The sequence below is a fragment of the Ranitomeya variabilis genome, chromosome 7 (genome assembly GCF_051348905.1).
Source record: "Ranitomeya variabilis isolate aRanVar5 chromosome 7, aRanVar5.hap1, whole genome shotgun sequence".
Taxonomy (NCBI): domain Eukaryota; kingdom Metazoa; phylum Chordata; class Amphibia; order Anura; family Dendrobatidae; genus Ranitomeya; species Ranitomeya variabilis.
Genome location: NC_135238.1, coordinates 186,584,061 through 186,656,149, shown reverse-complemented (window position 1 = coordinate 186,656,149; position 72,089 = coordinate 186,584,061). Strand labels below are relative to the sequence as shown.

The 72,089-nt window shown below is 46.5% G+C and overlaps 1 protein-coding gene across 1 annotated transcript; it reads right to left on the bottom strand.

Annotated features, from left to right (window-relative positions):
- Positions 1 to 16,052: 16,052 nt before the first annotated feature.
- LOC143786284 (FAST kinase domain-containing protein 1, mitochondrial-like) lies at positions 16,053 to 51,255 on the bottom strand. Its single transcript, XM_077275559.1, has 15 exons — positions 51,176 to 51,255; positions 38,278 to 38,761; positions 38,135 to 38,203; positions 37,629 to 37,754; positions 35,277 to 35,675; positions 34,932 to 35,042; positions 31,335 to 31,466; positions 29,864 to 30,353; positions 27,741 to 28,563; positions 23,670 to 23,798; positions 20,133 to 20,264; positions 18,641 to 18,754; positions 17,274 to 17,415; positions 16,559 to 16,673; positions 16,053 to 16,192 (listed from the first exon to the last, which is right to left on the bottom strand). Exons 2-15 carry the CDS (start codon positions 38,610 to 38,612, stop codon positions 16,100 to 16,102), a joined length of 3,210 nt encoding a protein of 1,069 aa, XP_077131674.1. The 5' UTR covers positions 38,613 to 38,761; positions 51,176 to 51,255; the 3' UTR covers positions 16,053 to 16,099.
- Between the last annotated feature and the right edge of the window lie 20,834 nt (positions 51,256 to 72,089).

The following is a 72,089-nucleotide window of genomic DNA, read 5'->3' as shown; positions in this document are numbered from 1 at the left end:
TATTTTTCTGATCCGTTTTTTTTGCCGACTTTGTTTTTATCCCTCCAATCCGTTTTTTTTGTGCCGGATCCGGGTTTTTTTTACGCCGATCCTTTTTTTTTTTTGCCGAATCCGTTTTGTTCCCGCCAATCGGGGTTTTTTTTCGCCAATCCGTTTTTTTTTACCTAATCCGTTTTTTTTCGCCGATCCGTTTTTTTCACCTAATCCGTTTTTTTTACGCCAGATCCGTTTTTTTCCGCCAGATCCGTTTTTTTCCACCGATCCGTTTTTTCTTTTTGCCGAATCCGTTTTGTTCCCGCCAATCGGGGTTTTTTTTGCGCCGGATCTGTTTTTTTGACAAGCCAGATCCGTTTTTTTTCCAATGGATCCGTTTTTTCCGACGGATCCATTTTTTCCTGCTGATCTGTTTTTTTTTGTGCCGGATCCGTTTTTTTCCCGCCGGATCCGTTTTTTTCCGCCGGATCCGTTTTTTTTCGCCGGGGATGTGCATGTCTTCAGTGCCATCTCACAGATCTGCGGAGCATCATTTCTCTCTGTAAGTTATACCTTGATTCAACTTGGCCAAGTGTTTTTGCAGTACCATTATATCTCCATCCATGATTTCTCAAGCACTTTTCCAAAATTGTGTAGTCAAGCTAAGTGAATTCACTATCTACCTTTCTGTTATTTCATAAGCAGTTGCGATGATCGGCATCTTCTCTGAAGTACTGATGAAAACACAATCATTTTACTTCTTTTCAAGAACAGGTTAGTGCTTCTCTTGATTTCTGTTCTAACTTGGCTTGTCCCATGACTTCTATCTCACTAATGCTACAAGGGGTTTTCCATTCTCTCCCAATGATGCAGCAGCATGTCTCCCCAGTGTCAGACCGGGGGGTTTAGAGCCCAATAGACGAATGCGAAGGGTCACCTCACAGCTGCAAGAAAAGATTTTCTTTTTGCTCTTATGCTCAAGGACCAAGTGTTCTACCATCTGAAGTTGCCTGCACTATTACAATATATTTTTGGATTCCATACGGCAAACAGCATAATAGAAAAGAAATCTAAATGGCCGATTCTCCTTTTGGTTAGTGACGTCACATCTGTGAAAATATCGAATCAAAATTATTCAAAAAGTGATACACACTATATAATCATATAATTAAAAAGTAAAGGCTGTGACACCAAAAAATGAGCTCTCACACAGATCCGGAAATATAAAAAAAATATATTAGAATATGGCAATGAAACAAGCAGAATAAAAATGTTCCCACGTTTAGTTTTTTTCTAGTAAACACAAGTAAAGCTCTACTTATTGTTGTGCTGCTGTAGTCATACTGACCTGGAGAAGGACGTCAAAGGGAACCTGTCGGCAGGATTGTGCACAGTAACCGACACACAGTGTCAGGTCGGCGGCGTCATACTGATTACAATGATACCTGGTGATGAAATCTATCTTGTTGTTTCTTAATCTTTATTCTCAGTTTTGTGGTGCTGATATGCTCGAGTCCTAAGGGCTGTCCCACACGTCCAGATAATTCCGGTACCGGAATAAATCGGTACCGGAGTTATCCGTGTCCGTGTGCCTGGGAACTCACGGAGGCCATACGTGCGGCACACGTGTGCCGCCCGTATGGCGAGTGGGTACCACACGGAGCGTGTGGTACCCACTCTGCATGGTGCTGAAGCTGCGATTCATATCTTCCCTGTAGCAGCGTTTGCTGCAGAGAAAATATGAAGAATAGTGTTTAAAATAAAGATCCATGTGTCCGCCGCCCCCCCACCCCCTGTGCACCCCCCCACCCCCTGTGCGCCCCCCCGCTGGTCAGAAAATACTTACCCGCTCCCTCGCTGCTTCCTGGTCTGGCCGCGGCTTCTCCTGCATGCCGTCACGTGGGGCCGATCATTTACAGTCATGAATATGTGGCTCCACCTCCCATAGGGGCGGAGCCGACTATTCATGATTGTAAATGATCGGCCCCACGTGACCGCATACAGTAGGAGGCGCGGCCAGACCAGGAAGGAGCGAGGGAGCGGGTAAGTATTTTCTGACCAGCGGGGGGGGGGGGGGGGGGGGGCGCACAGGGGGTGGGGGGGCGGCGGACACCTAAATCTTTATTTTTAACACTATTCTTCATATTTTCTCTACAGCAAACGCTGCTGCAGGGAAGATATGAATACCGGCTTCAGCACCATGTGGGGGGACAGCGCTTACTGTAGCGCTGTCTCCTGCACGCACACGGACCCCAGACGGAGAATGTCCGTGTGAGGTCCGTGTTTTACGCGGACCCATTGACTCTATTGGGTCCGTGTAAAACGTGCGCTCCCACGAACACTGACATGTCTCCGTGTTTGGCACACGGAGACACGGTCCGCAAAAAATCAATGACATCTGAACAGATGCATTGATTTTTATGTGTCTACGTGTGTCAGTGTCTCCGGTACGTGAGGAAACTGTCACCTCACGTACCGGAATCACTGACGTGTGAAACCGGCCTAACACGGGGTTCATGTATGTGGTGCTCTGATTAGGTATTCATAATGCAGACTGCTGACAGGTCACTGATCCCTTGGCGATCCCCGACAGCTGCTACTGCGCAAGCGGCGCCATATTTGATGAGGATTTTTAAAATCTTCTCTAGTAAGATGGTGACGCTGGCGCATGCGCAGTTGCAGCTATCGGATCTCTATACAAACCGATAGCTGCTATTGCACAGGTGCCCCAAGTGCCACTGACAAAATTGATATTTTATTTTTGCTCAAGGAAATCTGCAAAAGGGATTAAGTGCACAGTAACCATGCGATTATGCTGCAGTGCAGGGGCCAAGGCTGGCATCTGCCTGCAAAAGCGTTTCTTTTTTTTATTCACTATGTGATTGTATTCATTATGGAAACTAGGGGGCGGGTCAGTGAGGGATCAGTGACCTGTCAGCATTTTGCATTATGAATAGCTAATCAGAGCATCACATGAAGACCCCCACAGGCCGCCCCGAAGCACAAGCATATCATTAACTCAATACTGAAAATAAAGATTAAACAACAACCACAAGACGGATTTCAGCACCAGGTCTCACTGTAATCAGTATAACGGCGCCGACCTGACACTGTGTGTAGTTTGCTGAACACAATCCTGCTGACAGGTTCCTCAGAGCACGTGGGGAACGGCATTAAAATAAAAGCCATAAAACTGTGACAAAATTGAATTTTCTTTTCAAATTGCACCCCATTTTGCTTTTTTTTCTGCTTTCCACTTGAACCTAATATTAAGTGCAGCCATTAGAACTTACAAATTGTCCTGCAAAAAGATAAGCTGGTCATAAAACTATATGAATATATAATGCTATGGCTGCGAGAATGGCGGGAGTGGAAAGCGATAAACCAAAAATATAAACTTTTGTTATTTTCCCCTTTTTTTCTCAAACTTCCTTTGTCCCTTTTTTGCTTCTTAAACGGGCTGCTTCACATTAATAAATGATATTGACTGTGTACAGAAAGTAAATCTATGGCACTTACTAGTATTTTGTAATTGTCCACATTGCCTCCTTTGTTGGGTTGACTCATCTTTCTATTGCAGTATACACTTCTCATTTCCATGGTTACAGACTACCCTGCAATACAGCAACAGTTGCATTAGGCTGCTTTCACACTAGCGTCGGTACAGGGTCGTCGCACTGCGTCGGCCCGACGTACCGACGCATACTGTGAAAAAAATGCCCGACGTGGCAGCGGAAGCAGTCTTACGACGCTTCCGCTGCCCCATTGCAAGGTCCGGGGAGGAGGGCACGGCGTTTCGGCCGCGCATGCGCGGTTGGAAATGGCGGACTAGATGCACAAAAAAATGTTACATGTAACATTTTTTTGTTGCGGCGGTCCCCAGAACACGACGCAACCGTCGCACGACGGTTGCGACGTGTGGCAATACGTCGCAATTAGTGTTGAGCGATACCTTCCGATATCGGAAAGTATCAGTATCGGATTGGATCGGCCGATAATCAAAAAATATCGGATATCGCCGATACCGATACCCGATACCAATGCAAGTCAATGGGACCAAAATATCGGAATTAAAATAAACCCTTTCTTTCCTTGTAGCTTCATTCTACATGAAGGAAAACAGCTAAGAATAATGTAGGATGTATTGGGGGAGGTGGCGGAGACATTAAAGGCACAGAGGTTTAGCCCAATCAAATAGAATAGCAGGAATTTAAAAAAAAATTTAAGACGTTCGGAGTTACAAAGATATTGACCATGTTAAGATTTTTTTTAATTTGTCAGATATTGATCTTTCACTACTTCCATGCCCTTCACCTTCTTTTTTACTTCTCCCACACTTTCTTCTTCATCATCCTCAGCAGCATCTTTGACATCAACTTCTTCTTCACCTTATTCATCTTCTTCTTCATCTTCTACCTATTATTTTTTTTGTTACATTCTTCATATTCTTTTTATTAAACTATTATTCTTCTTCATATTCTACTTCTTCATCATATTCTTATTTGTGACAGGCATTCCTGTAGTTGTTGTCTATAAAAGTTTGAAGATTACACCTTCCGTTCTGCCTGTCACAAAAGAGTTACATTTGTCTGCGTTCAGTTAGGCCTGCAGCATCAGGCTTTATCCAGGGGCACCACGAGGAGGAACGGACTCACCCCCATACACTGCTTAGTCTTCTTCTGCTTATAATTTAGATAATATCTTTTGCTCTGATGTTTAGTCTTATGCTTAATGTTCTTCTGCTCTTTGTTCTGCAGCGTCTTGTTCTTCTGCTTCTCGGTCTTCCGTGTCGTCGTCTCCAGGGTCGTCGTCTCCAGGGTCGTCGTTGTCATCGGGGTGGTCTTCAGGGTCGTCGTCTCCAGGGTCGTCATCTCAGGGGTTGTTGTCTCTGGTGTCGTTGTCATCTTAGGGGTGGTCTTCAGGGTCGTCGTCTTTAGGGTCTTGAACTTGGAAATGTAGCAGAAGGTACCTGAAGGCTGAGAAAATGCCGAGAACCAGCTGATGGAACTGGAACCCGGATGGCTACCCAAAGGTCCAAGAGCCAATGGAACTACCGAGGACCAGCTGACGTTACTGGAACCCGGTTAGTAAGCAGGATGTACCCGTGCCAGAAAGCACTACCAAGGACCACCTGACGTTGGTGGAACTCGGATACCCAGAAGGAGGCACCTAAGCCAAAGGCTCTGCCTGGAACCAGCTGACAGTACTGGAACCAGGATGGGGGCCTATTCAAGATTGTCATCCTACAGCCCCTAGCGGTGTTGGAGCCCAGGGTCAGCAGGAGGAGCAGAGTGCAGGCCGAAGCCTGCACTGGAGGCACTTTAATATCTGATGGAGTGTCAGCGTGGCGGTCGCAGGACACATTGTCGGTTACACAGCAGGGGAGCAGCTGACGTTACTGAACCCCACTAACACAGGAGCAATTGTTTTTCTCAGCACTTCCAGGCAGCAACTAGCGGTGTTGGAGCCCAGGGTCAGCAGGAGGAGCAGAGTATAGGCTGAGGCCTAATTGGAGCAAATTGAAAGTGAACCTTTAAACCCCCAGGCGTTAGTAACTAGAAGAGCCAGCTTGTGCAACAGTAATGCTGCACAAGGAAAAGGTTGCTCTTTTAATTATGCTCCTTGCACACGCTGAACGAAACACTTTTAAAATTGTGCCACGTCATGTAGGCGGGACTTTCCTTCTTAATGACACGCAGCACAGCTGTTAAAAATACCCCCTTGGCACTGGGCGCAGCCTCCTGAGCGCTGCTTTTTTGTGTACCGGAGTCTGCGCTGTTATCCCTTGGCCATGCGCTGTTAGCGCTGCCTGTCTTCTGACATCATTTGATGTCAGCCTGTGCGGTCGCGCTGCCCATGAATCCCAGCCCCGCAGTGTCTTGGGATTTATTCACACTGTGGGGCTGGGATTCATGGCCTTGCGCAGTAAATATGTTCGCCTCTCACTCACGTCCTTTCGCCTGCTTTAGACTGTGCGGCGGTAGCTGATCCCTAATCACATGCCACGGCCGTGAAGCCGCACAGTCTGAAGAAGGCGGAAGGAGATGAGTGAGAGGCGAATATATGCACCGCGCGTCACGGCAGTGGCCCAGTCTGAAGAAGGCGGAGGGAGATGAGTGAGAGCCTGAGGTGAAGATATGCACTGCGCATGCCCATGGATCCCAGGCCCGCAGTATGATTAAATCAGAAGAGACTGCGAGGAGGGATCTCGGGCAGCGCGGCCTCACAGGCCCAGTCTGCCTGACACCAAATGATGTCAGAAGACGGGCAGCGCAGACTGCGCATGGCCAAGGTTGAACAAAACAGCACAGGCTACTAGACAGATTCAAACACCGCTAAGGAGGTGGCGCACGGCACCAAGGGGGTAGGGATGACGGCTGGGAAAGTCCCGTTACGAAGGAAAGTCCCACCTCCGGGACAGTTTTACGGCATCAGGGGACACATTGTATAAGTGTTAAGTTCAGCATGAGCAAGGAGCAAAACTAAAAGAGCTACCTGTACCTTGTGCAGCATTACTGCTGCACAAGGTGGCTCTTTCAGTAACAAACGCTTGGGGGGGGACAGGTTCCCTTAAATTTCAGTTGTTGTGTCAGCGTGGCGGTTGCAGGACACATTGCCGCATACACAGCTGGGGATCAGCTGACGTTACTAAAACCCAATAACACTGGGTCATGTGTTTTGACTGTGCAGAGGACTGTGCTCTCGCATCCGATGCAATATGCCAGTGTGATGTCGGCCTTAGGTCATTAGCAGAACAGAGGGAACAGGTAGGGTGATAGACAGACATACATTTTTTAATTTTATAAGATATTACTTTACAATATGTTATTAAAAGTAATTAATATTTGTGGCTTGAGGTGGAATGCTTTTTTGTGTAACACAGCAAAAAAATATATTGGATAGATCTGAAACTGCATGCAAACAATATTTTCAACTCAATTTTATTTTGCACGCGTATTTTTACTCTTTATAACACTCATTGTGTTGTAAGACACACATAGTGCAGTACCTCATGCCACTGGGCGCATTCAGGATGTATACATCGAGAAGTCAGGAAGAAAATAAGGAGGGAGGAAGCTTGCGCACTACACTGCCAAAACATGAACCAAAAATATCAGTCATGTGACCCTATGGGACATCCTGCACCTGCAAGGGAGATATCAAGACCGTCATATGACATGACGGTCCTGATAAATGTTCCCCCAACAGTGTATTATGAAATGTACGGAGACAAGAGGCTGGCCTACATTACAATTAACAGGAGAAAACTGTGATGAGTTATGAAAAAGGTGGAAAGGGTATGCAAAGATTTTAAAAGAAATAGCAAATCTAGGTTTATACATATTTGTACAACAGTAACAATAAACTTTACCTTGATTTTTTCCAGCACACAGCAGCACTCCCTGCCATTATCGGCCTAACCGACCGCTGCGCTCTGCAAAATGACTTTCGACTAACCTCTGCACTAATCCGTACCTCCCACTCCCGACTCCAAGACTTCTCCCGTGCTGCGCCAATCCTCTGGAATGCTCTACCCCAAGATATTAGGACCAGCCACAACTTGCATAGTTTTAAGCGCTCGCTCAAAACAAATTTGTTCAGAGCGGCCTGTCACGTTCCCTAATCAAACTCATTTTATGTTTGTGTGTGTGTGTAACCCATTCACTATCTCCATCTACCCCCCACCCCCTGAAGATGGCTAGACCATCATTGTAAATAAGCGTCTGTACGTTGTATCTCCCCACCTCATTGTAGATTGTAAGCTCTCACGAGCAGGGTCGTCTTATTGTGCTTTATTACTGTATTGTTAACGTTGTTACCTATGACTGCTGTGTTTGAAACTGTTAAACTGTAAAGCTCTGCGGAATATGTTGGCGCTATATAAATAAAGATTATTATTATTATTATTATTGGCAGTGGAAGTTGTTAAAAAAGGGTTTTAATTGCTTGATGGACACCTAATTTTTAACTTGGAGCATGTACATTAGGGTCCTGTTTTGCACATGTACTGAATGGTAGAACACTTGGTCCATAAGATCAAAAAGAAAATCTTTTCTTGCAGCTGTAGGGTGACCCTTCGCATTCGTCTATTGGGCTCTAAACACCCCAGTCTGACACTGGGGAGACATGCTGCTACATCATTGGTAGAGAATGGAAAACTCCTTGTATCATTAGGCCGGTTTCACACGTCAGTGGCTCCGGTACGTGTGGTGAGTGACAGCTTTCTCACGTACCGGAGACACTGACTCACGTAGACACATTAAAATCAATGTGTCTCTGCACATGTCAGTGTGTTTTCACGGACCGTGTGTCCGTTTGAAAAACACGGAGACATGTCAGTGTTCGTGGGAGCGCACGTATCACACATCATTAAAGTCAATGGGTCCATGTAAAACACGTACCGCACACGGATGCTGTCCGTATGTCATCTGTGTGTCCCTATGGGAGGTGGAGCCGCATATTCATCACTGTAATGAGCAGCACTATGTGACCGCTCATACAGGACAAGCTGCGGCGCTGAGAGGACGCATCGAGGGAGCTGGGTGAGTATTTTATTTCCAGCGGGCGGGCGCACAGTAGGTGGGAGGGGGTTGGTTACAGGGTACTTTATTTTAACCGGAAAAAATAAATAAAAAAACAATGATTTTTCATTCTTTCTCTCCAGCGAACGCTGCTGGAGAGAAGAAATGAATAGCGGCTTCAGCACCCAAAGCAGGGGACAGCGCTTACTGTAGCGCTGTCTCCTGCACGGTTCGTGTGGTACCCAGTTGGCACACGGGCGGCACACGGCTGCCGCACGTGTGCCACACTGATGTGCCACGTGAGCTCACGGACACACGGACACGGATAACTCCGGTACCGATTTTTCCAGTGCCGGAATTATCTGGACGTGTGAGACTGGCCTTAGTGAGATAGAAGTCATGGGACAAGCCAAGTTAGAACAGAAACCAATAGAAGCACTAAACTGTTCTTGAAAAGAAGTAAAATGATTCTGTTTTCATCAGTACTTCAGAGAAGATGCCGATCATCGCAACTGCTTATGAAATAACAGAAAGGTATATAGTGAATTCACTTAGCTTGACTACACAATTTTGGAAAAGTGCTTGAGAAATCATGGATGGAGATATAATGGTACTGCAAAAACACTTGGACAAGTTGAATCAAAGTATATCGTACAGAGAGAAATGATGCTCCGCAGATCTGTGAGATGGCACTGAAGACATGCACTTCCCCTGCAGAATCAGATCGTGTAGGACACTCCCATAGTTCCTGTTTTTGCTGCCCAGAAGGACCACGCCTCGCAGACTGTGGACAGTGGATTAGTGAGACCCCTAGTGGTCATGAATTTGCAACCAGTTCTTGGGTGGATGCAAAGAAAACAATTGTATAAAGTCATTTGAGCATTAGACCCTTTCCTGTGACTTTAAGTAAATGTACAGTCACTTGGAATTAGATATATAGTAAATCAGTGGCTCCCACCCAATTTCTTTGGCCATGTGATGTAAATACACAGCATGTCTGAAACTATTTGCTAACAAGGCAGGGGGATAAGAATGTCAGATATTAACCCCTTCGCGACATCCGCCGTACTAGTACTGCGCTGCCGGCACTGCATTTGTGCCAGCCGCAGTACTAGTACGGCGGACCGATCACCGCGGTCTCACGCTGAGCGCCGCGGTGATCGGGTGCGGGTGTCAGCTGTATATGACAGCTGACACCCCGCAGCAATGCCCACGATCGGCGCTATCGCCGATCACGGGCATTTAACCCCTCTGATGCCGCTGTCAATAGTGACAGCGGCATAGAGGGGGATCGCGCAGGGACGGGGGCTACCTGCGCTCTCCCACCGGAGCAACGCGATGAGTTCGCGCTGCTCCGGTGACCTAGAAGGAGTCCCCGGATCCAAGATGGCTGCGGGACTCCTTCCGGGTCATTTACTGACCTGGCTTGCCGGCGCCTGCAAGAGCTGCTGAGAGCAGGCGCCGGCAAGCCTCTGCCCTTGTCTGTGAGATCGGTGATCTGACAGAGTGCTGTGCACACTGTCAGATCACCGATCTGTGATGTCCCCCCCTGGGGCAAAGTAAAAAAGTTAAAAAAAAAAAAAAGTCCACATGTGTAAAAAAAAAATTTAAAAAAAAATCCTAAATAAATAAAAAAAAATAAAAAATTCCCATAAATACATTTCTTTATCTAAATTAAAAAAAAAAAAATCACACAATAAAAGTACACATATTTAGTATCGCCGCGTCCGTAACGACCCCACCTATAAAACTATATCACTAGTTAACCCCTTCAGTGAACACCGTAAAAAAAAAAAAGGCAAAAAACGCTTTATTCTCATATCGCCAAACAAAAAGTGAAATAACACGCGATCAAAAAGACGGATATAAATAACCATGGTACCGCTGAAAACGTCATCTTGTCTTGCAAAAAAAAAGCTGCCATACAGCATCATCAGCAGAAAAATAAAAAAGTTATAGCTCTCAGAATAAAGCGATGCAAAAACAATTATTTTTTTATATAAAATAGTTTTTATTGTGTAAAAGCGCCAAAACATAAAAAAATTACATAAATGAGGTATCGCTGTAATCGTACTGACATGAAGAATAAAGCTGCTTTATCAATTTTACCACACGTGGAATGGTATAAACGCCCCCCCTAAAAGAATTTCAGGAATTGCTGGTTTTTGTTCATTCCGCCTCCCAAAAATCGTAATAAAAAGCAATCAAAAAATGTCATGTCCCCGAAAATGGTACCAATAAAAACGTCAACTCGTCCCACAAAAAACAAGACCTCACATGACTCTGTGGACCAAAATATGGAAAAATTATAGCTCTCAAAATGTGGTGATGCAAAAATTATTTTTTGCAATAAAAAGCGTCTTTTAGTGTGTGATGGCTGCCAACCATAAAAATCCGCCAAAACAACGCTATAAAAGTAAATCAAACCCCCCCTTCAACACCCCCTTAGTTAGGGAAAAATAATAAAATTTTAAAAAATGTATGTATTTCCATTTTCCCATTAGGATTAGGGTTAGGGCTAGGGTTAGGGCTAGGGTTAGGGTTGGGGTTAGGGCTAGGGTTAGGGCTGGGGTTAAGGTCGGGGTTAGGGCTAGGGTTAGGGCTGTGGTTAGGGTTTCAGTTATGATTGGGGGTTTCCACTGTTTAGGCACATCAGGGGGCTTTCCATACGCGACATGGAGTCCGATCTCAATTCCAGCCAATTCTGCTTTGAAAAACTAAAACAGTGCTCCTTCCCTTCCGAGTTCTCCTGTGCGCCCAAACAGTGGTCCCCCCGAACATATGGGGTATCAACGTTCTCAGGACAAGTTGGACAACAACTTTTGTGGTCCAATTTCTCCTGATGCCCTTGGGAAAATAAAAACGTGAAAAATCATTTTCGTGAAAAAAAAAATATTTTTTATTTTCACGGCTCTGCGTTATAAACTGTAGTGAAACACTTGTTGGTTCAAAGTTCTCACAAAACATCTAGATAAGTTCCTTGGGGGGTCTAGTTTCCAATATGGGGTCACTTGTGGGGGGTTTCTACTGTTTAGGTACATCAGGGACTCTGCAAATGCAACATGACGCCTGCAGACCAATCCATCTAAGTCTACATTTCAAACAGTGCTCCTTCCCTTTCGAGCTCTGCCGTGCGCCCAAACAGTGGTCCCTGTTGTGAATTCCGCTCTTGGGCTCCCTCCGGTGGTTATAAGTAGCATTTTTGTGAGTTCTGCTCTTGGGCTCCCTCCTGTGGTTTTGAGTGGTATGGCTGCTTCTTGGATTTAGCATCAGCAGCTGTTTTCACTGATCGTCTTTCTGGCTCTGCTATATTAGTCTGGCCTTTTCCCTAATTCAATGCCAGTTGTCAATTGTTGAGCTTGGAGTCATGGCTCTCTGAGGATTTCCCTGTCACTCTGACCATTTCAGCAAAGCTAAGTCCTTGCTTGTCTTTTTGCAGTTCACTTGTTGTGGACTTTGTTGTTTTGCACTTTCTATGTTTTGCTCATTTGTCCAGCTTATCAGTATGTATCTAGTCAGCTAAGCTGGAAGCTCTGGGCAGCAGAGTTTGCCCTCCACACCTTTAGTCAGGTGTGGAGATTTTTGCATTTCTCTGCGGTGGACTTTTTCTAGTTTTTATTACTGACCGCACAGTGTTCTGTCCTGTACTAATTCTTTCTAGCTAGTAGTGGCCTCCTTTGCTAAATCTTGTTTCATACTACGTATGTCATTTCCTTCTCCTCTCACAGTCATTATTTGTGGGGGGCTGTCTTATCCTTTGGGGATTTTCTCTGAGGCAAGATAGCTTTCCTGCTTCTACCTTTAGGGGTAGCTAGTTCTCCGGCTGTGACGAGGTGTCCAGGGAGTGACAGGAACATCCCACGGCTACTGCTAGTGTCTGTGTTAAGATCAGGAACTGCGGTCGGTATAGTTACCACCTGCTCAGAGCTAGTCGCATGTCGCTCCTTAATCACCAGACCATAACAGGTCCCCCCCCATATATGGGGTATCAGCGTACTCAGCTCAAATTGGACAACAACTTTTGTGGTCCAATTTCTCCTGTTTCCCTTGGGAAAAAAAAATGTGGGGGCTAAAATATCATTTTCGTGGAAAAAAAATATTTTTTATTTTCACAGCTCCGCGTTATAAACTGTAGTGAAACACTTGTTGGTTCAAAGTTCTCACAACACATCTAGATAAGTTCCTTGGGGGGTCTAGTTTCCAATATGGGGTCACTTGTGGGGGGGTTCTACTGTTTAGGTACATCAGGGACTCTGCAAATGCAACATGATGCCTGCAGACCAATCCATCTAAATCTGCATTTCAAACGGCGCTCCTTATCTTCCGAGCTCTGCCGTGCGCCCAAACAGTGGTTTCCCCCCATGTATGGGGTATCAGCGTACTCAGGACAAATTGCACAATAACTTTTGAGGTCCAATTTCTCCTGTTACCCTTGGGGAAAAAAAAATTGCGGGCTAAAACATCATTTTGTGGAAAGTAAAAATGATTTTTTAATTTTCACGGCGCTACATTCTAAACTTTAGTGAAACAATTGGGGGTTAAAAGTGCTCACCACACATCTAGATAAGATCCTTAGGGGGTCTTCTTTCCAAAATGGGGTCACTTGTGGGGGGTTTCTACTGTTTAGGCACGTCAGGGGCTCTCCAAACGCGACATGGGTTCCGATCTCAATTCCAGCCAATATTGCATTGAAAAGTCAAATGGCGCTCCTTCCCTTCCGAGCTCTGCCATGTGCCCAAACATTGGTTTACCCCAACATGTGGGGTATCGGCGTACTCAGGACAAATTGTACAACGACTTTTGTGGTCCAATTTCTCCTGTTACCCTTGGTAAGATAAAACAAATTGGATCTGAAGTAAAAATTTTGTAAAAAAAAAGTTTAACGTTCAATTTTTTTTAAACATTCCAAAAATTCCTGTGAAGCACCTGAAGGGTTAATAAACTTTTTGAATGTGGTTTTGAGTGCCTTGAGGGGTGCAGTTTTTAGAATGGTGTCACTTTTGGGCATTTTCTGTCATATAGACCCCTCAAAGTCACTTCAAGTGTGAGGTGGTCCCTAAAAAAAATGGTTTTGCAAATTTTGTTGCAAAAATGAAAAATCGCTGGTCAACTTTTAACCCTTATAACTCCCTAACAAAAAAAAATTATGTTTCCAAAATTGTGCTGATGTAAAGCAGACATGTGGGAAATGTTGTTTATTAACTATATTATGTGATATATCTCTCTAATTTGAGGGCAGAAAAATGAAAAATTTGAAAATTGCTAAATTTTCATAATTTTCGACAAATTTCTGTTTTTTTCACAATTAAATGCAAGTCATATCGAAGAAGTTTTACCACTATCATAAAATACAATATGTCACGAGAAAACAATGTCAGAATCACCAGGATCCGTTGAAGCGTTTCAGAGTTATGACCTCATAAAGTGACAGTGGTCAGAATTGTAAAAATTGGCTCTGTCACTTAGGTGAAAACAGGCTTCGAGGTGAAGGGGTTAATTTAACCAAAATCAGGGAAAAAAAAAAAAATATCAGACTTGATAAAGGCTCACTAGTGACACCTCTAGCACAACATTTTACCATTATGGTCGTCCCGAAACAGGAGGATATAAATTGGTAGTAAAATTCTGATGACAGATTACCTTTAAGAAAACACTTGTCGGTGTTTTGTTTTGGTTTGTTTTTTGGGGGGCGTGGGGTATGGTTGTGCACAAGAAGATCAAAAATGATAAAATTGCTAAAAAAAAGTAAATTCCGGCTGTGATTAAGTCAGCACAGCTGTATGTATGGGGCTACAGACAGGTCATGGTGCCCGAGCTCACCCGTCCTTTGCTGCAAGCATCAGTACTGGGCATGTTATGTCAGCATCAGACCCATACAATGAGGCAATGGAAGAAGGGGCCCTGGTTTGAGGGTTCATGTTTTCTTATATCTTATGTGGACTGCCGGGCTCAAGCGTCACTTACTAGGGATGGTGCAGGATGCACTATGGTAAGAAGACAGGCCGGCAGAGTGATGTGCAACATTCAGCTGGGAAACCTCAGATCCCAGCAATGATATGATGTGGATGTGACAGGTACCATCAAACTAAACATTATACAGCAAAAGTAAGTAGCCCCCTTTGCAGTGATGGAATTTCCTAATAGTAGTGGCCTCTTTCAGCAGGATAATGCCCGTACCACGCTGCAAAAACTTCATGTCACGTTGTGACGTCTTCAGTAAGGAAGGGGGGGCCTAAAACTGTCCCTGTAACTGGGACCCTAACTTTCCCTGTCCCGGAGGTACTCTTGAAAGTAGAAGTCTCCAACCTTACTATGCTCCTGTTAAACTCTGTTCTGTCTCCTCCTCCACTCTGGGACAGAAATGTAAGGTAAACAGGACACAAAGACCAAACAGGGATAACAGTTAGGCTAGGTTCAGATTGCGTTAGTGCAATCCGTTTAGCGCTAGCGGATTGCGCTAACGCAATGTCTTTTTCGGGGCCGCGTTTAGGGGTCGCGTTAACGTCCCCGCTCTCGCAGATCCCCGATCTGCGAGAGCGGGGAACGGACCTCTGGCGCGCCGTGAACGCTGCAAGCAGCGTCCGAGGCGCGCTACAAAAGACCGGCACATCGCTAGCGCGTGCCGAAAATGACACCCGCTAGCAATGCGCTTTAACATTGCCGGCAATGGGAGCGCTAACGGACGCGGTGCACGGCGTTAATTTCGCCGTGCAACGCTGTCCGTTAGCGCTCTCCCATTAACGCAATGGGAACCTAGCCTAAGCAACAGAAATACAAACACTCACCAAAGGTAAAGAGGCATATAGGGAAGAATAGGAATGTACCAACCAAATGGGAATAGGACAATGAGGAAAGCATACACCCAAAAACAGCATGCAACAATCTCCAGCAGCAACAACGATCTACAACTCAGCACAGAGTCTCCAAGGAGCTAGGAAGGAAAGATTTCACTGGCAATGCAGAGAAGGTCTGGCCAGGTTTAACAGGGAGAGGCAATGACCAGATCAGAAGCAGCTGAAAATGGAGCTTGCAAGTTTCTGACCAACATAGAAAAAGTTGTTAACCTCTTCAGCACCAAATTAATTTAACATGGGACACAAATACACAGGCTAAATGGAAGATCTGCGATTCACAATACGTAGTGATCTTCTAACCCTAAATCTCCCAGGAGGACTTGACAGGTACATGACAAAAGTTCAAAGTGATGACTTGGGCTCCAAACTTCCCGGATGTCAATCAGATTGGGTGTTTGGGACCTGCAGGAAAAAACGAGTCTGATCCATGGAGCCCGAACCTCACAACTTTAAGGGTAGGGGTAGTTGACATCAGATTAGCCACCTGCTGGAACACGTGCCCCGATCTCCAGATGTGACGTCACCTGCTCCGCTTGCTTCTCAATTCGACAGTGAACGGAGCAGAACGAACCCAATCTGCTGATAATATCTTGGTGCCAGATGCCAGCCATGTTTTTCTTACGTTATACAGCTATGTTTATTGACCTTTCACCAAAAATCATGTTGTGCAAGTACTGCTCCTTTGTAAGAGAACACACATATATGAATGAATAAAAAATATACTTTATTTACAGGGTGGCACAAAACATTTCACAGTTCACTAGCAAAAATCTTCTTCCGGAGGTAGTTAATCCACGTTTCCTTTGTTCCAAGGTCCATTGAATTCCATTCAAAACTAGGGATCTGTAATAGAGAACTAACATGTAACTGCGGGAAGTCATCTATAGAAATTGTCTCAGAGAAAATTATATATATATATATATATAGTGCCTTGCTAAAGTATTCGGCCCCCTGGAACTTTTCAACCTTTTCCCACATATCATGCTTCAAACATGATTTGAAGCATATGTGGGAAAAGGTTGAAAAGGGGCCTGAATACTTTCGCAAGGCACTATATATATATATATATATATATATATATATATATATATATATATATATATAAATATATAAAACACACAGACTGACATAGGAGAAGATACTATTATACAGACATGAGGAACCCATCATGATATAATATCCTAAAACACAACTCGAATTGTAACCAACCTGAACTACATAGTACCCCAGGATCTCCAAATGTCTCTTCTTCATGGCATTTAAGCCTTTAATCTTGGAAGAGTTTCTGCAAAATGCCACTGGATTAAGAAAGTCAATGGCAACTCTATAAAGATGAAAGAAATAATATGTTAGAGTCCAACAAACAAAATCAAGAGGAATTGAATTCTACTCAAATTTTTCCAAAAAAACATCCATTTGCCCAAACCGCTATTTTTCTGAACCGGAAAAAGCCATTCATTTGTAAAAAAAAAAAAATTATACTGATTTTACTGCTCATCTCTCTAGCTCCTCTGTTCCTCAATGGAGAAACCGCCCTTTTCTCCTCCTCGATTAAGATAGGAGATGACAGTTGGTGCTTTTAAAATTCTATGGAGGGGGGGAGAGGAGCTAGCGGAACACAGACATTCTGCTATATCAGTCTCCATAGAACTTTGTGAGCACTAACTGTCATCTCCTATCTCAGTAACGGGAAAATCTGTATTCACGGAAAACAGATTTTACTTGGAAGTTGAGAATTTTGAGAATGAACGATCAGTTCAGGAGGAGAAAGAAGCAGATTTCTATGATCAGACATATTACAAAGTTTCTTATTTGCATGTCTTCTATGGAGTTATGTAAGAAAACTTAAAATGAAGGCTATTTTTTAAGAGAATGAGGCTGCGTCGTGATCTAGCACCACATGTCTACACACAGAATCACCGACCTCTGGGCTCCTTGAGGTAGAGACTTGTTATCACACATCTGACTGTCCTGGCCCCACTGGACTTCGGCCACATTGGCGGACAGCTTGTTCTCCTCTATGTAGGCGATAGGCTTTTTATTTTTGCTCAGGATGCACTCGAAGTCTATAGAAAGCAAGCATCAAATGTTAGGAGAATCACAGTCCAACACCTTCCAAAAACCCTCACTGGGTCCACTCAGCGAGCTCCTGGTGTGTGCAGTGCTCAGGTCACATCAACAGCCAATTAGTGTCATCAACTTGACCAGAGCCGCTGAGCTCACTTATGGTCAACATAATGGCAACAGCGGCAGAGGCTCAATGCTGGACCTGGGGAGGGTGAGCCAGGCTCACTTTGTTTGTTTTTAAAACAAACTACAATCAATTGGACACTTGTTTTCAAAAGCCGGAAAAACACTTTAAGGGTATGTGCACACATCCGGAAAGTATGCAGAAATTTCCTGAGAAAATCCTGAGGTTTTCCGCAGGAATTCTGCATGCGTTTTTATCGCGTATTTTGCGCGGATTTTTCGTTTTTTTTCCGGAGGTTCCCAATGTAATAATATAGTGGGAAATCCGCTTAAAATCCGCAAAATTAATGAACATGCTGCGTATTTTTCCGCATGCTTTTTTCGCGGAAAAATACGCAACATGTGCACAAAAATTGTGGAAACCATTATAAATGATGGAATGCATATGTATGCGTTTTTTAAGCGTTTTGGTTGCGAAAAAACGTGCAAAAAATCTGCGAATAATCTGGAACGTGTGCACACAGCTTAAAAGGGTTTTTAAAAGTTATCCCCTTTCTATAAAACAGGAGGCAAGTTACTGATCTCTTGGGGGTGTCTGACCGCACTCAGCCATTTCAAGCAGTCCGGTAAAGAATAAAAGGAGTGGGCGACCCCTGCTCAATTACGATTCTGTGCAGAATATTGATTGACTGTATAGACTTTTGTTTTAATTTTTTTTATGGCAACAACCGTATGAAGAACTAAACAAATAAAGGAACTGCGGGCTTTTAGACAACGATCACCAGTGGGTCCTCCGCTAAGAAACGTGATATAATATGAAGTAGATGTGTGTGGAAGTCATCCTGTGATATCATATACTAAAATGCAACTCAAACTGTCCCCACCCTGAATTACATCCCCCCAGGATCTCCCATTGCCTCATATGTCAGTGTTTTGCTTGTGGCTGTGTTGCTTTTATTTGCACAAAAGTTATTAAATAGTCACAATATTTGATGAATTTTGACATATCTTTAAATTATAACATTTCTTTCCAGAGCAGAGCGGCGTTTGTGATTTCTTAGTGCAGCAAAATATATATTTTTTTACATTTCACAATCTTACCTACTGTGTAATAATATGGAGTAGTCACAAACATCTTGGCATAATTAACTCCCCCAAAGAGATCTCCGAGAAATAAGTGGATTTGATGGTATATGGATCTCTTACTGTTACCTTCTGAGCAAAAAAAGAAAACAAACAAAAAACAACTTTTTAATATTCTAAGGATTATTCCTTATTGCATATCCATAAATCGCACAATATACTTTTGCAGTGGAGAATATTAAAGGGATTGTTCACTTTCAGAAAAGTGGACCCCAAACACTCTAAAATAACAAACAGAGCAGGTACATGTCCTCCCCGGTTTCAGTGCCGGTTCCCTCTCGCTGCTCCGGTCTCAGTTTGGGCTGCAGAGATGACGTTATGTCCGACAGCCCAAATCACCGCTGTAGTCAATCACTAAGGCTGGTTTCACACTTGCGTTTTGATCTGCAGCGTTTTTAAAAAAAACGCGTGTGGTGAAAAAACGCATGTAAACGCGGCAAAACACCACGTTTTTTAGACGCATGCGTTTTTGCATGCAGAAAAAAAAACGTGGTGTTTTGCGGCATTTACATGCGTTTTTTCCTGCGTTTGCGTTTTTTAAACGCAGGTTGAGAAGTGTGTGACAGCTGCCAATCATCAAAATCAACTAGAAAACCCACTAAAAACAGAAATAGCTAGGGTTAGGGTTAGGATCCCTAGTAACCCTAGGGATCCTAACCCTAACCCTAGGGATCCTAACCCTAACCCTAACCCTAGGGATCCTAACCCTAAGGGTTAGGATCGTAACCCTAACCCTAAGGGTTAGGGTTAGGATCCCTAGGGTTAGGGTTAGGATCCCTAGGGTTAGGATCCCTAGGGTTACTAACCTAAGGGTTAGGATCCCTAGTAACCCTAGGGTTAGGGTTTTCTTGTTTTTTCTTGTGTTTAGGGTTAGGGTTTTCTTGTTTTTTCTTGTGTTTTTCTATAAAAACGCATGCGTTTTTAACGCAAGCAAACGCATGTGCTTAAAAACGCATGCGTAGACAGCAATGCATTTTTTTGCCGCGAATAAACGCATGCGTTTTTTGCGGGAAAAAAACGCAGCTAGAAATCACTGCAGGTTGCATTTCTGCAAATGAACGCACGCGTCAAAAAACGCATGCGTTGCCGAAAACGCGTCAAAACGCACGCTAAAAAACGCATGCATTTTTTTAATGTTAAGTACAGAAAAAAAAACGCATGCGTTTTTTAGCGCTAAAACGCTGCAGATCAAAACGCAAGTGTGAAACCAGCCTAAGCTCAACGAGGTAGGCGGCAGAGCCTCTGTGCTCAGTGATTGGCTGCAGTGGTGCTGAGCACTGTCAACGCAACATCACTGTTAAAACACTGAGACCAGAGCCTCAGCTGGGAGCCGGCACTGGAATTTGAGCGCTGATTTTTTTTTTTTTATCATGTGTCACTCAATTTTTTTTTTTTTTCTTAAGCATACAAAAACAAACTAACAACTAAATGAATAAAACGAGCCCCGCACCTCTATGCTTCATCTGTCGACAGTATTCTTCATGAAACCATGGGACTTGGTATTCCGGGCACTCGAGACAAACCGCCCGATTTAATTGCATCAGGCGCATTCGTATCTTGGCACTTTTGTCAGGCAGAAAAGCTAAAAAATAATATAATTAGTGAAGAAAGAGAAAATCTACAACACACAGAAATCAAAAGCGTTCCCAACATGTGATACTGAGCCTGCGCCGTACATAGCGGGTGCCAGCGGCGTTACACAGCCAGCACCCGCCTGTAACACTATGACTGGCGCTAGCCTCGATTGCCCACTGTACCCCACCCCCCAAGAGACCATGGGGTGGCCATGGGTTATTAGTGCAGTGGGGGTCTATTAAAGGCTATTATTGTCATCAGTTTAGTACTCCTGTAAAGTTTTAGGCATCATAGGAGACTAAGATTTTTACTTTGTACTACTATCCAGTTTCAAAATACAAAAAAAATCCCAAAATAAAAATTACATTACATTTTATTTATATATATATATATATATATATATATATATATATATATATATATATATATATATATATATATATATTTTCTTACATATGTGAACCCTTCTATATAAAAGGTTTTAAGTACCCCAAAATGGTGACAATCTTGTTTGACCTCCCAGAACCATGTATGACCTTGTCAACTGATCGTGCATCTTTATTTCAATGGAGTAAAGGATCAGGTTGGTTGATATCAAAGATCCTCATTTCCCAAACATTTGATAAAAAAAAACAAGGCCTAATACATTGGTTCCAATAATGGAACAATGGGAAAAACAAAACAAAAAACTTCCAGATCTCAGAAAAAGTCACAAACTTAAAAATGTTCATGCACAAAAAGTTCTGATTTTCTTGTTGCCACTGAAATATAAAGAACCTAACCCCCACCATTGGTGAAAAAAAAGAAAAAGGAACTAAAACAAACAAGACAACTATAAACGTTCCGACTTGAAGAGTCACACTGCTGGGTTATTGTTTAAAAAAAACCAAACAACAACAATGGCAGAATTGCGTCTTTTTTTCACCATTTCACTGCTCTTGGAATTTTGTGTGTGCATTATACGGTTAACTGAATTCATTACAATTTGTCTTGTGCAAAAATAACAAATTAATATTGAAAATTGAAAGTAGAATGATAAAAAAAATAAACAGAAAATAAATAATAATTAAAAACAAAACAAAAAAAATTGCCCAGTTGTGTAAGGGTTAAATAAAAGCTTTATTAAATTTTATAGGGTATTAGGCTTTTTGTGCCGGGTCTCGCACCAGGATGGGTAATGCAGGTAAGGGCTGTCCCACACGTCCAGATAATTCCGGTACCGGACAAATCGGTACCGGAGTTATCCGTGTCCGTGTGCCTGGGAACTCACGGAGGCCATACCTGCGGCACACGTGTGCCGCCCGTATGGCGAGTGGGTACCACACGGAGCGTGTGGTACCCACTCTGCATGGTGCTGAAGCTGCGCTTCATATCCTCTCTGCAGTAACGTTTGCTGCAGAGAAAATATGAAGAATAGTGTTAAAAATAAAGATTTAGGTGTCCGCCGCCCCCCCACCCCCTGTGCGCCCCCCCCGCTGGTCAGAAAATACTCACCCGGGTCCCCCGTCGGCTGTCGCTCCTTCCTGGTCTGGCCGCGCCTCCTACTGTATGCGGTCACGTGGGCCCGATCAATTACAATCATGAATATGTGGCTCCACCTCCCATAGGGGCGGAGCCGACTATTCATGAGTGTAAATGATCGGCCCCACGTGACCGCATACAGTAGGAGGCGCGGCCAGACCAGGAAGGAGCGTGTAAGTATTTTCTGACCAGCGGGGGGGCGCGCAGGGGGTGGGGGGGCGCACAGGGGGTGGGGGGGCGGCGGACACATGGATCTTTATTTTTAACACTATTCTTCATATTTTCTCTATAGCAAACGCTGCTACAGGGAAGATATGAATACCGGCTTCAGCACCATGTGGGGGGGACAGCGCTTACTGTAGCGCTGTCTCCGGCACGCCACACGGACCCCAGACGGAGAATGTCCGTGTGAGGTGCGTGTTTTACGCGGACCCATTGACTCTATTGGGTCCGTGTAAAACGTGCGCTCCCACGAACACTGACATGTCTCCGTGTTTGGCACACGGAGACACGTTCCGCACACGGTCCGCAAAAAATCAATGACATCTGAACAGATGCATTGATTTTTATGGGTCTACGTGTGGCAGTGTCTCCGGTACGGGAGGAAACTGTCACCTCACGTACCGGAGCCACTGACGTGTGAAACCGGCCTAAGGGCTGTCCCACACGTCCAGATAATTCCGGTACCGGAATAAATCGGTACCGGAGTTATCCGTGTCCGTGTGCCTGGGAACTCACGGAGGCCATACGTGCGGCACACGTGTGCCGCCCGTATGGCGAGTGGGTACCACACGGAGCGTGTGGTACCCACTCTGCATGGTGCTGAAGCTGCGATTCATATGTTCCCTGTAGCAACGTTTGCTGCAGGGAAAATATGAAGAATAGTGTTTAAAATAAAGATCCATGTGTCCGCCGCCCCCCCCACCCCCTGTGCGCCCCCCCGCTGGTCAGAAAATACTCACCCGGATCCCCCGTCGGCAGTCGCTCCTTCCTGGTCTGACCGCGGCTTACTGTATGCGGTCACGTGGGGCCGCTCATTTACACTCATGAATAGGCGGCTCCGCCCCTATTGGAGGTGGAGCCACATATTCATGAGTGTAATCGGCCGCATACAGTAGAGAAGCCGCGGCCAGACCAGGAAGGAGCGACTGCCGACGGGGGATCCGGGTGAGTATTTTCTGACCAGCGGGGGGGGCGCACAGGGGGTGGGGGGGCGGCGGACACATGGATCTTTATTTTAAACACTATCATTCATATTTTCTCTGTAGCAAACGCTGCTACAGGGAACATATGAATGGCGGCTTCAGCACCATGTGGGGGGGACAGCGCTTACTGTAGCGCTGTCTCCGGCACGCCACACGGACCCCAGACGGAGAATGTCCGTGTGAGGTCCGTGTTTTACACGGACCCATTGACTCTATTGGGTCCGTGTAATCCGTGCGCTCCCACGAACACTGACATGTCTCCGTGTTTGGCACACGGAGACACGGTCCGCACACGGTCCGCACAAAATCAATGACATCTGAACAGATGCATTGATTTTTATGGGTCTACGTGTGTCAGTGTCTCCGGTACGGGAGGAAACTGTCACCTCACGTACCGGAGCCACTGACGTGTGAAACCGGCCTAAAGCTGCAAAGAAATATTCGATTTATATTAGCCGACCCTGATGACAGATGTTGGGGAAATGAGGATGGGGCATATTTGCAAAGTGATCCCTTACCCCATTAAAATAAAGATGCACGCTCAGAAGACACGAGCATACATGGTGCTGGGAGATCAGAGAAGACAAAGCCTCCCATATGTACGGCCAGCCTAAGTCCTAGGGGCAACATGAGCAATATAGAACCTAAATGGATAAAGGTGGAGCATTCGCTCACATGACACTTACTGTCCAGTTCGGAATCCAGTTTAGTTAGGAAACGAATATTGAAAATGGCTTTAATCAGATCTTCTGGGAAATACTGTGCAACAGCAAGAGTGAAGCCCACCAGAACCAAGAGATGAGGAGGGAAGGAGTCTGGAAGGTAAAATAACACAACCACTATCTTATACATTTTTTTTTTTCATTCCTGATCTGATATTAGACGAAGCTGAAGTATTAAAGAGTTTTCATTTTTATTTCATAAATCAATAGCACTCATAAAAATAAGTCTTATCAGACAAATCGGCTTTTTTTTCCCTCTCCTCCTGGACTGATCTTTCACGCTCAGTTCATGAGTAAAATCTTCCATTACTGAGATAGGAGACAGCTGGTGCTCATAAAGTTCCATGGAGAAGTGTAACTGACGATTCAGAAGAACTTACAGCGGAAAGTCTGTGTCCGTCTCCACCTCCTCTCCATAGAATTTTATAAGCACCAACCTATCTCACAGTAATGGGAAAATCTGTCTATATAGAGAATGGAGATTGAAAGGAGGGGAAGTAGCACATTTCTCTCATAGAATATATTACAAAATCGCCAGTCACTCTTTAAGAATAAGGTATGTTAGCAGGAGGAGGAATCAGCCCGACCCCTCTGGGCAAATTCCATTCATTTTTACGGATCTGTTCACATCTGCACCGGCGGCTCGGCTACTGGTTACGGAGTCTTTAATGGAAAAGATACTGCTGTCAGAAACCAATGGGAAATGACAGCCGCCGCTGGGATCAGATGACACAGAGGTGAACGGAGCCTTATGGAATGTGTCTGTTTCCTAGGGCTTAAAATGCGTAAATGCGGCGATGTCACTCAGCTACAATACCTTCATTTTCTTTGTGAAAAAGGAAGAAATAGATTAGAAAATGGTAGAATTCTTGTGCAGAACATGTTTTTTTTTGTTTGTTTTTTTTAAGGGGAAGCGGTGTAGAGCAATGACTGCTGTACGTGGCGGCCTGTATTCTGATGATAGTTTGGACAGCGGCAGGGAAAAGAAATAATCTGCAGCTCAGGATCATAATATGGGATGACGTAGCAACTTTATTAACAATTATTTTAGACAAGGTCCCAATCCATAAAGATAAGGAAATTATAACATTAGGGCTACATTTTTTAGATGAAAACGGGACAATTCTTTTTTTTTCTCTTTTCTTCACTTGCCCGTGTGACCAGTCTATGATATGGGAAATTCATCACTGAAATTCTGATGTGATTATCTGCACAATAACCACAATGTACTAAAAATAATAAAAAAAAGTTGTGGGGTTTAGGTTTTCTAATCTGCAGCTTGTTAATGATAATGTGGAATTTTTTGCATATTTTCACTTTTTGCAACGCGGAGGCGGAAATCACAGTAAGGCCGGCCTCACACTTGGCGTAAGACAATACGCCACGTATTATACGTCCGTACTACGGCCGTAATACAGAGAAATGTTCCCAAAATAGTGATCCGTAGTCAGGGTGTTTCAGCGTATTTTGCGCATGGCATCCTCCGTATGTAATCCGTATGGCATCCGTACTGCGAGATTTTCGCGCAGGCTTGCAAAACCGACATCTAATGGATTTATGTGCTCAAATGTTCGGGAAAACATATATACAGTATATATATATATATATGTCATTGAGACACATATATATATATTCTGTATTTAGATTTCATTCAGCGCGATATCTGTGAACAGCCGGTAATTCAATTGCCGGCTTTTCATTTCTCCTGCACAAACCCGACATGATATGAGACATGGTTACATACAGTAAACCATCTCATATCCCCCTTTTTTTTGCATATTCCACACTACTAATGTTAGTAGTGTGTATGTGCAAAATTTCAGCGCTGTAGCTGCTGAAATAAAGGGTTAAATGGCGGAAAAAATTGGCGTGGGCTCCCGCGCAATTTTCTCCGCCAGAATGGTAAAGCCAGTGACTTAGGGCAGATATTAATAGCCAGGAGAGGGTCCATGGTTATTGGCCCCCCCCGTGGCTAAAAACATCTGCCCCCAGCCACCCCAGAAAAGGCACATCTGGAAGATGCGCCTATTCTGGCACTTGGCCACTCTCTTCCCACTCCCTGTAGCGGTGGGATATGGGGTAATGAAGGGTTAATGCCACCTTGCTATTGGAAGGGGACATTAAGCCAGATTAATAATGGAGAGGCGTCAATTATGACACCTATCCATTATTAATCCAATTGTTGGAAAGGGTTAAAAAACACACACACACATGATTTAAAAGTATCTTAATGCAATAAACACAGCGGTTGTTGTAATAATTTATTGTTCTCTCAATCCATCAGGAACACCCTCGCTTGGAAAAATAATAAACGCACAAGATACATACCTTCTGGTGAACCGTCTCGTCCCACGAAGTAATCCATCTGAAGGGGTTAACGACGGTAATATTACAGGCACGAGCCCTGCTAAATGCAGCTGTGCTCCGTGCCTGTAATCCCCGGCAAATGAATGAAATGTAGGTCATTGACCTACATTTCCTTCAGTCGCGGTGATGCGCCCCCTGGTGGATGTCCTCATCTGACCTGGAGCGTGGGAAAAAGTTCCCAGGCTGCAGTTCATGAGAACATCCAGCAGGGGCGCCTCACCGCGACTGAAGGAAATGTAGGTCAATGACCTACATTTCATTCATTTGCCGGGGATTACAGGCACGGAGCACCGCTGCATTTAGCAGGGCTGTGCCTGTAATATTAGTTAACCCCTTCAGATGGATTACTTCGTGGAGCCGGAACTTATTCGGCTCCTTCTTAGGCACCACCCCAAGCGGGGAAACAATTACGTCAGCCATAGGCAGCGAACTAAACGGCCCCGCCATTCTTCTCAATTCAACCTCTTTTGCCAGCTTAGCCGAAACAATCTCCGAATGCAAACTAGCCGATCTCAAGTTTTTCGTAGAAAAAGGGACAACATGCGTCGGGTGAGGGATCTTAAACCCCTCAAGAAAACCTTCTCTAATAACCTCTGCCTTGAGAGAATCCGGGTATCTATTTAGATAGGGGGCCATCTTTTAAAGCCTCACCGGAGTCTCCCCCTTGACCGCCACCCACGGATGGCTTGCCCCGTGATTTCTTAAAACATTTAGCGGCCCCATGTGAGGCCCCGCTACAGTGGGAGCACACATGTTTAAACTTACAGGTTGCGCCAAACTTACACTGGCCGTCGTTAAACTGCCAGCATGTCCCCGTCTTTTCCTTAGCCTGTGACCCCTGACCTCCTCCACCTTGTCCTGACTGCTGACCGCTACCCCCTCCGCCCCCTTGAAAGGACTGCCCGTAACGCACCGGTGCCATAACCTTCAACCACAATCCAATGTCCTTTTGATCCCATCTTATCTCGGGCCTCACCGCCTTGCGCTGCCTGAACTGTTCATCGTATCGCAGCCAAGCCTGGCCCCCATAGGTACGATGCGCTTCACTAATAGACTCCAAATAACAGAAAAGGCCCGAGCAATTCTCTGGGGCTTTCTCCCCTATCACGCTCGTCAGAATGTTAAATGCCTGCTGCCAGTTAACAAATGTCTGAGGAATAAGGCGCCAACGCCTCTTTTCCTCCTCCTCCTTTTTACTATCATCTTTCTTTCCTTTATCCAAATTAAATTTTTCTAAAGGAAGGAGAGAGAAAATCTCGACGTATTCGTCTTTCCAAATCTTTTCCTTCACCTCCTTCTTCAAATGGGCCCCCAGCGGGCCCTCAAAGCACACAAAAACCTCACCTTTTGCCCTATCATCTAACTTGACGGTATCGCCCCTCCCCGTTTCGGTTTGTACCGACACCGACACACCGGCCGCTGAGGACAGCGGCCCGCTAACGGAACTTGCAATCTCGCTCGGACCCCCAACTCCACAACCGGCAACCGACACCCAAGCCCCAGCGGGCGACGCTCGGGCACTATCCGCAACCCCGCCATCCAATCTTCTCAAGAACTGTGACATACCCGCCAAAAGTTCTCTAATACCCGGAACCTCACCACCACCCCCACTCCGCTCAACAGACCCCGAAACACCCGCCACCGGAAAAGGACTGGACATATACTCACGGGGCTGTGCAGGTGCTGTGTCCCCACCAGCCGTGCCTCCTGAAGCCTGCCGATCGCTTTCGTCACGATGCTCGCTCCCTGAGTCGTCGCTGTTGCTCCTCTGCCCCAGGCCCGCGCCCCTGGCCTCCACGTCACCAGGGGGGACCGAGACTGGCGAAGGCGACCGCTCCCTCGACCTCCTGCTGGACCTGGATCTGGCAGCTTGCATAAGTCCCCTGGGTGCCGCAGCCGGACCATCCGCTCTGTGCGCCGCTCCTGCGCTGCCTCGACCACGTGCTCCTTGCCGCGGTGATGCCACTGGCCTGGCCGCCATCCTGCTGCGCCGTCCTGTCCCAGAGCCAGGTGCACCGTGCGGCAGAGGTCTAGGTGCACCCGCCACAGTACTTCCCGGGTCCCGGCTCCTGTCAGCTGCTGCCGCTGCTGCGCTCCTACCGCGCACCGTCCCTGGAGTCACCGCCGCTGGAGCAGCTCCCCGGCGGGTCTGGAGTGCAGATGTCGGCGCTGCAGCGCTCCCGCGCCCCCTGCCAGGCCGAACCGGAAGTGCGGCCATAACATCCGGTGAAGCGCCGGCGTCCTGCCGCGCCTGCCCAGCTCCCGCAGCGCCTCGTCGTCTCGCGCCGGCAGGGCCGCCGAGTGGATTCCTGCCGGCGGGGGGGGGCGGGCGGTGTGGCTGCGCCGCGTCCCCCAGCCCCCGCAGGGTCCCGTGAGGGGCTCCGCGGCCTGCGCCTGCCGTGCGGTGTGGTATCCGGGGACAGCCTCTCGGGCGGCCTCGACCTCCTGGAACTCCGGCCCCGGCTCCCGCTGTCCTGGCTGTCACTGCCTCCTAGCAGCCCAGTGAGCTGCTCTTCAAGCCATCCGGCCCTCCTGGATCTTGCCTCCCTGCGAAGCCGAGCGACCAAGCTGTCCACCGCAGCCATGGTGAGTAACGCTGCGGCAGCTGGTCCACTCACTTTGGCTGTCTCTAACTGACTGACCCCCTTTCCCGCACTTTTCCCAGGTCCCCCCCTCCCAATCCCATAGAATTCCCCGCCCCATTTGCTATCCACCAATCCTGAGCCTCCCATTCTAACTTTTTAAAAGAAAATTACTACCCTGCTCCCCATGGCAACGCAGTCATGTGGGGGCTTCCTTTTAGCTGCGCCCCATACAGCCCCCCCTCTATAGACTTGCATCAGAGAATTTGATCCATGATTCAGATCAAAAGTGGCCATATCTCAGTTTGGTTTTTTGCAGGCACTGCAAAAAAGCAAAACATACATGTAAACAGCCCCATAGACTATAATAGGTACATGATCTGTGAGAAACACTGAGAACATGTATGAAAAAAAACAGACGTCTGAGACCTAAGGGCGCAGTCAGACGACCATATAAATTGGACTGTGATTGGACCACAATGCAAAGACTGTCCAGCGGCTCTACCGACCTGAGCATGATGGCTGTACAGGAAAACATGAAGCGGTCACGCTCAGGTCGGGAGAGCCGCCGGCCAGTCTGTGCATTGTGGTCCGATCACAGTCCAATTTATTCGGTCATCTGATTGTGTCCTAAGAGTACAAGTATTGACTGGTAGAACAGTAACACCAAATCCTTCATTTAAAGGAATTGTCTCATCTATAGTGGCCAAAAGTGCTTGTAAAAACAATTTACTTCTTACTTTAAAATCCTCTCCGTTTGCAATAATGGAAGGAGTTTTAATTCTATAGTTTACTGCTCATTGTTTAGGTTACCAGCCACTCCTGCAGCTTGTCAGAAGTGTCCAGTTTCCCAGACAAGCAGCATGCACATCTGCCTCTGCAGGCCATCTGGACCTTAGGAGCGCACCACTGTCCCCTTACCCCATTGCAAGCGAAAAATCGGGAGGCAGGGGAGATGGGTGCTACCAAAGATACATGATGAGAGAATCCCTTTAAGGATTTCCTGGAGGAATAACAGAGGAACAACAATGAAAAGATGCCCCAGAATAATTATTACATGGGGGTACTATAGTGTAACACACAGGACTGGTGCTCTTTAAGCCGCCCCTAGACAGCTGTCAGGTGCACGCACTGAATAGACCTTTGGCCACCAGATGTTTAGTTTGGGCCAGTGACTGGCCTTCCAATCTGAACCCACGGGGCTTCTACCTTTGTGACATTCTCCATGGTGACTTCTGCGATCTTGTCCAGAACCGGAGGACACAGAGTATTACAGTAACTAATAACCAGCGCCAGAAACGGTGCGTTCCTCCAGGTGACCTGGTGCAGCAGGCGCTGGCAGGTGAGCAGGATGTCGTCTATCAGCATATTCTGCAGCCACTGCCCGTTCATCACGTACGTCAGCTCATTCAACAGATGATCAATGTCGTCCATATTCTTCACTCTCTCCAGTCCGTATCGGCTCACTTTATGGAGGAGTTTCTCATACATCCCGGATTTATTCTGCCTGGACAGCTGGGCGGGCTGTAACCACCGGATGACGCTGTTCGCGATGCTATTCAGGTCGCTGAGGTCACACTGGGGAATGACGTCGTCAATCTTTCTAAGGACGGCTTCATCCACTCTAGTAAGGGTCAGCAGCGACAGTGACCTGGTCATCATAACCACCATAGATGGGACATGAGACGTCTTCATAAAGCTACGGGAAGGGACATTTCAGGCACCAAAAACAAGTCACCATCTCAGAATCAAATCATTTATACATGTGACAAAGGGAACAAAAAGAAGCCACCAAAACCCTCAAAACACATTAATGTGGGCTTTATTTTTGTGGTTTCCCCAGGCAAAAGATAAAATAAAAGGTCCATAGAACAAAAATGTCACGTATTTATTAAAAACAAACAAAAAAAAAAACACTTTGTGATGAGTGTCACTCCAAAATTACTAATTAAAATAAGCCTTATAAAATAGTCCTTATACAACCCATATGTTTGTAGTAATAAACTATTATTGTTGAGCATATTTATGTTAAAATCCGGGTGTCCGTTGTTGGCACGGCCAAGATATTTTTTTGCCTCCTGTGTTGATTGACAGCGCTCGCTTGGGGAAAGCACACAATGTAGCAGCAGGAGCCAGCGCACGCGCTCACAGATCTCTCTCCTCTCTGCTGCGGCCATGCGATTTTCCTCCCTCTTCTTTCTTTAACGCTTCTTGCTCGCCACACTTCTGCATCTTTCCGTGGAGCGAGCAGCCACAGCAGAGGAGAGAGGTCAGTGAGCGCGGTCGGTGAGCGCGCACAGGCCTCTGCAGTTACACTGTGCGCATGCACGCTGGAGGACTCCCCAATGTCACCTTGACCAGTAGCGGACATACCATTGGTGCAACCAGTGCAGCCGCACAGGGGCCCGAGAGGTCCAGGGGCCACTGCTTTCCCCAAACCAGGTGGCATTGTGCATTATAAGGAGCTCTCCGGCTGCAGATGGTCCATATATTGTTCTTGCACAGGGGCCTCTGCTGTCTGTGTCCGCTCCTGGCCCTCATGGTATACCAGTCGTATGTTTGTATTCTTATTAGTGACCTTGTCTTACCCACATGGTAAACCCAGCGCCATTCTAATAGGGCCGTCCACATGTCCCTTTAACCCGATTACTCGCCACACATGCATGGAAATTGCACTTACGCAGTTAGACGTTTTTGTAGATCCGCAAACAGTTGATAGTTTTGGCAGGGCAGGCAAACCACGGCATCTGTGAGCTTACATAGATACAGGCGATGGTAATGATCCAGATTGTCCTGGATGGCGGAGCAGATCCTGAACAGAGAGAAAAACAAAAAGATCACACATCATCAAGCAACATAACGAGACTCCATCCACAGCCGTGCCACGTCCTCATCCAGAAGGGACGCTCCCACACAGTGTGCCGTGTGTGGCAGACAGGGGCGTAGCTAGAGCTTTTGCCGCCCGGGGCTGTTCCCGAGTTTGGCGCCCCCCCCCCCCCCCCCAGAACGTATGCGATTTTCACACTTAGTCATGTACCCACGAGCTCCTCTCCCTTAAGCTCCCAATGTTCAGTGAAAAACTGAGCGAAGCAGAAGAGAAGCTCGTTGTCACAGGACCATGAGTATGAAAGTCGCATATGAGTGAAGTGTCCATGTGTCGACGACTGGAACCTGCAGAGCTGAATCCTGACATCGCAGCTTCTGAAATCTCACAACGCATGCACTGCATACTTTTAGGATTCTCCCTTGCCGGTGGACAGTCATGTCAGCACAAGTATGCGATTTGTATACTTCTGACCACATTCCGACTAGACGTGCCCGGCCTCACTCAGTTCATTTTCATTGAGTGAGGCCACACATGTCTAGTCAGCACATGACCGCACATATGTAAAATCGCCAGCACGAGAGAATCCTGACAGTGTGCAGGGCGCACTGTGAGAAGTCAGAAGTCTGCAGTCACAAAGAATGACTGCAGACTCATCACAAACCAGGACATCCCCTTTAATGCTCCTAACATAAATAAAAGCATGAGAGTTAGTCAGTATCACACATAACATTTACATCCAGGTACCTTATAGATGACGTCGTCTCTGGAGTTGTTCTCCTTCATTTCTTCATCTTGTCCAGACCCCATGATGCATTTTCTCATCCACAGCCGTCTCTGCAGACTTCCATCTTCTCCGCTCTTTTGCAGAAAATCTCCACATGACGCCCTTAAAGATACAAGTGTCATTATAATGCTCCTGAATGAAAAATTGCCCCTCACTATATTGTCTGCACAAAATATGACCCCCACACTGTCCCTCTTATGGTACATGCTCTTCACACTGACCTCTCCTTTCCATACCGGCCCCCTCTTCACACTGACCTCTCACACTGTGTCCCCCTATAGGGCCCAGTATTTATACTGTACTCTCTCATCACACTGCCCCTCCTTGGTATACTGTCCCCTCCTGGCTGTGCCCTTACACTGTCCTCCATGCTACGCATGCACACATCCCAACACCCTCACTCCCCGTACTCTGTCCACATACGTTTTTCACATCGCTACTCATACTGTGTCCGCATACATTCCCCTGTTTGACCCCAAACTGTCTGCACCCATCCCCCATACTGTTTCCTCATATATGCCCCCCATCTCCCCCTTTGCTCTTCATTTTGTGTCCTTAGTAGTGTTGAGCGATACCGTCCGATACTTGAAAGTATCGGTATCGGAAAGTATCGGCCGATACCGGCAAAGTATTGGATCCAATTTTAAAATGCGCGCGTGTCCTGCCTCCCGTGATGTCACGGCTTGTGATTGGTCACGTCGCCCATGTGACCGCGACGCGACCAATCACAAAGCCGGAACGTAATTTTAAAATAGTGAATGCCTAGAAGGACCTGAAAATTACGTCATGGCTTGCTGTGATTGGTCGCGTCGCGGCCACATGGGCGGCACGCGACCAATCACAAGCCGGGACGTCACGGGAGGAAGGAAAAGCGCGCATTTTAAGCAAACAACGCTGCCGGTTCCCTCGGTGAGGTCCAGGCTGCGTCGGAGAGGTGAGTATAGCAATATTTTTTATTTTAATTCTCTCTTTTACACATTTTTACATTAATGTTGTTTCGATACCGATACCCGATACCACAAAAGTATCGGGTATCGGAATTCCGATACCCGCAAGTATCGGCCGATACCCGATACTTGCGGTATCGGAATGCTCAATACTAGTCCTTAGATCTCCCCACACATTAAATCCCCCCATCCCCATGACAAATCTCCCCCCACACACATTAAATCCCCCATCTCCACTCCAATTCTCCCCACACACAATAAAGACCCCCATCTCCACTCACATTAAATCTCCCCCCACAATAAATCCCCCCATCTCCACTCATATTAAATCTCCCCCCCCACAATAAATCCCCCCTCCCTACTCACATTAAATCTCCCCCCCACAATAAATCCACCCATCTCCACTCATATTAAATATCCCCCATCCAATAATATATCCCCCACAATATATCCCCCATCCCCACTCACAGTAAATCCCCCCCACAATGTATGCCTCCCATCCCCACTCACAGTAAATCCCCCCCCCACAATGTATGCCTCCCATCCCCACTCACAGTAAATCCCCCCCCCCCACAATGTATGCTTCGGTGTCTTCAGCTCCACTGGAGCACTTACCACCGCTCTGTGTCTCCTGCTCTGCCGCGCAGGTGAGTGACGTCAGCAGCGTGATCACATGACCTGATCACGCTGCTGCCGTCGCTCTGACCCGGCAGTCAGAGCTTCAATTGTACTCGCATCACAGATACGAGTACAATTGAACACTGGGAGCCGGCGCGCCGCAGCTTCTCTGTGCCGGCTGTCAGCTTGACAGTCGGCACAAAGAACAGCCGACTCCCAGTGCGGGGGGCGGCAGAATGCAGCCGCCGGGGGAGACACTGCGGACCGCCGCTTTAGGCGGCCCGACTGCGCCCCCCTGCCGGATGCAGCCGCTGCACTGACTCACCCTCGCATTGTGCCGCCCCCCGCATTGTGCCGCCCGGGGCGGACCGCCCCCCCCGCCCCCACCTTCCTACGCCACTGGTGGCAGAACAAATTTCACCCGGACCACAAGCCCCACTGACGTACATATGGGTTTTTGTAACTTTGATGGCAAAAACGACACAACACACTGCGCCAGTGTCATCAATAAGTTAGGAAACGGCCGACAGAGTCTCTAATAAGTGGTGGACGCTCCTTGCTCCACTGTAAAGATGCTTCAAGAATGTGCACCATATAAAATGGTTCATAGGTTTGTAAAGGCCCCATATACCGTGAGGGTCGGCCAAGCGTTCATCTGGCCATCAGCTCGCTCTCACTCTATTCCCCCCATGGACATGAATGCTCAGTAGGGTGGCTCATGCATTGAGGAGTGGAGAAATCCACCATCGGACTCATCGGTCTGTACATCAAAGGGATCAGGCAAAAAAAAAAATAAAACCTCTCAGTACTTATTTGCTAGGAGGAGAATACTAAGAGCCTGAAATGGCTGATTACAGGGAACAACAGCTTGCATCCATCTGAACAGTAAATGGAAATATGGCAGGATTCAGACATCCATATATTATGATCCAGGTATGGACCGAATTGGCCGAGGATCTCCTGGCCTCACACATGTATAGTTGGGTCAGCAGACCCTCGCTGGGGTGCAGCCCGTACCCGGACCGTGATAATATGGACAATATCAGATTGGACAGGAAGGATCCAGCTCCAAACCATTCACGGCTTAGAGAATCCACTTACTTCTGAATGAGGATTGGGTTCTTGCACTCGGCCTCTGCCATGGTCTCCAGCACGTACACCAGACTGATGTGATGGATCTTACCTGCCAGTATGACAAGGTCGTCTTCAAGCCTGGAGGGAACAAAGGAGCTCAAACCTTTACAAATCCAACATTTGGCAATTGTTTCCAGTACTGAATTCCTAGATTAGACTACAAAATAATCAGGAGCTTCCTCTAATTAGGGAATACGAGTTCTATTTGAGTATTATCATTGCATTATGGGATTTTTTCTGTTGGTTCAGGGCTGATACGTAGTATCCCTTTAAGGGGCCGAAACATCACATCCCTTTAAGGGGCCCACTCACCTATTTCTTATCTCTTGAGAAGCCATCGGAAATAAGGCACAAAATATTTTTCCGAAATGATCCGCATTATTCCATAGGTCTGATATTTCGAGCAGAGACAATTTTGCCATCACCTGAAACTCGTACTGCTTGAAAGCCATTTGCCGGTAGAGGCCGCTGACGATGCACATGGTGTCCGTGCTCATTTTATTCTTGTCCCGCACAAAAATCTGATTGCATTTATCCAAGAGGGGCTGGTAGTCATACTTCATAAGGCACAGAAACTGGACGACCCGGCGCACGCTGTGCACATCTATGTAGTTATCCCCCTCCATTAAGGATTCTGCCTTGCTGATCAGTCGGTGCTGCAACCGCTTAGAGGTGACCGGGAATGTCTTCATCATAAGACTGGACAGGTATCTGGAAAAGGATTAAAAAGGATCATGAATGTGATCTATAGCACATATGAAGTGTGTGATATAGAGAGTGGCTTGCAAAATGAGTTAACTGAGAGTCCATCAGTGAGCTTATCCTGACACCCTACGCAGAAAGCAGCCAATCAGAGGTGTGGGCCGGGTTATACAGAGCTCAGTATTTAGAGCACTGCAAGATCTGCAGCAGAGAAAACAGGAACTTTATCAAAACTACAGCAAGCAGCCCAGTAAGTGACACATCGCTGGAATCAGAGTCTCTGCCCCTCCATCATACTGCACTCAGATGGGTCAAAATCAGACATAACCCACATTTTTTCCCGCAGAGTCCGATAAAAAGATTAAATAAATTTTGGACATGTGCACAGCCCTATTGAATATCATAGTTACGAGCGCTACAAGTGAAAACTACACATAGCACTCATCTGTGAAAATACGTCTTATGCACGAGCCCAAATAGCAAGTTAATCAAATTAATCTCCCTGCTCTAAGTATCAGCAGAGAGGTAACGCGGGATCGGCATTGGCTTCAGCAGGGAAGTTATACTTATTTTGTTATTTTACAGCATTTCCAGATTTGGCTTTTTAAAAAAAAAACAAAAAACAGTTAAGCACGTTAATTTTTTTCCCTTTTCAGCATTCTAGAATTTTTTTTTCATTGTTTTCATTCGCGTGTCACCACAGGTCAATATGGTCTTATTTTTGTAGACAAGTACTATTTTGCCTTACGCATTTATTAGTAATATTTTTAACATCAGACAGTAAATGGAAGTCTTAGGGTATGTGTCCACGGTCAGGTTTGCTTCAGGCTTTGGTCAGGATTTTATGCAGGTAAAATCCTGACCAAAAATGCACCTGAGGTCACTGGCAGGTCACCTGCGGTGTTCCTGCGTGTTTTGCTCATAGTAGCAACATGCTGCGTTCTGAAAAAAACGCTCCGCATGTGCGTTTTCGCAGGAAAAACGCATGCGTTTTTTAATGCACAGTGGAGACGGGATTTCATTAAATCCCCTCCACTATGCTGGAACATCTGGACGCTGCGTTTTTGATGCTGCGGCTCAGCGCTGCGTCAAAAACGCAGCGTTTCCTGAACGTGGATACATACCCTTACATTTAAAAAATGATGTTTTATTTTTGTTATTTTTTTTTTTTAATTTAGTGTGTGGGGTGATGACATTGAAGGATAGTTGCACCAGTCTCTGCCTATAGAAATCCATGGGTGAAAAAGAAATTAAAACAAATATACATATGCAAGATTCAGTAGAAAAATAACAACAAGGCTGGAATTTGGGGGCGTGTCCTATTAGAACACCAGAGGCAGAGCTGACGGAGCCAAGATGGCTGCTCCCATGAGCTGTATTTACCACGACTTTGGCGGAACCAAAATGACTGTTTAACAGTCCTATTGCTTCCAAAGGTAATTTATTGTATATTTAGTTATATGTGCTATCTCTCCGCTGTAAAATAACTTGATATGTTTGACAGTGATGCGTCCACTTTAAGGGGTCAATGGGGACCACTCCTCGTTAGCTTCTTAAAGGAAACCTGTCAGGTCACTCAGGACTCGCAAACTGCTGACATGATGATTTACTTGCCATAATCCAGCAATAAAATCATGCCCTTCCTGTAGCATAAAGTTATGCATATCCTCCACATTTGTATTGCCCTCATTCACTATCCGGATAGTTCTATGAAAACAACACCTCTGGTCAGAGATAACTCACATCCTGAGGAGGAGTTTTCCCCTTTGGAGTCGACCCATCACCAAACATATCAGGTTATACTACAATAGGGAAGTAGTAGATATAAGTAAATAGGAATAAATTACCTTTGGAAACATAAGGACTGTGAAGACAATTATTTCAGCTCTGAGAGAGCCACTGTGACCTGACAGGATCCCTTTAAATCACTTCCAGTAGTCTTAGATACTGGTGACCGCTTACCTAATATTTTGTATGTTCTCCAGGCCCGTGTTCAGGGCATTGGCTACCTTTCCCATTAACGGACTGCTGCCCAGATCTAGTTTTTCCAAACAAACTGAGAATTTCGACAACGTCTCCGGTTCAAACCTGAAACAGGTAAAAACATACAATCAATCATATAAATACAAAATAACAAACAATGCGCCATACAGTTATATAGGATAAAATCCAAAAGATTTCTTTATAAAAAAGTTATTTATTGATCTAACTTTTTAGGTTTCGTTTTTCCAGTCCGCAGTTGCAAAAGTGCAGGACTCCACTGTCCTGGCTGTGCATCTTGTCTCATGTTTACGATGCTACAATGAAATGCTATGACGTGTATACTAGTGGGAGAAGAGGGATACAATGCGGAAAACCTTTGGGCAACACACAGCATGACGAACCTCAAGAGCCAAAGAGCTAATGCTGGGCAACTAAATGGCAAAATGGCTGCTGGGATTGGTAATCAAACATTCCACCAGCCTTACTTTTCCAGTCTTCTCCAGCCTTCCATTAGCAGCTGCTGCACCAAAGAGTCGTGCGCTTCCACATTAAACCTTGAAATACAGAATACAACAATGGTAAACGAGATGCAACATAAGGACCGAGCAATGGAGCAAGTGGCTCGTACCTTATAACGGCATACAGCGTATTCACCAGGGTGGTGTCGCTCATAAAGTCAATTTTATTTTCTGCCAGGATCCGAAGAGCAATAAATTCCGGGTGATTTCGGACGGTTTCATGATTTGCGTTTGCACTCGGCTTCCCCTTCTGAAGCTCCCATAATGTATTGATGGCGCAACCCACATGATGTACTGTAAGCTTAGACTTATGGATGCCAACGAGTTGAAAAATCTGGAATTGGTTTGTGCTAGTCATCAACTGATCCAGGAGCGGATCCGAACTGATACTACGCATCTGAAAGAAGCGCAGAGAAAGAGGCAAAGCCCTCCTCCAGCAGAACATGTCTGGACTGTACGAAAGGCTTAGGACCTTAGAGAAATAAAAATATTCTATGTCTTTTCTTCCAACATCTTCTTAGAAAGTGGATATTCCTCTCTCCGGAGAAGATCTTGTTACTTCAAGATATGATAAGACACTTTGATTAAAGCCATCTGTAAAGGAAGAGATAAAAAAGGAATAATAATAATAGTGGACCCACAACTTATATGTAAGGCTGTGTTCTTTCCACATACAGATTATACAATCAGCATTTTAACATACTTATTATATGGTATTGGTATACAGGGGGTGCAGAAGTCGGTGTACAGTTTAAATAATAGTTGAATGTTATCAATTGTGCATGATTTTCTTAAACAAACCTCATTTTTTATAACTTCCCAAATAAAAATCAAGTCAATCTGGGTAAGGTCTGGTGACCCTTCTGGCCATGCAACCGGCAGGACAGCATCTACCTATCCACATAGTATAAAAATAATAATATGAATAGACATTTATGCCAGCATATGCACCCCTGTATATTAGAATATGAAGCTTAAAGTTATTTGTCCAGAGCATTTTTTAGCATCTGGTGATAAAAACAAACCTATTGAGGCATAAGGACATCAAAGAAGATCGCACCCTACCCTCCCTTTGAATGATCGGGTGGAGAACGTGTCAGACCCATTTCATCCATGTAATTACATGGTGAGTTTAAAGGGTGATTTCTTGTTTAGTAAATCGTCCCCTCTTCTAAAGATAAGGGTTGACTTACTGGCTGCTGGAGTCCCAACTTCTCATACCCCAAAAAAATCTCCAAAAAAGAACACTGGAGCTTATAAACCAAGCTTAGCACTCAGCTATTTCCAGCAGTCCCATACACAATGAATGGTGCGGAGGTTGAGCATGTGCACCTACCGCTCATTTCGAGATTGGACTATGCCAAGCCTCGTTCCCTTTATCAAGAGCCCCATCCTCAGGATCGCCAGGGATCCTAGAATCCCAAAGACCAGCATGCTATGGGAAGGAATAATGCAATATCTTTGGAATGTTTAAAGCCTTAAACTTACACTTCTGCCCAGTAAGAAGGAGAGTGATCTTTAGTATCATAATCAGCCCGCCTTATACAGTGGTGGTATATAACTAGGATATGTCACCTATGCCGATTGCCTGGAGGTGAAGTCACTGGGACCCCTACAGAATGCTAGGAAAGCACTGAGCCATTTTATTTATAGTAATCCTTGCTGGCTTTCTTCGGGTTACCATTAAAAGAAACCTGTCGCTTGATTTATGCTGCCCAAACAATAGGCAGCATTAATCAGAGCCTGGCTGCCTGATTACAGCCAGTGATATTTTTTTCAGAGATAATATACTTTAAAGATCCGGCCGTGGACCATAGCAATAGAGAAACCAAGTCCAGAAAGTCCAAGTGCCACAGCAGGTGATTGACGGGTCCCACGACTGCGAATCACCTGATGCAGTGCTGCAAAATACCAAGAAGAGTCAGACTAGTCTCACATCCAACTATGGTCCTCAGCTGAAGACCATGGCTCGGTCTGCCTATGGTGAAAGACCTGAAGAGAGAAAATACAAGAGGTGCTCCCTGTGTAACACTGTGGGCAACAGGTCAGGGCTAGTGATGAGCGAATATACTCGTTACTCGAGATTTCCCGAGCATGCTCGGGGGTCCTCCGAGTATTTTTTAGTGCTCGGAGATTTAGTTTTCCTCACCTCAGCTGAATGATTTACATCTGTTAGCCAGCATAAGTACATGTGGGGGTTGCCTGGTTGCTAGGGAATCCCCACATGTAATCAAGCTGGTTAAGAGATGTAAATCATTCAGCTGCGGCACGAAAAACTAAATCTCTGAGCACTAAAAAATACTCAGAGGACCCCTGAGCGTGCTCGAGAAATCTCGAGTAACCAGTATATTCGCTCATCACTAGTCAGGGCAAGTCAGAGGGTTGGTCGCTCATCTGAACAGGTTGTGTGCGGCACAACTATGTAAAGAGTTAGATATTATCCAATATCCGCCGTATGCAGACCAAATGGAAAGAGGACACAACAAGGAAAGGAAAGATCAGTGAGGTGGATCCCGGAACAGAGGATAAATAAAAATGTTTGCGTAGAACCTACTCCTCCCTTAAGCATACCTGAGGATTAACCTTAGTAGCAGCAGCGCCCGGGATCCACTGCACTCCTCTCTACTTTAATGGTGAAAGATCTATAACATGAAACTGTCTTCCACAACCTCACCTTTGTATAGAGTTCGGCTGTTCTTCGCCCAGTATTAAGCCTCCTACACAGCTGTTTCTGTTTCAGTCAACGACTGTATTTTAACCTTCCTATGTAAATGATGATCATTCCCCCCCGTTTTGTATAATGGTTTATACACCCGGCTATAATCCTACATCATCCATGACTTTGTGCGAGTGTACACAGAAGAATACGTTCTTTGATGCGATTTCGAAGGATGCCGAATCCTGATTTGATTTCCTTCTTTTTCATTCTCTTTGCATTTTGTTCATTTATAATAATAATAAAGTATCAACACTTCTATTTATTAAAGCATTCTAACTTTGCAGTATTTCTTTCACACACGTCTAAAACTCTTAAAAATCACAACTAAATTCTCCCAGCGATTCCTACTGGCCACCGACCGCGAGCGGTCTGACGAATCAGCAAAAGGCAAAGCGCTGGAAATTTAGCTCGCGGCGCCTACGTCTAATAACGCCATTTTTGAAGTCCTTATGACATTTAATTGTATTGAATTGTTATTGTTACTAATTATTATTATTATTATTATTGTTATTAATTATTGTTACCACAGGTCCTGGACCCCGTCCTCCACCCGTTACCACAGGTCCTGGACCCCGTCCTCCACCTGTCACCAGGGCATATGCGCTTGTTACTGGCCATGATTTGTCACAGTCACCCCCAGAATCTGTGTCACACCCCACAGTCTGATGACCCTGCAAGTCACTCTCTGTCTGGGTGTCAGCTCCACGTGTTTTATCCAGCAGACCACTATCAGTCGTATTGTGGCACACTTCAGGTGACGTCAGGTCAGTTAGTTGGACAGTCGCACCTTTCCCTCTGGTCAGGCCTGCCTTCTCAACATTACTAACTGACATCCACATTATATCCACAAACACTTCAGCCTTTTCCCACAGTGCTACCAAATCTTGTCCTATTACCATAGGATACGGCAAGATCGGGTCTACAACCACCTCATGGTATGTGGAAACCTCCGCTGCGACAATGTAGATAGTGGCTACCTGGAGATATTCAGTGTCGCCAGGTGACACAGAATCTCCTGGACGGGTTCCCAGCACAGACGCTTCTCTCCCCGGGTCTATCAACCCTTGCACACACTTTCCATCCAGCCAAAAAGGACACAGTCGTGACACCTCACTGATTGCCGCCCCTTTTTTGGCTCCGCCCCCTTTCTGGGCAAGTGCTCCGCTTTTTGATACCACCCCGGTTCGAGATTCAGCCCCCCTTCGGGATTCCACCCCTTTTTGGGCCATTACCCCTATTCGGGTTACCGCCCCTTTTTGGGTCTCCGCCCCCTTTTGGGCAACCATCCCCGTTTGGGCCACCGCTCACTATTAGGGATACTCCCCTCCCTGGGATACACCCCGTGGACTCCCCCACGGCACTCAGGCCCCAGTTCACACAGTACACCCCAATGTCTCTGGGCTTGTACTGGCCTTTTAAGAGTCTGCACAAAAATAATTTTTTTTTTTTTTTTTCTCTATGTCACTTTCACCAGCTCCTGCTGGTACCGCCACAGCTCCCGCTGCAGTCACACACAACCGGCACCTCCAGGTGCTGCCAACCACAAGCCACTACAGCTCCGCCTGCTGTGGAACCTCTCTGTTGTGAATTTACCTTTTGGCTCCCTCTAGTGGCTACTAGTGATTTGACTCTGGGTATGTCATTCATCCCTTGTATGCTCACCTGGGTCGTTAGGTAGGGGTGTTGCTATATAAGCTCCCTGGACCTTCAGTTCAATGCCTGGCAACGTTGATGTCAGAGCTAATCTGTAGTGCTCATGTCTTCTGATCCTGGTTCCTGCAAGATTAAGCTAAGTCTGCTTTTTTGCTTTTTGCTATTTGTTTTTGTTTGCATTTTGTCCAGCTTGTATATAATCTGCATCCTGATCTTGCTGGAAGCTCTAGGGTGGCTGGTGTTCTCCCCCCGGGCCGTTAGACGGTTCGGGGGTTCTTGAATCTCCAGCGTGGATTTTTGATAGGGTTTTTGTTGACCATATAAGTTATATGGTCAACCCAGTTACCACTGCCCTATGAGCTGGATTTTTGTACTTCGCAGACTTGCTGATATCTCTGAGACCCTCGCCATTGGGGTCATAACAGTTTGCCAGGCCGATATCAAATGTTAAATGCATTGCAGAAGCGGGATTATAAGAAAGAAAGTTCTGAGTTTTTTTGTTTTTTTTTCTTTTCTCATTTTTTTTTTCTTTTCCCCTTTACCTCCGAGTGGCTTGTGATTGCTGCAGACATGAATGTCCAGACCTTGATTACAAGTGTGGACCAGCTTGCTGCTCGTGTGCAGGGCATACAAGATTATGTTACCAGAAATCCTATGTCAGAACCTAAGATACCGATTCCTGAACTGTTTTCCGGAGACCGATTTAAGTTTAGAAATTTCAGGAATAATTGTAAATTGTTTTTGTCCCTGAGACCCTGTTCCTCTGGAGACTCCGCTCAGCAAGTGAAAATTGTTATTTCTTTTTTACGGGGCGACCCTCAGGATTGGGCTTTCTCGCTGACGCCAGGAGATCCGGCATTGGCTGATATTGATGCGTTTTTTCTGGCGCTCGGTTTGCTCTATGAGGAACCCAATCTTGAGATTCAGGCAGAAAAAGCCTTGCTGGCTATGTCTCAGGGCCAGGACGAGGCTGAAGTGTATTGCCAAAAATTTCGGAAATGGTCCGTGCTGACCCAGTGGAACGAATGTGCATTGGCTGCTAATTTTAGAAATGGCCTTTCTGAAGCCATTAAAAATGTGATGGTGGGTTTTCCCATTCCCACAGGTCTGAATGATTCTATGGCCCTGGCTATTCAAATAGACCGGCGGTTGCGGGAGCGCAAAACCGCAGATTCCCTCATGGTGTTGTCTGAACGGGCACCTGAGTTAGTGCAATGTGATAGAATCCTGACTAGAAATGAGCGGAAAATTCATAGACGCCAGAATGGCTTGTGTTACTACTGTGGTGATTCTACACATGTTATCTCAGCATGCTCTAAACGTCCTACTAAGGTTGTTAGTCCTGTCGCCATTAGTAATTTGCAACCTAAATTTATTCTATCTGTGACTTTGATTTGCTCACTGTCATCGTATCCTGTCATGGCGTTTGTGGACTCAGGTGCTGCCCTGAGTCTTATGGATCTGTCATTTGCCAAGCGCTGCGGATTTGTTCTTGAGCCATTAGAAAATCCTATCCCTCTTAGGGGTATTGATGCTACGCCATTGGCAAAAAATAAACCGCAGTTTTGGACACAGGTTACCATGTGCATGACTCCCGAACATCGGGAGGTGATACGTTTTCTTGTCCTGCATAAAATGCATGATTTGGTTGTTTTGGGGTTGCCATGGTTACAGACCCATAATCCAGTCTTGGACTGGAAGGCTATGTCAGTATCAAGTTGGGGCTGCCATGGAATTCATGGAGATTCCCTGCCCTTGTCTATTGCTTCTTCTACGCCTTCGGAAGTTCCGGCGTATTTGTCTGATTATCAGGATGTCTTCAGCGAGTCTAAGTCCAGTGCACTGCCTCCTCATAGGGAATGTGACTGTGCAATAGATCTGATTCCTGGCAGTAAGTTTCCTAAGGGGAGATTGTTTAATCTGTCGGTGCCTGAACATACCGCGATGCGTTCATATATCAAGGAGTCTCTTGAGAAGGGGCATATCCGTCCTTCTTCTTCCCCTCTTGGTGCGGGATTCTTTTTTGTGGCCAAAAAGGACGGATCTTTGAGGCCTTGTATTGACTATCGGCTTTTAAATAAGATCACTGTCAAATTTCAGTATCCTTTGCCGCTGTTGTCAGACTTGTTTGCCCGGATTAAAGGTGCCAAGTGGTTCACCAAGATAGACCTACGTGGTGCGTACAACCTTGTGCGCATTAGGCAAGGCGATGAATGGAAAACCGCATTCAATACGCCCGAAGGTCATTTTGAGTACTTGGTGATGCCTTTTGGGCTCTCTAATGCACCTTCGGTTTTTCAGTCCTTTATGCATGACATTTTCCGGAAGTATCTGGATAAATTTTTGATCGTTTATCTGGATGATATTCTGGTTTTTTCTGATGATTGGGACTCGCATGTGGAGCAGGTCAGGATGGTTTTCAAAATTTTGCGTGAAAATTCTTTGTTTGTTAAAGGCTCAAAGTGTCTCTTTGGTGTACAGAAGGTTCCCTTTTTAGGGTTCATTTTTTCCCCTTCTGCTGTGGAGATGGACCCAGTCAAGGTCCGAGCTATTCATGATTGGACTCAACCCTCGTCAGTTAAGAGTCTTCAGAAGTTCTTGGGTTTTGCTAACTTCTACCGTCGTTTTATCGCTAATTTTTCTAGCGTTGTGAAACCATTGACGGATATGACCAAGAAAGGCTCTGATGTGGCTAACTGGGCTCCTGCTGCCGTGGAGGCTTTCCAGGAGTTGAAACGCCGGTTTACTTCGGCGCCTGTTTTGTGCCAGCCTGACATCTCACTTCCCTTTCAGGTTGAGGTGGATGCTTCGGAGATTGGGGCAGGGGCCGTTTTGTCGCAGAGAGGCCCTGGTTGCTCTACTATGAGACCTTGTGCCTTTTTCTCTAGGAAGTTTTCGCCGGCAGAGCGAAATTATGATGTGGGCAATCGGGAGTTGTTGGCCATGAAGTGGGCATTTGAGGAGTGGCGTCATTGGCTCGAGGGTGCTAAGCATCGTGTGGTGGTCTTGACTGATCACAGGAATCTGATGTACCTCGAGTCTGCTAAACGCCTGAATCCTAGACAGGCCCGCTGGTCATTGTTTTTCTCCCGTTTTGACTTTGTGGTCTCGTATTTACCGGGTTCTAAGAATGTGAAGGCCGATGCTCTGTCTAGGAGCTTTGTGCCTGATGCTCCTGGAGTCGCTGAACCTGTGGGTATTCTTAAGGAAGGAGTTATTTTGTCAGCTATTTCTCCAGATCTGCGACGTGTGTTGCAGAGATTTCAGGCTGGTAGGCCTGACTCTTGTCCACCTGACAGATTGTTTGTGCCTGCTAAATGGACCAGCAGAGTCATTTCCGAGGTTCATTCCTCGGTGTTGGCAGGGCACCCGGGAATTTTTGGCACCAGAGATCTGGTGGCCAGGTCCTTTTGGTGGCCTTCCTTGTCAAGGGATGTGCGGTCATTTGTGCAGTCCTGTGGTACTTGTGCTCGAGCTAAGCCTTGCTGTTCTCGTGCCAGCGGGTTGCTCTTGCCTTTGCCTGTCCCGAAGAGACCTTGGACACACATCTCTATGGATTTAATTTCGGATCTTCCGGTGTCTCATGGCATGTCTGTCATCTGGGTGATATGTGATCGTTTCTCCAAGATGGTCCATCTGGTTCCTTTGCCTAAGTTGCCTTCCTCTTCTGATCTGGTTCCTGTGTTCTTTCAGAACGTGGTTTGTTTGCACGGCATTCCTGAGAATATTGTGTCGGACAGAGGATCCCAGTTTGTTTCCAGGTTCTGGCGTTCCTTTTGTGGTAGGATGGGCATTGATTTGTCGTTTTCATCCGCTTTTCATCCACAGACTAACGGACAAACGGAACGAACTAATCAGACTCTGGAGGCGTATTTGAGGTGTTTTGTCTCTTCTGATCAGGATGATTGGGTGACCTTCTTGCCGTTGGCTGAATTTGCCCTTAATAATCGGGCTAGTTCTGCCACCTTGGTTTCGCCATTTTTCTGCAACTCTGGTTTCCATCCTCGTTTTTCCTCGGGACATGTGGAGCCTTCTGACTGTCCTGGGGTGGATTCTGTGGTGGATAGGTTGCAGCGGATCTGGAATCATGTGGTGGACAACTTGAAGTTGTCACAGGAGAAGGCTCAGCGTTTTGCCAACCGCCGCGGCGGTGTGGGTCCCCGACTTCGCGTTGGGGATTTGGTATGGCTGTCTTCTCGATTTGTTCCTATGAAGGTCTCCTCTCCCAAATTTAAGCCTCGCTTCATTGGTCCTTACAAGATATTGGAAATCATTAATCCTGTATCCTTTCGCCTGGATCTTCCGGTGTCGTTTGCCATTCACAACGTATTTCATAGGTCCTTGTTGCGGCGATACGTTGTGCCTGTGGTTCCTTCTGCTGAGCCTCCTGCTCCGGTGTTGGTTGAGGGCGAGTTGGAGTACGTGGTGGAGAAGATCTTAGATTCTCGTCTCTCCAGGCGGAGGCTTCAGTACCTGGTCAAGTGGAAGGGCTATGGTCAGGAGGATAATTCCTGGGTGGTCGCCTCTGACGTGCATGCGGCCGATTTAGTTCGTGCCTTTCACGCCGCTCATCCTGATCGCCCTGGTGGTCTTGGTGAGGGTTCGGTGACCCCTCACTAAGGGGGGGGTACTGTTGTGAATTTACCTTTTGGCTCCCTCTAGTGGCTACTAGTGATTTGACTCTGGGTATGTCATTCATCCCTTGTATGCTCACCTGGGTCGTTAGGTAGGGGTGTTGCTATATAAGCTCCCTGGACCTTCAGTTCAATGCCTGGCAACGTTGATATCAGAGCTAATCTGTAGTGCTCTTGTCTTCTGATCCTGGTTCCTGCAAGATTAAGCTAAGTCTGCTTTTTTGCTTTTTGCTATTTGTTTTTGTTTGCATTTTGTCCAGCTTGTATATAATCTGTATCCTGATCTTGCTGGAAGCTCTAGGGTGGCTGGTGTTCTCCCCCCGGGCCGTTAGACGGTTCGGGGGTTCTTGAATCTCCAGCGTGGATTTTTGATAGGGTTTTTGTTGACCATATAAGTTATATGGTCAACCCAGTTACCACTGCCCTATGAGCTGGATTTTTGTACTTCGCAGACTTGCTGATATCTCTGAGACCCTCGCCATTGGGGTCATAACACCTCTCGCTGCAACCACGGCTACTCTCCACACGGCTCTGCACGGCTCCACCGCTGCCGCTTGTCACCTTTGTGACCCCGCCGAGTCACAGCAGACGCTTGTCAATTTCGTAACCCCGCCGAGTTACCGCTAGACGCTTGTCACCTTCATGGCTCTGCCACAGCAATTAACTCCACGTGTGCTAGCGGGATTGTTGCCAAAATTATCCACCAATTGTAAGGTTTCTCTCACTGTGAGTGTTGGGGGACACTCACTTGGCCGCGATATTCAAGCACACGGGCACGGGTTTATAAAACAAAGCAGTCCATGCGGTTTATTAAGCCTCATAAACCGGGTTACGCACAGTTCATAACATGAAACACAACAGGCACCAACTGGTAATATTTACTTGCAGCTTCTAACACTTCAGTGTACGGCTTTGCCTCACGGACACTAACACGCTGGTCCTCCCTTAACCAGTTCCCAAGGGAGACCACATAGTTCATAGACTTCACAAGCACTACGGCCTGTACGATACCTGACGGGAGCTCCGGCTCCACCTGCTGACTCCTCACCAGTCCACACCTCCGGGTAAGCTGCCTTACAGGGATCACCAACTTGCCTGGCCGGCACACACTAGTCAGTCCAGACCTCACCGAAGGACTCCAGCTTCCCCAGTTCCACTGTGCACGGCTCCGGGATCCGGTCCTCCTACTAGGACCTCCCACGCCAGCAGGTGCTTTCCAGGAAGCCTCCTCCCAGGCTTCCAACACAGGAACACACCGAGCCCTCAGGAACTCCCTCAGGGATTTTGCACTTGGACCCTTCAGGTCCAAACACTGGAACCACACAGGAACATGTGACCCACACTCTGGTCACGTTATGTACCTGTAACCACACCCACAGTAATGGATCACATGGACTGGTCACGTGATCCTGACATCACTGCAGGTCAATTCTCACAGCCTCAATACAACTCCGTGCAGATTCCGGGGAGACCATGCAGCGCCCCCTACCTGTTACAGGGGTTACTGCATCACATATATCACAGAGCTTACATACATAACTGGGAAAAAGACCTTGATACTGAATTTCAGGACTGGGAGGTAGATCAAATTTACAAAAATTCGCATGGCCCATCTAGTTGTATAAGAGTACAGGAAAATTCGTATAAAATAGTCACTAGATGGTACACTACCCCAACTCTATCTCATCTTTGGTATCCTAATTCTTCACCAACCTGTTGGAGATGTACTAAAGACGTTGGTACTTTTCTGCATATGTGGTGGTCTTGTGAAATACTACAAACTTTTTGGAAAGAAGTATTAAAACATATAACTAAAATATGCAAATTACTACATCCACCCTCCCTGACACTCATTTTTTTAAACTGGAAGGGGGACAACTCGAAATATAAAAATAAATCCCTGTTGGCTTTCCTTCTATCAGCAGCTAAGCTTCTTATCCCAGTCCACTGGTTGACTAAAAACTGCCCGAGCATTTCGGATTGGGTCAACAAAGTGGACCAGTTATACTATATAGAAGAAATTTCTGCTTTCACTTTTTTCTCACAAGAGAAATTCCACACAACATAGGTCCCCTGGAAATCTTTCAGATCTAGTGATGAGTATTTGGCTCTCATTAACAATTAGAAATCTCTTTAGAGGTTTGGATCTCTTCCTAATCCAGAAATGAACGTGTCGATGTCCCCCCTCTAAATCCCTTGCACCTATTTTACGATAAGCCGAACCCTCCCCTTCTAGTGAATCTATCACCTACCCCCTTTCTCCTCTTCTTTCTTTCTTTCTATTTACAGTATGTGTGTATTGGTTAAATGTCGCATTAATGTGGAGTTGTTTTTGGTTTCTGATCTAGCCTTCGGGAAGTCACAAGACTTCAAATCTGAACTTTCTTAATGATTGCATCTTACTGTAATTTTATGTTTATCCACATGTTTATCTACATGTTCATCACTAATGTTACATGTTATTATTGAACTAGCCTTCCCGAGATTGGGTTATATGTCATACTGATGTATCTCAAATCCACATGTTACCATTTACCTATCTGTTATTTGTGTAAAACTAATAAAAAGAAACTTAAAACAAACGAAGACTGACTTCCAAACTGTTTTGTTCACCGATGAGTGCCGCGCAACGCTCGATGGTCCAGATGGATGGAGTGGAGGATGGCTGGTTGATGGACACCCCATGAAAACACGGCTAAGGCGCCAACAAGGAGGTGGAGTAATGTTTTGGGCTGGAATCATGGGGAGAGAGATTGTCGGCCCCTTTATGATCCCTGAAGGGGTAAAGATGAACTCCATAATCTATGTGGAGTTTCTAAAACAACACTTCCTGCCATGGTTCAAGAGGAAGAACCGCAGCAAGATCATTTTCATGCATGATAATGCACCATCTCATGCTGCAAAAAACACATCTGCATCTCTGGCTGCTATGGGCATAAAAGAGGACAAACTTATGGTGTGGCCACCATCTTCCCCTGACCTCAACCCCATTGAGAACCTCTGGAGCATCATCAAAAGGAGTGTCTATGATGGCGGGAGGCAGTTCACATCTAAGCAACAGCTCTGGGAGGGTATTCTGTCCACATGCAAAACAAATGAAGCAGAAACCATCCAAAAACTGACAAATTCAATGGACGAGAGAGTTCAGAAGCTTTTTTCGAACAAGGAGTCCTATGTGCAAATGTAACATCACCTAGAATAAAGTTTTCACTTGAAAACTGTTTGATTTCATTTTGTAATAAGCTGATAATGCTTATAACTTCACAATTGACCTTTTTTTGTTCAAAATAAAAAAAAGAGGTTGAAAACTCTGCTGTGCATAATAATTTGGAACATGCATTTTGAGTGTTTATTTTTTTTAAAAAGATACTGTTTTCATAGGCAGTTTTTTCCAAAACATTGCAATTATACTAGAATAGTAGATGACTGGAAAATAACAATGACTGCAATTCAGATAGGTAATTTAGAGAAAATATGAGGAAATATTATTTGCATAATAATTTGGAACACAGTGTATATATAGACTGTATATATGTTATAAGGAATATTTGAGGCCATGGAACCATTCTATGTCCATTTTGCAAGCCGTCGAGAAAATTTCGCCATACGGATGCCACACGGATGGCACACGGATAATTGTAGGAGAAAAAATTGCATCCTCGCATTGAATACGGATCACTGTTCAGGAAATTTTCTGCTTATCTCGGCCATCAAAAACGGACTGTATTTTTATGTGTTGTGTGTGACTCCGGCCTAACTCCCAAACTGATTGCATTGTTTACTGACAAGGTATAAAACATTTTGAAAACACACCTAATACATTATTAACGACATTTTACCATGTTTATTTTCACACATGGAAATAAGTGATTTTTCCTTTTCGCTTCTGAACTATACAGAGTTCTGATATTTTATTTCAGATTATGTGCAGAACTTGAACTTGATTCATTTGACTACTTGTGGTTCAAGGTAAGCTGATTCTGTGAATAATTAATGTCTTACTGGATGTAGTTGACAACATTCTGGCCATGAAGTACATTTTGATGATAGTTCTAGCAAGTTACTGGTGAAACTCTTCCAAGGTTCTGTTAACATACAAAAATAAGCGATTTACGTGAATAACTTCTGAACTACACATAGAGTTGATAATTTTTTTGGCAAATATTGTTCAGGACATTGAGCTGGTCATTTTGAGTACTAGTGGTCTAGAGTACCTGTTTTCAAATTGAACTTACGTATGATTGAGTGTGTTTGATTATGCGCGACATAAGCGATTTACGTGAATAACCCAGGACCACAAGTAGTCAAAATAAACATCTCAAAGTCCTGATCAAAATTTTACCCAAACAATATCCACTCTATGTATAATTAACCATGCATGAAAATCGAATAGCTAACTAATAACAAATAGCTAACTGCCATATATGAAAATCGAATAGCTAACTAATAACTAATAGCTAACTGCCATACATGAAAATCGAATAGCTAATAACTAATAGCTAACTGCAGACTAACTTGAGTCCGGTGAGTCCAGGCTGGAACTTCAGACTTAAATAAGTTGTCCACTACAATAATTTTTTTTTTTTTCATAAATCTTGCAATTATGTGCTACTGAAAACATCCACTGTCTTTATTTTAGCAATATTACCTTTTATCATGCTGTAGCAGCACATCTTCAGTGCTGGATCTAGCTCTCATGGGGTTAATCGACAACTTCCTTTCTCCTGAGTTATTGTGCTCTAATACTACAAGTTCCATGATGCATTGCACTGCCACTAAGCAGGAACCTCCTCTAGCTTCAAAAAGATTTGTGATGTCATTTCTGTCCAACCTCCTCTTTTACATTTGTCCAACGCACACTCCATTACACACAGATGTCTCTCTCTAACATCATGTCCTCCCTCTATCTGAAACTGAACCTGTCAAAAACTGAACTCCTCGTGTTCTCTCCCTCTACTAACCTACCTTTGCCTGACATTGCCATCTCCGTGTGCGGTTCCACCATTACTCCAAAGCAACATGCCCGCTGCCTTGGGGTCATCCTTGATTCCGAGCTTTCATTCATCCCCCACATCCGATCACTGGCTCGCTCTTCCTATCTGCATCTCAAAAACATTTCTAGAATTCGCCCTTTTTTTACTTTCGACTCTGCAAAAACTCTTACTGTCTCACTTATTCATTCTCGTCTGGACTATTGTAAATCTCTACTAATCGGCCTCCCTCTTACCAAACTCTCCCCGCTCCAATCTGTCCTGAATGCTGCTGCCAGGATCATATGCCTCACCAACCATTACACCGATGCCTCTACCTTGTGCCAGTCATTACACTGGCTACCCATCCACTCCAGAATCCAGTACAAAACTACTACCCTCATCCACAAAGCACTCCATGGCTCAGCACCACCCTACATCTCCTCTCTGGTCTCAGTCTACCACCCTACCCGTGCCCTCCGCTCCGCTAATGACCTCAGGTTAGCATCCTCAATAATCAGAACCTCCCATTCCCGTCTCCAAGACTTTACACGTGCTGCGCCAATTCTTTGGAATGCACTACCCAGGTTAATACGATTAATCCCCAATCCCCACAGTTTTAAGCGTGCCCTAAAAACGCATTTGTTCAGACTGGCCTACCGCCTCAACGCATTAACCTAACTATCCCTGTGTGGCCTAAAAAAAATAAAAAAATAAAAAAATAAATAAAAATAAACATTATCAGGTTCCTCTCATCATGTTCTCATACACTTTATGCAGTTAATAGCCCTCTGTGTCTGTACTGCTACATACTTAGGCAGTTAACTGGTTCATGCAGCTTTACATGAACACCCGAGCCTTACACTATGGCTGGTCCGAACAACTAAAGCAATTGTTACCATCCACCTTTCGTGTCTCCCCTTTTCCTCATAGTTTGTAAGCTTGCGAGCAGGGCCCTCATTCCTCCTGGTATCTGTTTTGAACTGTGATTTCTGTTATGCTGTAATGTCTATTGTCTGTACAAGTCCCCTCTATAAGTTGTAAAGCGCTGCGGAATATGTTGGCGCTATATAAATAAAAATTATTATTATAGATAGATAGATAGATAGATACAGAGATATAGGATGGATAGATAGATACATACAGATATATCTATATATCTATGTCTATTTCCATAGATATGTCCATATCCATGTTTCTAAACCCCCTTCACCCCTGGAGCTTTTTTCGTTTATCTCTCCCCTTCTTTCCAGAGCCATAATGTTTCCATCAATATGGCCATGTGAGGGCTTATCTTTTGCGGGACAAGTTCTACTTTTGAACGACACCATTGGTTTTACCATGTCGTGTAACAGAAAATGTTAAAAAAAAGTCAAAGTGCGATGAAATTGCAAAAAAAGTGCAATCCCACACTTGTTTTTTGCTTGGCTTTTTTGCTAGGTTCACTAAATGCTAAGGCTGTGCACACGTTGCGGATTTGATTGCAGATCCGCAGGGTTTTTTGCTGCCCAGAGTTGCATCAAATCCGCAGTGTAGTGCTCAACCAATGTAAGTCTATGGGAGCAGCAGACTTGTTGTGCACATGCTGCGGAAAAAGACACACCGAAACGCAGCTTTTTTTTTTCAGCAGCATATCACTTCTTTTTTTGCCAAACTGCAGCGTTTCTGTACCCATAGACTTTCATTGAGTCGGGCACATCTGCAGCAAAACCGCAGATGTAAAAAAGAGCTGCAGTTTAGATGCGGATGTGGGTCCGAGAAACGCTGCAGTTCGGGAGGAGGGAAGTGTGTGGGCGGTGATGGTGTGCGTGTATGTGTGTGCGGACGGGGTCTGCGGGACTGTTCGGGTGTGTGCGGGACTGTTCGGGTGTGTGCGGGGCTGTGCGGGGGGTCTTTTGGGGTGTGTGCAGGCATCATCTGATGGGACTACAAGTACACAGCATCCAATTTGCAGCTAATTTGGATGTAATCTGGACAGTGGACACGCACCCTACACTATCCATACATCTATCAATAGATATATCTATCCAGATATATCTATAGATAGATATAGGAATAGATAGATGTATGCATCTGTATGCATCTATAGATCTATCTATATGTAGCTCTGTCTATCCATTTCATCTATCATCTATATGTCTATCTATCTGTGTGTAATTGAGTGTGGGTTGGACAAATGTAAAAGAGGAGGTTGGACAATAATGACATCACAAATCTTTTTTTTGTTCAATAATACATCTTTATTTAGCTTTCAAAAATGCATACAAAAACGCACAAAAAACACGCAAAAACCGCACCAAAAAAAATTAAAAAATGCATCAAAAGCGCGAAAAAACTCCACAAAAAACTGCATCAAAACTGCAGCAAAAACTGCATCAAAACCGCACCAACAACAGCATCAAAACTGCACCAAAAACTGTATCAAAACCCCACCAACAACAGCATCAAAACCGCACCAAAAACTGCATCAAAACCGCATCAAAACCGCACCAAAAACTGCATCAAAACCGCACCAAAAACGGCATCATAAGGGTATGTGCACACGCTGCGGATTTTGCTGCGGAACCGCAGCGTTTCCGCAGCTGCGGGTCCGCAGCGGTTTCCCATGAGTTTACAGTACAATATAAACCTATGGGAAATGAATTCCGCAGTGTACATGCTGCGGAAAAAACGAGCGGAAACGCATCGGTTTATATTCCGCAGCATGTCATTTCTTTGTGCGGATTGCGCTGCGGGTTTAAACCTGCTCCAATAGAAAACTGCAGGTGTAAATCCGCAGCGGAAACCGCTATAGAAACCGCGATAAATCCGCAGTAATAACCACAGCGGTTTTGCACTGCGGATTTATCAAATCCGCTGCAGAAAATTCCGCAGCGGAATCCGCAGCGTGGGCACATGGCCTAAACGCACAAAAAACTGCTTCAAAACCGCACCAAAAACTGCATCAAAACCACACCAAATACTGCATCAAAACCGCACCAAATACTGCATCAAAAGTTCGCCAAAAACTGCATAAAAAAGCATCAAAAACCTGAATCAAAACCACGCAAAAAAGCACCAAATACTGCAGCAAAAACTGAATCAAAACCGCGCAAAAACCGCACCAAAAACTGCATCAAAACTGCTCCAAATATTGCATCAAAAATGCATCAAACCCTCACCAAGAACTGTATCAAAAACTGCAGCAAAACGGCACCAAAAACAGCATCAAAACCGCACCAACAACAGCATCAAAACCGCACCAAATACTGCATCATAACCGCACCAAAAACTGCATCAAAACAGCACCAAATACTGCATCAAAACCACACCAAATACTGCATCAAAACTGCACCAAAAACTGAATCAAAACCGCACCAAAAACAGCATCAAAACCGCACCAAAAACTGCATCAAAACGGCACCAAAAACTGCATCATAACCGCACCAAAAACTGCATCAAAACTGAATCAAAAACTGCATCAAAACTTCACCAAAAACTGCATAAAAAAGCATCAAAAACCTGAATCAAAACCACGCAAAAAACCGCACCAAATACTGCAGCAAAAACTGAATCAAAACCACGCAAAAACCGCACCAAGAACTGCATCAAAACCACACAAAAAACCCGCATGAAAACCACGCAAAAAATATGAAAAAAACGTGAAAAAAATGCATAAAAAACGCAGCTGCGTTTTCAGCAAGGAGATGCAGAAAATTCTGCACCCAAATCTGCAACGTGTGCACACCGCATAAAATTGACCTGCCATTATGATTTTCCAGGTCATTACGAGTTCATAGACACCAAACACGTGTAGATTATTTTTTATCTAAGTGGTAAAAAAAAATTCAAAACTTTGCTAAAAAGAAATAAAATAATTGCGCCGTTTTCCGATACCCGTAGCGTCTATATTTTCTGAGATATTGGGTCGGGTGAGGGCTAATTTTTTGCTCGCCGAGCTGACGTTTTTAATGATACCACTTTTGTGCAGATACGTTCTTTTGATTGCCCATTATTGCATTTTGATGCAATGTCGCGGCGACCAAAAAAACATAATTTTTTTTGTTGTAATGAAAACAACTGACATGTTGCTCACCGCCGAAGCCCACCTCAAAGCGTGGGGATAATGCCAGCTGATGTACTATTCCGTCAGCTGGCAGAAAGGGGTTAATGAACAATATGTTTCAGTTAAAAAAAAACGAAGAAAAAAAAATATGGCGTGGGCTCCCGCGAAATTTTCTGCGCCAGAGGGGGAAAGCCGACAGCCGAGGGCCAATATTTGTAGCCTGCTATGAATATCAGCCCGCAGCTGTCTGCGTAGCCTTTACTGGCTATTAAAATAGGGGGACCCCCCCAAAAAATGACGTGGGGTCCCCCTATATTTCATAGCCAGAAAGGCTACGCAGACAGCTGCGGGCTGATATTCATAGCCTAGAGAGGGGCCATGGATATTGGCCCTCCCCCCAGCTACAAATACCAGTCCGCAGCCGCCCCAGAAATGGCGCATCTGTAAGATGCGCCAATTCCGGCACTTAGCCCCTATCTTCCCACTCCGGTGTAGCAGTGGGATATGGGGTAATAAGGGGTTAATGTCACCTTGCTATTGTAAGGTGACATTAAGCCGGGTTAATAACGGAGAGGCGTCAATAAGACGCCTATCCGTTATTAATCCAATAGTATTAAAGGATTAATAAAACACACACACATTAGGGAAAAAGTATTTTAACCCCTTCACCCCCAGAGCTTTTTCCGTTTTTTCGTTTTTGTTTTTCGCTCCCCTACTTCCCAGAACCATAACTTTTTTATTTTTCAGTCAATATGGCCATATGAGGGCTTATTTTTTGCGGGACGAGATGTACTTTTGAACGATACCATTGGTTTTACCATGCCATGTAGCAGAAAATGGGAAAAAAATTCCAAGTGTGATGAAATTGCAAAAAAAAGTGCAATCTCAGACTTGTTTTTCGTTTGGCTTTTTTGCTAGGTTCACTAAATGCTAAAACTAACCTGCCATTATGATTCTCCAGGTCATTACGAGTTCATAGACACCTAACATGTCTAGTTTATGTTTTATCTAAGTGGTGGATAAAAATTCCAAAGTTTGCAAAAAAAAAAAAAAAGTGTGCGATTTTCCAATACCCGTAGCGTCTCCAATTTTCGTGATCTGGGGTCAGGTGAGCACTTCTTTTTTGCATGCCAAGCTGTCATTTTTAATGATACCATTTTGGTGTAGATACGTTCTTTGATCGCCCGTTATTGCACTTTAATGCAATGTCGCGGCGACCAAAAAAACGTAATTTTGGCGTTTTGATTTTTTTTCTCGCTACGCCATTTAGTGGTCAGGTTAATCCTTTGTTTTTATTGATAGATCGGGCGATTCTGAACGCGGTGATACCAAAATGTGTAGGTTTGATTTTTTTTTAATTGTTTTATTTTGATTGGGGCGAAAGGGGGGTGATTTAAACTTTTATATATTTTTTATATTTTTAAACACTTTTTTTTTTTTATTTTGGCATGCTTCAATAGCCTCCATAGGAGGCTAAAAGCATGCACTACACGATCGGCTCTGCTACATAGAGGTGAAGTACAGATCACCTCTATGTAGTAGAAATGGTGGAGTACTTTGAGCGCCGACCACAGGGTGGCGCTCAAAGCAATCGGCCATCAACAACCATAGAGGTCTCAAGGAGACCTCTGGTTGTTATGGCAATGCACCGCTGACCCTTGATCATATGACGGGGGTCAGCGGTGTGAGCACTTCCGGCCGTGCAGCCGGGAGCGCTAGTTAAATGCCGCTGTCAGCGCTTGACGGCGGCATTTAACTAGTTAATGGGGGCGGGCGGATCGCGATTCCGCTCGCGCTCATTGCGCACACATGTCAGCTGTACAAAACAGCTGACATATTGCGGCTTTAAGGTGGGCTCACCGCCGGAGCCCACCTTAAAGCAGGGGATCTGCCAGCTAACGTACTATTCCGTCAGCTGGCAGAAAGGGGTTAATATTCTTCATTTAAGCATACTTACCATACTTCGGCGCCTGCAAAAAATGTAAAATAATAAACCGTATACTACCTGTCCACCGTAGTCCAATTAATAACGAGTGTCCCATGACGATCTCCCCTATAGAACAGTGACATCGGGTGATGTCACTGCTCTATAGGACCCTATGTGACACACTGACAGGAGACAATGGCTCCTGCAGTGCATCACTGAGAGGTTACTATAGTTCACTGGTCTCACTTTATGGCAAAAAGCTGCGTGGGAACTTTCTCACACAGCAATGCCAAAAGTGAGACTAGGGACTATTTTCTCACAGGGGCGTAGGAATACATTGTGGGGAAAACATTGTGGAAGGATACCTTCCATCACTGTATTCCTGGAGCCCCTGGAGAGCGGTCGCATCAGCTGATGCTCCTGCTCTCCACGGGAGATCGGCGAGGGACACTCATTTTAATTGGATTTCTGCGGATCAGGGAGTATAGTGTTTGTTTATTATTTTAATATTTTTTACAGGTAACACTGGCTTCGAGGAACAAAGTGACAAGTGATAGTGAGTATGTACTCTATGTTTTATGTACTGTACGTCTGTATGTATGTTGTATGTATGTACTGTATGTATGTACTGTATGTGGCATGTTGCATGTCGTATGTTGCATGTCGTCGCATGTTGCATGTTTCATGTCACATGTTGCATGTCGTCACATGTTGCATGTTCTCACATGTTGCATGTTGTCGCATGGTGCATGTCGCATATCACGTCTCATGTTGCATGTTGTCGCATGTCACATGTTGTCACATGTCGCATGCCCTCGCATGTTGTATGTCGCATTTCGTCGCATGTCACATGTTGCATGTTGTTGCATGCCGTCGCATGTTGCATGTTGTCGCATGTTGCATGTCGTTGCATGTCGTCGCATGTCACATGTTGCATGTCATTGCATGTCGTCGTATGTTGTCAAATGTTGCATGTCGCCGCATATCACATGTCGCATGTCGTCGCATGTTGCATGTTGACGCATGTCACATGTCGTTGCATGTCACATGCCGTCACATGTTGTTGCATGTTGCATGTGGCATGTTGCATGTCGTCGCATGTTGCATGTAACATTTTGCATGTCATATGTCGCATTCCCTCTCATGTCGCCACATGTTGCATGTCACATGGTGTATGTTGTATGTCTGTATGTACTGTGTCTGCATGTTGTATGTACTGTATGTCTGTATGTATGTACGTGTGTGTGTGTGTGTGTGTGTGTGTGTGTGTGTTGTTTTTTTTTACATTCAACACATTAGCTGGATGATGGGACTACTACTGTCCCATCATTGGCTAATGTGTCACTCACTGTCACTGTAGCAGGCATCGTCCGATAGGACTTGTAGTCCCATCGGACGACGCCTGCACACAGAGACACACACACACAGCAATGACGCCTGCAGCAGACCCCAGCACGGCCAGCGGACCCACCGCACCGCCCGGCGTAGCCCCACAGCACATCCTGGCGCCGACACATGCCGGCGCAGGCACCGGCAGATGCCGGCACCACGGCACATCTCGGCGCCGACACATCCCGGCGCAGGCACCGGCACATGCCGGCACCACAGCACATCCAAGCATCACGGCACAGCCAAGCATCACGGCACATCCAGACGCGGCACAATGGCAAATCCAGGCACAGCACCACGGCACATCCCGCAGACTCCTCTGCGCCCACCCATCCCAGAACACAGCGTTCACATCCCTACCTACTACCTAGCCCTCTGCTGGATGTCCTCATATGAACTCGAGCGTGGGAACTTTTCACAGGCTCCAGTTCATGAGGACATCCAGCAGAGGGCGCATCACCGCAACTCAAGGTAACTACAGGTCACCCTGCTTTCCATTCATTCCCCTGGTTTTTACAGGCAGGTGCGGCTGCATTAACAGGCTTCTGCTTGTAAAATTAGTTAACCCTTTCAGATGGATTTGCAGCGTGGGACAGAACGACAGAAGGTACGGAATATTGTTGTTTGTTTTTTTTTTACTTTGTTTCAGGTGACAAGGGTCTTCAGGTGGATTAAGAGTCTAATAAAATATTACAACAACATCTGTCTTTATTTCATTAAAATACTTTGTAATAATGTGTGTTTTCTTAACCATTTCATACTATTGGATTAATAATGGATAGGTGTCATAATTGACGCCTCTCCGTTATTAATCTGGCTTAATGTCACCTTACAATAGCAAGGTGACATTAACCCTTCATTACCCCATATCCCACCGCTACACGGGAGTGGGAAGAGAGTGGCCAAGTGCCAGAATAGGCGCATCTTCCAGATGTGCCTTTTCTGGGGTGGCTGGGGGCAGATGTTTTTAGCCAGGGGGGGGGAGGGGGCAATAACCATGGACCCTCTCCAGGCTATTAATATCTGCCCTCAGTCACTGGCTTTACCACTCTGGTGGAGAAAATTGTGCGGGAGCCCACGCCAATTTTTTCCGTGATTTAACCCTTTAATTTAATAGCTAGAGGGCCCAAATTTTGCACATACACACTACTAACATTATTAGTGTGGAATATGCAAAAAAAAAAGGGATATGAGATGGTTTACTGTATGTAAACCATGTCTCATATCCTGTCGGGTTTGGGAAGGAGATAGCAAAAGCCGGCAATTGAATTGCCGGCTTTTCTCTATAACACCGCTGCGTATTTCTTGCAAGTCACACTGCTGGTTCGTGAGTAATCCATATTTTTCTCGCCCCCATAGACTTTCATTGGCGATTTTTTTGCGCAATACGGTGACAAACGCAGCATGCTGCGATTTTCTACGGCCGTATAATACAGATCCGTAAAATACGGCTGATAGGAGCTGGGCCATTGAGAATCATTGGGCCGTGTGTAATGCGTATTTTACGGACGTATTTTCTTGCGCTCATACATCCGTAAAACTCGCTAGTGTGACGCCGGCCTAACTGTCCTAAAACCTCTGCCAAACCCGTCACATTTTTGCCCTATGTAATACATTTGTGGTCTTCCCTAGAAATATTAGACACTTTCCCATTCATCTATAAATTAGCTTAATAAACTTGGAACTAAATTAATTAATACAATTGATAATTATCAACGGCTCATTCACACGTTATATTTTCTTATACTAGTGATGATGATATTTTTATTTCTATAGCGCCAACATTTTCTGACCACTTTACAATTAAGCAGGGACATGAACATGCAGCGCCCCAGAGTCCTGGTCGTTGCAGTACCATGGCTCAGCCACTAAGGGGGGCCATGGTGCGTTCGATGGCACTGAAGGAGTTCTCTGAGCAGGTATCACAGTCACCAATTCATTTCACAGCTGGGCCTCCGGGGGGAGCTAAGGGTGCTATTCATTAGGCCACTCCCCACCATAGTGGGTAAACCGGGGGTCAGGCAGGAAGTTAGGCAGAACGCTGATGGGATTGAACGGAGCAACATCCTGTGGCAGAGGGTGTTGTGAAGGGAGAGACTGTAGGGTCTCTGCCAGGGGTGGGATCCTGGCAGAGGCTTGGCATTGAAAGAACGTAACGGGACCGTGCCTGCTCAGAATAGCGGCGGTGCCCAAGGAAGGACTAAGAAGCGAGATAGATTGTGCTGAGTGAGAAACGAAGTCAAGCGAAAGGAGATACCAGTGAGGGTTGTGCTGAAAGAGGCAGCACCTTACTGAGGCGCACTACCGGTGGCCGGAACGCCGAGGAGGTAAAGAGTTTCAAGCCATACCTCAGACCTACGGCAGGGCAGTTAGCTTGAGGCGGACTGTCTCACGCATCATCCAGGAGACAAAGGGGGGGTCACCAACAGGAGAGGGGCGCAGATAGAGTCCCGGAAGATCTCCGAGCCTCCCCGTCATACGGGTGCGTTCCTACCATAGTATCTGGAGGGACGAGGAAGATCATTGCGAATAAAGTTGTTGTGAGGGAACACGAGAAACAGACACAACAGTTGTGGGGTACTTTCCGTAAGCACAGCAGGGAAGGACTGCAACACATAGCGCTAGAAGGAAGGCACCGATTTCCACCTGCAAGGAGAGCTCTGGAAGTGCCATTGGACCGGCCGGACTTGCGCAGCCTGGTGAGCCGTATTCTGGACTGAGGACCCAGAGAGCTTCAGTAAAGAGGTAAAGAGACTGCAACCTGGTGTCCTCGTTATTTACCGCGACCTGCACCCCACAACTGCACCGCTACAACACCACTTATTGCACCGGACGTCCCCCACTGACAGACAGGGCCACGGACCGGGTCTAGCCACCGTGACAACCCCAGGACTGAGACCTAGAGGCCCGGCTCCGGGTACCCCTCGGCCCTGCGGCGGTGTGGGGGCGCTCCAAACTTGGCGTCACGAACAGGATCTACTTAAGCCTGAAGAATCAGGTCATGTGTGCCTAGAGACTGTGATTTACTGTGCTTGGACTGTACTTTATTGCAAGATTGTGCTGCGCCACTAGCCGCCAAAAGTTCCCGCCAAAAGGCGCCGCCATTGCTACACCCCAGGAGAAGGAGGGTGTGTTATGGGCGGAGACTCCCAGTGTGGCGCGAGAAATGGCTACCGCCCCCTGCACTTCTGGCTGCAAAGAGATGACCTGCCCCAAAACAGAAGACAACCCCCTGAGATGCGACGGCGGGAAGCTGGTGACGGAGAAGCCCGACCTCAGAGAAATGGCGGAGTTAGGTGCATGCACTGCCAGCGGCTATCGGGCGGCAATGATGAACGGCGAGTGCCTGAGCGAGGAAGAAGCGGTTCCGGCCTGCCCTTCTTCACTGGAGACGGACCGGAAGCCTGCGGACCCGACAGCGGAGCTACGTCCACCAATCCCGACCTCGGAGTTAGAGGAGGAGGAACCACAGCCAGCGGAGCCGAATCCGAACGTCCCATTGGAGGAGCCCCGGTCCGGGCTGCAGCAGACTCCAGCGTCCTCGTTAATGGACCGGAGCGACACCGATGGAACCATATTAGGCGCAGGTATGGCCGACGCCCCTGCTCCCCTCCGCGAGCCCGCTTCCATGACCCACCTCTATCGCAGTAGGGAGCGACTTATCTCGGCAGGGCTAATGGTGCTATCCCCCGATGACCTGGGGAGGATGGTGCCACCGCTGTCGACTGGAGTGGGGGAGCCTGTGGATGTGAGCTTAGATGGAGTAGTTCTTCGGTGGGACACCCCCTGGTTTAGAGCAGATGGATCCCGGGAGAACGGGTCCACTCTTGCGGTGCTTACATGGGAACAATATAGACAGTGCTTGATTCTGCAGTGGAAAGGACGGAAAGGAGCTGAGTCGATGGGTCCAACGAAAGTACAACAACCCCCCCCGGCATGGGATGACAGAGATGCGGTAAGGCGGGGCACTGTGTTGGCCTACCATGTAAAAAGGGGGTGGGGCCTCATACACGAGCCGGGACTGGATACTGATGTTTTCGTTGCGCACTGTAACGTGAGGGCTCCCTGTTGTGGCCGAAGCGGAGAACCGTTACAAAAGGGGGATCCAGTGACCTACAGCCGCCACTTGAACCCACTCGGGTGGTATGCACGGAATGTTCGGCGGTGTATGTCTGGACCTGCGGCATCTGCAGCCCCAGACCTGGTCCCGGGAGCACCCGAACTTGTCACCATCGCAACGGTACGCCTAGTAGCAGCCCCAGAGTTGGCTAGTCGGGTCCATCTGCATGTTCGAACCGCAGACAGCGGCACTACAGTGGCCAGGGCCCCAGAACCAAAGCCACCTGAAGAAGAATAAACCTCGATACCATGAAAAAATGTACATAGTTAACTGTTTATTCCTTACTGTTCCAAGTTGCTGCTAAACCCGTCTAGGGTTAAAGGTGATCCCTTTGTTGACCCGGGATCACTGTTGTTGTTTTTACAAGTTAAGGGAACTGCCGTAATCATGGACCATGCATGATTCAAACTTTGCTTTGTAAATAGTTTGCACCTTCTTAAAGGTGCTTCCTACTGGTTTTAGTCCAAAAGACACTTTGCGAAGATCCCTTCTCTACTGGTTTTAGTTAAAGACACTTTGCGAAGAAACCTTTCCTACTAGTCCTAGTTAAAGACACTTTGTGAAGATCCCGGACTGGAACTTTGCATAAGACTGGTAGGCTGAGAAGACGAGCTACCTCAGAGAGACCTGGTCCCTTCTTAAAGGGGATGTGAAGAATTGCACTTGAAAATGATACTGTTACGGAACAGTAATGCGATAATGATGCTTTGAAAGGAAATGTAACTGTTTTTATATGCCGAGTTATATGTGTTGAATTTGTTGAAATGTGAAAATTGAATAATGTTTTGTAGAAAGGAAAGATGCAGAGAGCCCGTAGGGGTAGATGTAGAAGTCTGCATAGTTGAAAGTGACGAAGTAATAATGAAGGTGAGGATAGAAGGTAAACCCCGCGTCCCCATTGAAAAGTTACTTTGTTACTAAGGACAGAGAGCGAACCCGTAGGGGTTAGAGAGAGAGTCCTTAAAGGAGCCGAGTAGAACGGGCTCAGAGTTCTTTAAATGAAAGGAATGTTATGTCTATACTGTGTATAGTAGCGAAAGGCAGTAGGCCCTGGCTGAACAGGGCGGTCCTGTAGAAGAAAGGAGAGGCAGTAGGTCTGGTGCCGTAGGGACAGGCGGTCCTGCAGGTTCACAAGAAGGAGAATGTAAAGTTGAAATGCCTTATAATGTGATTATAGGAAGGCCTTTGATAGACTGAGAGTGTGAGTTTCTTAAAGGCAATGTTAAGTTATTGTTTCAAAAATTGCACTAAGTAGAATACCCGGTTGGGTAACAGAAGTTATTTATGCTCTGTAATTTATATGTTTGTAACGTTAAAAGAGTCCTCACCTCCCATAAAGGGAAGCTTACTTAAGTATACTTATTGTTATTTACACTCAACAAAATTGTATGTCTTTTTGCTAACCTGTATTGTTGTTTTTCTTCCCAGTCCCGGAGTACTGTGTTTAACCAGGGGGGAGTGCAGCGCCCCAGAGTCCTGGTCGTTGCAGTACCATGGCTCAGCCACTAAGGGGGGCCATGGTGCGTTCGATGGCACTGAAGGAGTTCTCTGAGCAGGTATCACAGTCACCAATTCATTTCACAGCTGGGCCTCCGGGGGGAGCTAAGGGTGCTATTCATTAGGCCACTCCCCACCATAGTGGGTAAACCGGGGGTCAGGCAGGAAGTTAGGCAGAACGCTGATGGGATTGAACGGAGCAACATCCTGTGGCAGAGGGTGTTGTGAAGGGAGAGACTGTAGGGTCTCTGCCAGGGGTGGGATCCTGGCAGAGGCTTGGCATTGAAAGAACGTAACGGGACCGTGCCTGCTCAGAATAGCGGCGGTGCCCAAGGAAGGACTAAGAAGCGAGATAGATTGTGCTGAGTGAGAAACGAAGTCAAGCGAAAGGAGATACCAGTGAGGGTTGTGCTGAAAGAGGCAGCACCTTACTGAGGCGCACTACCGGTGGCCGGAACGCCGAGGAGGTAAAGAGTTTCAAGCCATACCTCAGACCTACGGCAGGGCAGTTAGCTTGAGGCGGACTGTCTCACGCATCATCCAGGAGACAAAGGGGGGGTCACCAACAGGAGAGGGGCGCAGATAGAGTCCCGGAAGATCTCCGAGCCTCCCCGTCATACGGGTGCGTTCCTACCATAGTATCTGGAGGGACGAGGAAGATCATTGCGAATAAAGTTGTTGTGAGGGAACACGAGAAACAGACACAACAGTTGTGGGGTACTTTCCGTAAGCACAGCAGGGAAGGACTGCAACACATAGCGCTAGAAGGAAGGCACCGATTTCCACCTGCAAGGAGAGCTCTGGAAGTGCCATTGGACCGGCCGGACTTGCGCAGCCTGGTGAGCCGTATTCTGGACTGAGGACCCAGAGAGCTTCAGTAAAGAGGTAAAGAGACTGCAACCTGGTGTCCTCGTTATTTACCGCGACCTGCACCCCACAACTGCACCGCTACAACACCACTTATTGCACCGGACGTCCCCCACTGACAGACAGGGCCACGGACCGGGTCTAGCCACCGTGACAACCCCAGGACTGAGACCTAGAGGCCCGGCTCCGGGTACCCCTCGGCCCTGCGGCGGTGTGGGGGCGCTCCAAACAGACAATAAATATATCACAAAGTGACACAGATCAGCAGGTACAGGAGGAGTGAGGGTCCTGCTCGCAAGCTACAATCTATAAGGAAATAGGGTGGGATGTGCTATCCGTGCTTTTCACAGATAACACTTGTGCCTAAAATAGTGAATGGGGCAGTTCACATGTCCGGGATTGTTTGTAGTCCATACAAAATCATGGAGATATGTTCCATACTGATCCAAACGTCAGAACAAAATTGTCAATGCAAGTCTATGGGTCTGTGTAAAAATCGAACAGAACTGTCATCTTAGTGATGTCCGAGTCCGATCTAAACGTCAGATCAAAATACACATATAGCTCAGCCGTGAGACCACCATCGATCCTGGTCAAGTATCCAACATCTTTGGCTGTGAGGTTAGTGCACACGTCAGGATTTCTTGCAGAAATTTCCTGACCAAAACCGGACATTTTCTGCAAGAAATCCTGTGCGTTTTTTCATGTTTTTCTCGCATTTTTTGTGTGGATTTTTTTGCAGATTTTTCCGGGGGTTCCAAATGCAATAATATGGTGGGAAATCCGCAAAAAATCAGCAAAATTAATGAACATGCTGCGTTTTTTACCGCGATGCATTTTTTTCGCGGGAAAAAAAAGTGACATATGCACAAAAATTGCGGAATGCATTCTAAATGATGGGATGCATATGTATGCGTTTTTATAGCGAAAAAACGCAAAAAATCCGGAAAGTGTGTACATACCCTGAAACAACCCCATATGATCAGGTTTCCTCTACCAAAACTTGACAGTTCCTTCAATCAGTGGCGTAGGAAGGGGGGTGCGGGGGGGGCGGGCCGCCCCGGGCGGCACAATGCCGGGGGCGGCTCCGACCCAGGGAGGAGGAGGAAGAAAGAAAAAAAATTGAGACGCGGGCCCTTTAAATCTTCGGGCGGCGCCGACGCCACCGCCACAACCAGGCAGGGCCGGTTTTAGGCAAAGTGGGGCCCTAGGCAAAAGTTTAAAATGGGGCCCCAAATGCTAACATATTGCACCAACAGAAACATTTTGGTTGTAGCTACATGCGCTGATTTCAGGCCACTAAACGAGCGTGATCAACAATATTGAAGTCATTCGCCGCTTGTTTCCAGCCTCTTCACACTGGCTGGGGACAGAATGATCACTAGTAAATCAATCTGTCCCCATACAGTATCATCTTAGCAGAATATCTGCAGTTTTAACTGGGCGATGTGCTGATGAGAACAATGATTTTTGTTCCGGCATATACTGTACATACATACACCGTACATACAAACACAGACATATACCTTACATGCATACACACATACAGTTATATACACATATAGTATACACATACCGTACATACATATACCATACATACACACAAATACACATACATACACCGTACGCACACACAGATACACATACAAATACAGTATATGCAAACACATACATATATCATACATAAAAACAGATACACATATACATATACCATCATACATACACATACCGTACATACACACATGCATATACCGTACATACACACAGATACACACACAGATACCGTACATACATACAGATACACATACATATACCATCATACATACACATACCGTACATACACACATGCATATACCGTACATACACACAGATACACACAGATACCGTACATACACAGATACAGTTATATACTGTACATATAGTACACACATACCGTACATACATATAAAATACACACACCTAAATGCACATACCGTACATACATACATATACCGTACATGCATACACACATACCGAACGTACAGATACACGTACCGTACATACACACATACAGTATATACACATACAGTACACACATATACATACACATATACTGTATGTACATGCACATAAACATACATATATACCATATATCCATACAAATTTATTGCACATACACAGATACACACATACTGTGCATGCATACACACATAGCCATACAAATATACCATACATACACACATATACCGTACATACATACACAGATACACACACAGAAACATACACATAGATACACACAGATGCACACACACATACATATACAAGCATATACATACATACTAATCTTGTATAGATGATCAGATGAGCCCTGCAGGAGGTCACTTCAGCTGGAGAAGGCTGCAGACCCCACTGTGGGGGATGGGGCACAGAGCAGACAGGACTGATATCAGCCCCCTGGTGCTGTCCCGTGCAGTGAGCCTTCTCCCCCATCTCTTCTCTGTGAGGAGACGCTGCAGCCTGCTCTGAACAGAACAGTGGAGGGAGCAGAAGACCCCCTGTAAGTCCTGCTCTCCCTCCACTGATGTCCCTATGTGCTGTGCTGCCCTGGGGCCCCTGACTGTAGGTGAGCACTCACCATTGGGACGCTCCATGCAGGGGGACAGACGGCAGCCAGTGAGTGCTCTCCTCAGTCTGGTCACTGTGAGGTAAGGAAAGCGTTCATTGGCCAGCTTCTCTCCCTGCATGACACGCCCCCTTTTTGATCTCCTGCACTTCGCGCCCCGCTCTCTCCCCGGCACCCGGTGTTCCATGATTATAGGAGGGAGTGAGAGGGGCCCGATCCTGCATGATACCAGGCCTGCCTGCAGGGGCCCCCCTCCACCTCTGGGCCCCGGAGCAGTGCCATCAGCAGTATGTCTGCCCCTGGCTGGGGGCCCCTAGGGCAGGGGGGGCCCCAGGCAGCTGCCTAGTCTGCCTGCCCCTAACGCCGGCCCTGCAACCAGGGCCGCCATACCAGCTGGCATTGGGCCCCCCGTTCTAATACTCACCTCTCCTGGTTCCTGCGGCAGCTGCAGCGTCTTCACCGCTCTCTGACTCTGCGACGTCTCAGGGCAGAGGGTGCGATGACGTCATCACTGCGCGCTCAGCCTCTCTGTCCTGAGCGTTGCAGAGCCAGAGAGACGCTGAGTGCACGGGACCTGTGCTGGGAACGGGAGAGGTGAGGATTTTACTTTTTTTTTTTTTCTTTATGTCTGACTCAGACAGACAGATTGCTGGAGACAGACTGGGGGCAGATTGCTGGAGACAGACTGGGGGCAGATTGCTGGAGACAGACTGGGGGCAGATTGCTGGAGACAGACTGGGGGCAGATTGCTGGAGACAGACTGGGGGCAGATTGCTTGAGACACACTGGGGGCAGATTGCTGGAGACACACTGGGGGCAGATTGCTGGAAACACACTGGGGGCAGATTGCTGGAGACACACTGGGGGCAGATTGCTGGAGACACACTGGGGGCAGATTGCTGGAGACACACTGGGGGCAGATTGCTGGAGACAGACTGGGGGCAGATTGCTGGAGACAGACTGGGGGCAGATTGCTGGAGACAGACTGGGGGCAGATTGCTTGAGACACACTGGGGGCAGATTGCTGGAGACACACTGGGGGCAGATTGCTGGAAACACACTGGGGGCAGATTGCTTGAGACACACTGGGGGCAGATTGCTGGAGACACACTGGGGGCAGATTGCTGGAAACACACTGGGGGCAGATTGCTGGAGACACACTGGGGGCAGATTGCTGGAGACACACTGGGGGCAGATTGCTGGAGACACACTGGGGGCAGATTGCTGGAGACACACTGGGGGCAGATTGCTGGAGACACACTGGGGGCAGATTGCTGGAGACACACTGGGGGCAGATTGCTGGAGACACACTGGGGGCAGATTGCTGGAGACACACTGGGGGCAGATTGCTGGAGACACACTGGGGGCAGATTGCTGGAGACACACTGGGGGCAGATTGCTGGAGACACACTGGGGGCAGATTGCTGGAGACACACTGGGGGCAGATTGCTGGGCACACTGGGGGCAGATTGCTGGGCACACTGGGGCAGATTGCTGGACACACTGGGGGCAATGCTGGACACTGGGGCAGATTGCTGGACACACTGGGGGCAATGCTGGACACTGGGGCAGATTGCTGGACACACTGGGGGCAATGCTGGACACTGGGGCAGATTGCTGGACACACTGGGGGCAATGCTGGACACTGGGGGAGATTGCTGGACACACTGGGGGCAATGCTGGACACTGGGGCAGATTGCTGGACACACTGGGGGCAGATTGCTGGAGACACACTGGGGGCAGATTGCTGGAGACACACTGGGGGCAGATTGCTGGAGACACACTGGGGGCAGATTGCTGGAGACACACTGGGGGCAGATTGCTGGGCACACTGGGGCAGATTGCTGGACACACTGGGGGCAATGCTGGACACTGGGGCAGATTGCTGGACACACTGGGGGCAATGCTGGACACACTGGGGGCAATGCTGGACACTGGGGCAGATTGCTGGACACACTGGGGGCAATGCTGGACACTGGGGCAGATTGCTGGACACACTGGGGGCAATGCTGGACACTGAGGCAGATTGCTGGACACACTGGGGGCAATGCTGGACACTGGGGGAGATTGCTGGACACACTGGGGGCAATGCTGGACACTGGGGGAGATTGCTGGACACACTGGGGGCAATGCTGGACACTGGGGCAGATTGCTGGACACACTGGGGGCAATGCTGGACACTGGGGCAGATTGCTGGACACACTGGGGGCAATGCTGGACACTGGGGCAGATTGCTGGACACACTGGGGGCAATGCTGGACACACTGGGGGCAATGCTGGACACTGGGGCAGATTGCTGGACACACTGGGGGCAATGCTGGACACACTGGGGCAGATTGCTGGACACACTGGGGGCAATGCTGGACACACTGGGGCAGATTGCTGAACACACTGGGGGCAATGCTGGACACTGGGGCAGATTGCTGGACACACTGGGGGCAATGCTGGACACTGGGGGAGATTGCTGGACACACTGGGGGCAATGCTGGACACTGGGGCAGATTGCTGAACACACTGGGGGCAATGCTGGACACTGGGGCAGATTGCTGGACACACTGGGGGCAATGCTGGACACTGGGGCAGATTGCTGGACACACTGGGGGCAATGCTGGACACTGGGGGAGATTGCTGGACACACTGGGGGCAATGCTGGACACTGGGGCAGATTGCTGGACACACTGGGGGCAATGCTGGACACACTGGGGCAATGCTGGACACTGCGCCTGTGCGGCCGCCCTGCTTGTGAATCCCAGCCCCGAACTCTGCATAATGCATAACACACTGCAGGGCTGGGATTACCAAGGTGGGTGGCTGCACAGGCGCAGTCTGCAAGCCTGGCTGTGACGTCAGACGGCCAGAGCTCTCTGCGCCTGCACCAAACAGCGATACACAGCGCAGGCACCGGATTTCATGGGTAAACAGTGCTGAGGGGGCGGTGCCCGGCGTTGAGTGACGGCAATGGGGGGGGGGCGCCAAACTCGGAAACAGCCCCGGGCGGCAAAAGCTCTAGCTACGCCAGTGCCTTCAATGATTGCAGCCATTGGCCCCGTTTTCCCTTGTTTCTTCCAGACCCATTTGCACCCATCAGAGACTAGTCTGTTGCCTTTCATCTCATCGCTCCAAATCACCCATCTTCAATCTTATACTGTCCATTTGTCATACGTTTTTGCAAACTCAAGCCAACGCTTCTCATCACAATAGTGAAGTTGAAGTCTCTCACCTTATTTGCAGCTTCCAGACTTGTGTAACGTCTGCAGGACAATTGATTGATTTTTGTATGGTTATCCTGAGGAAGGAGTCGGTGGAATCTGAAACGCATCAACAATAAACAATACATTTGTGTATAAGACAGCCAAGATGATTGTCTATAAAATGATGGGAGTCTCACGTTGGAAGCAGTAGTGGATGGTGAGATATGGAGCCTGAAAGTCAAAAGGTCAAAACATTGTTACTCTTTTGCTCGTCAGTGTGTTTGTCTTAGGGTATGTGTCCACGGGCC

Excerpts from the sequence above, each read along its gene's own strand:
- LOC143786284 (XM_077275559.1), bottom strand. The coding sequence starts at position 38,612 with ATGTTCTGCTGGAGGAGGGCTTTGCCTCTTTCTCTGCGCTTCTTTCAG. Across the intron at positions 38,204-38,277 it reads ACGCTGTATGCCGTTATAAG|GTTTAATGTGGAAGCGCACG; the intron begins GTACGAGCCACT and ends CTGTATTTCAAG. Across the intron at positions 30,354-31,334 it reads CTACAAAAACGTCTAACTGC|CTTTATGAAGACGTCTCATG; the intron begins GTAAGTGCAATT and ends CCCTTCCCGTAG.